Genomic DNA, 72,089 nt, shown 5'->3' with positions numbered 1-72,089 from the left:
AGGGGCCAACTTACGATTTCAGCCAATAGATTTATTTATAGATCTTTTCTTGTTGATCATTTACACTTGTTAAATTTCGATGTATTTGTCTATGGTATCAAAAACGATAACACATGGTGAAGTCGTCATTTAAAGCCAATAACTACACTGAACTACACTTGATTCATAGTGTTGGCTAAGTTAACAATAATATATTCAACTTGCATTTTATCCCTGTAACCTAATTTTACATGTAGTAAAATTTCAACCCTGATGGGAAGCAGGTAGTGTCATCTGACACAACTATAAGCTTCAAGCTCATTGTAATATTTTTTTTACGATTATGGTCAAGTTTGATTCATATTGGACCTTCAGTTTCGGTAAAGGTGTTTGTTAAAGTTAAAGAACGACAACATTTTGATAATGACTAACCTATGGACCAGGGGAGGTAAAACAAAAATGAAATACGTTTGAACAAGATTTGACTTTCGATCTCTTTCTTTAATGTATTGAAACGAACTGTTATAGGATTGCTGATTTTATATTATGGCTATAAAATTGTAAAATTAACATGCTTGAATCACTTTCACTAATATTACATGTTTTTAAAGCCTAAAAAAAACACATTAATTTACGTGAAAGTGGCAGGTGAATCAATTGAGAACATTTGTATTGCTCCAAAATATACAGATATGTATAAATTAAATTATAAATGCAAATTTGAATGCAACCGAATATAAAATGTGCTTCATCAATCAAAGGGAAACCGCTTTCAAAACATCATAATTATACAACTTGCAGAAGTGAAAAGAGTGTCAAGCAACAGCTGCAAGGACATCAAAACTAGTAAATGAATTCACGTCATTTGTATCATAACATCATCTGAACAATAATGGTGTTATGTTCAGATTTAGTTAATGTAGTTCACAAATATTCCTCACCTATCTACATTTCAGATCCACACAAATGTTATGGAAATTAAATTATTGAAGAATACATTTCAAGACACTCCAGATTTAGGCTTTTATATTGATCATGTTGATTTCAACTGCGTACATTATCTACCAGGAGTAATTACAATTCTTATTTAAACCAATTGATATCGGGACGGGTACAAATACTTATTTATAGACCATGTATACGCATCGTTAACTACTCAAATGTTCCTTTCTATTATGCAAGTAACAAGCTCATTTAGCTTAGTGTTAAGTGTGGCAATTAGTCATATTCAAAACGGAAAAGGAGAATGTGTCAAAGAGACAACAATCCGATAAAAGAGCTTGAAACAGCCGATAGTGTTTCCCCTAATTTAAATTGTCAGTCATTGATTGTTCATTATTGACAATTGAACGGAGCTAGACACAGTAGGATATTTATCATGATTTACTAATCAAAGGTAATCGTAAAAAGACCTAATGGTGAAGGCAAACTACCAGCATACTTTGGAAACATTGTTTCAATTGAAGGATTGCAGTAGGGTTTTTTGTTTTTCCTTTTCTAGGAAAATTTTATTTTCTTATATTTTTGTATGAATTATAACAAATAAGTAAACACCATATATATGATTGGTCGAATACATCAATTGCTTTAAATTTGTACTTAAAATCAACCAAACGAATGATTGTGATAGTTTATAATATAGGTTAGTATTTTCCCCAATTTTCAGATAACCCTTCATCAGATGCAATGAAAACTGCATGGCTTGTAGCAGAGCAAACATGTTCTAAAAAGGACAAACACTTGTTACAGATGACAAAAGTTCTTGGAAATGAATTTACAGACGGTACCACATATTGGGTAGCTTTTTTTCGTCGAAAAAAATTTCTTGGGGATTAGGTAACTGGATATTATAATATAAAAAAAATACATTGAATTTATGAAATGACTACGTGAACTTTACAACTAGGCCATTTAATCATATGTAAAGTTAAACTGCTTGGTACTGACCTAATACGACATGTATGCGGTCAATAATTAGGAATATGACAGTTCGTGTCCATTTGTTTTTTATGCTTTTTGTATTTTAATTTTGCCATGTCATTATGGACTTTCCTTTAATATTGAGTTCGAATGAATATTTAATTTACTAACCGCATGTTTGTCGTGTTTGTTCACTAACACAATGTGTAACGAATTCACCTTAGCTCATCACTTGGCGTCCGGTTCCGTCGTCCGTCTTCGTCCGTCCGTCGTCGTTAATTTTTACAAAAATCTTCTCCTTTGAAACTACTGAGACAAATTTAAACAAACTTGGCAAAAACCATCATTTTTTTTTTATCTAGTTTTTAAATGTGTCCGTTGACTCGGCCAATCAATCAAAGATGGCCGTTATGGCTAAAATAAAACATTGGGGTAAAATGTAGATTTTGGCTGATATCTCTAAAACCAAAGCATCTAAATAAAATTGTTTATCAGGTCCAGATCTATCTGCCCTGAAATTTTCAGATGAATCGGACAACTCGTTATTGGTTTGCTGCCCCTTTATTGATAATTTTAAGGAAATTTTATCGCATTTTGTTATTATCTTGAATATTATTATAGATAGAGATAAAATGTAAACAACAAAAATGTTCAATAATATAAGATCTACAAAAAAGTCAAAAACTGTCATATTCCTGACTAAGTACACATATTTTCTTATGTAGAAAATGGTGGATTGAACCAGGTTTCATAGCTTACTGAACCTCTTACTTGTATAAAAGTCGCATCAAATTCCATTGTATTGACAACGATGAGATTACAACACAAACATACATAATAGGTAAACACGTGATTAGTGTATTGTCATTTAGATCAGCTGTATTACAATGTATATCACCACAAATGTTATGGAAATTAAATTATTGAAGAATACATTTCAAGACACTCCAGATTTAGGCTTTTATATTGATCATGTTGATTTCAACTGCGTACATTATCTACCAGGAGTAATTACAATTCTTATTTAAACCAATTGATATCGGGACGGGTACAAATACTTATTTATAGACCATGTATACGCATCGTTAACTACTCAAATGTTCCTTTCTATTATGAAAGTAACAAGCTCATTTAGCTTAGTGTTAAGTGTGGCAATTAGTCATATTCAAAACGGAAAAGGAGAATGTGTCAAAGAGACAACAATCCGATAAAAGAGCTTGAAACAGCCGATAGTGTTTCCCCTAATTTAAATTGTCAGTCATTGATTGTTCATTATTGACAATTGAACGGAGCTAGACATAGTAGGATATTTATCATGATTTACTAATCAAAGGTAATCGTAAAAAGACCTAATGGTGAAGGCAAACTACCAGCATACTTTGGAAACATTGTTTCAATTGAAGGATTGCAGTAGGGTTTTTTGTTTTTCCTTTTCTAGGAAAATTTTATTTTCTTATATTTTTGTATGAATTATAACATGGTGGATTGAACCAGGTTTCATAGCTTACTGAACCTCTTACTTGTATGAAAGTCGCATCAAATTCCATTGTATTGACAACGATGAAATTACAACACAAACATACATAATAGGTAAACACGTGATTAGTGTATTGTCATTTAGATCAGCTGTATTACAATGTATATCACCACAAACTGCCAAGAGTATGAAAAGACCATTAGTCGTGTTCGACCATCAAACTAAAGACGAGCACATATTCAACTCCATAGAACTCGACATAATATCGACAGTACTCAACTGTATTTAACTGTACTAGACTTTGGTTTCGACTTCACATACGTCTCATTCAGTTCTCGATAATCTTAGAACAGTCTCAGATAGTCTCAGCTTGACAATGAGACAACTCTCTATCCAAATAACAATTTTAAAAAAGTGAACCATTATAGGTCAATGTACGGCCTTCAACACGGAGCCTTGGCCTTGGCTCACATCGAACAACAAGCTATAAAGGGCCCCAACATTACTAGTGTAAAACCATTCAAACGGGAAAACTGACGGTCTTATTCAGTTTCCTGATCGCAGTAATGAAATCAGCTTCCGTCGGTTGTAATAATTCTGTCTAAAAATCGTATGCCACCACGAGAAAAAAATTTAATAAATTGATTTGACAATTCCATTATTTTGGTTAAATGTTCCGCTGTAAGAAGTCGCGGGTAACCATCTAGCACATAGTACTCGATTGATATTTAAATCATTTGCTTAAGTGTGGTGCGCTGTAGAAATGTCACATTTGTCTGCAATTTCGCGATCTGTAAGTCGCCGGTCAAAACTTCATCTTTTATTGCATCTGATTTTCTAAAAGATGGCCTGCCTTCCCACCAATCGTCTTCTCAATTGTCTCTTCTGTCCCCAAACCGTTTGTGCCACTTGAAAAACAAAAAACGACTTACTTCGGCGTTTTTCCGATGTCTACACAAAATTTGTTAACCGCCCGCCTCTCAAACTTTTCCGTGATGCCGATTCTTGATTCAATGCTTCCAATCGAGATTTTGCAGCCATTTCGAAATTTTGACAATTCAAATTTATCAGGTGTAACTTCAAGACAATTGTCATGTATTTTTGGCGGATTTTGAAACTAAAAATAACTAAAAATATGAAAACACCTGCCTGTGTTTTATTTGCCATTTTCGCCGTGCTCCGGGTCCCTATCACTAATACTTATATGAAGCAAGTGTTATTATTTCGCATTTAAAATTGAACAAATATTGATATAACCTAACAAGGATATAGTTCAGGATTACAAATATGCAAAATAATTTACCTGAAAGGCTATTTTTACGCAGACTGTAGCTTGTCCACGAACTTTACGGACAGCCCTCGTATGATTTCAGGTATGTTTAATTTAAAATGCGTTTCAAACTTAGATTTTCCCACTAAATATGACAGATATTTTAGCAGTGTTAAGCCTATTTCTCAAAAATAAATCAGTTAGAGAAAAACTTACATGTGTACTTAACTAGAGGCTCTTAAGAGCCTGTGTCGCTCACCTTGGTCATAGTGCATATCACACAAAAGACACAGGTGAATTAATGACTAAATTGTGTTTTGTTGATGGTGATATGTTTTTAGATCTTATTTTACTGAACATTCTTGCTGCTTATAATTATCTCTATCAATAATGAACTCGGATGGCCAGGTCATCGGACACATTTTTTAAACTAGATACATCAATGAGGATTGTGGCCAAGTTTGGTTTAAATTGGCCCAGTAGTTTCAGAGGAGAAGATTTTTGTAAATGTTAACGACGACGGACGACGGACGACGGACGCAAAGTGATGGTCAAAGCTCACTTGGCCCTTCGGGCAAGGTGAGCTAAAAATAGTACATAGGGTAAAATGCAGTTTTTGGCTCATATTTTTGAAACCAAGGCATTTAGAGCAAATCTTACAGGAAGATTGTTTTTGGTTATTATCTGGAATATTATTATAGATAGAGATAAACTGTAAACAGCAATAATGTTTAGCAAAGTAAGATTTACAAATAAGTACACATTATCGAAATGGTCAGTTGACCCCTTTAGGAGTTATTGCCCTTTATAGTAAATTTTTAACCATTTTTCGAAAATCTTTGCAATCTTTTACAAAAATCTTCTCCTCTGAAACTACTGGGCCAAATTAAATAAAACTTGGCCACAATCATTATTGGGGTATTTAGTTTTAAAAAATGTGTGACGTGACCCGGTCAACCACCCAAGCTGTCCACCACAGCTAAAAATAGAACATTGGGGTAAAATACAGTTTTTGGCTTATAACTCAAAAACCAAAGCATTGAGAGCAAATCTGACATGAAGTGAAACTAATTATCAGGTCAAGATCTATCTGCCCTGATATTTTCAGAATAATCTGACTACATGTTGTTGGGTTGCTGTCCCAGAACCAGTAATTTTAAGGAAATTTTGCTTTTTTTTGGTTATTATCTTGAATATTATTATAGATAGAGATAAACTGTAAACAGCAATGAATGTCCGCAAAGTCACATCTACAAATAAATCATGACTAAAATTGTCAGTTGTCCCCTTCAGGAGTTATTGCCCTTTATTGTCAATGTTTAACCCTTTTTCGTAAATCTTAGTAATCTCCTACAAAAATCTTCTCCTCTGAAACTACTGAGCCAAGTTCATTATAGATAAAGATAATTGTAAGCAGCAAGACTGTTCAGTAAAGTAAGATGTAAAAACACATCACCACCACCAAAACACAGTTTTGTCATTAATCCATCTGCGTCCTTTGTTTAATATCCACATAGACCAAGGTGAGCGACACAGGCTCTTTAGAGCCTCTAGTTAGCCATGTCGGCCATCTTGGTTTGTGGGTAGGGTCATCGGACACAATTTTTAAACAAGATACCCTAATGATGATTGTGGACAAGTTTGGTTAAATTTGTCTTTATAGTTTCAGAGGTGAAGATTTTTGTAAAAGATAACTAAAATTTACGAAAAATTGTTGAAAAATTGACTAAAAGGGTCAATAACTCCTTAAGGGATCAACTGCCCATTTTATGTTGACCTATTTGTAGATCTTACTTTTTTTTAACATAATTGCTGTTTACAGTTTATCTCCATCTATTATAATATGCAAGATAATAACCAAAAACGGCAAAATTTCCTTAAAACTACCAATTCAGGGGCAGCAACCCAACAACGGGTTGTCTGATTCATCTGAAAATTTCAGGGCAGATATCTTTTGACCTGATAAACAATTTTACCTCCATGTCAGATTTGATCTAAATGCTTTGGTTTCAGAGATATAATCCAAAATCTACATGTTATCCTTATGTTGTATTTTTAGCCATGGCGGCCATCTTGGTTGGTTGGCTGGATCACCGGACACATTTTTTTAAACTAGATACCCTAATAATGATAATGGATAAGTTTGTGCAAATTTGGCCCAGTAGTTTTAGAGGAGAAGATTTTTGTAAAAGTTAACAACGACGACGGACGACGGATGATGCCGGACGCCAGACGCCGGACGCAAAGTGATGGGAAAATCACATGACCCTTCGGGCCAGGTGAGCTAAAAATCAGCGGTGATTTTGCTGGAAGTTACCTTTTGAAATAAAGTATGGAAAAGATAAGGTTAGGTCGAACTGCTTTTATTTTTTTAAAGGTGGTGACAAAGATATCTGTGCTGCCATAACCATTTTTCCAAACGGATCAGTATCACTCGTGTCCAGGTTTTGTACAGACCAATTGGCCGCTCTGTGTAACATACATAAACTGAATAGAGAGTATCAGAATACGACCGCCAATTACGGTAATTTCTTAAATGTTTGTTGGGTTCTTACCTTATCGGATTTTAAATCCTGCATCTGAGACGTCGTTGAAACACCGCCTTTACTTTGTCCAACGCTCTAGACTACCCAATCAACACTATATATAGCTATATCAAGTAAGTCTTTTGTTAGTCGAGTAATGTATTTTTCCGTTGGCTTTATTTAGGGTAGTAAATTACAGTTCATGAGAAATAGTGGCAATCACATGGCATTTCTTTCATATCTGTTGTTTTTGTCTGCCGTAAAGGGTGTTAGTTAATTATACTTACCATGCCGTCACATTAAATTTCAAATTATTATGTCCGTCTAAAACGAAATTGTTCTCAGTCGGATTAATAGCCTGTGGTTAAACAGGATTTTAATTTTGTTGTATAAAGATTAAAATTGAGAATGGAACTGGGGAATGTGTCAAAGAGACAACAACCCGACCAAACAAAAAAAAACAACAGCAGAAGGTCACTAACAGGTCTTCAATGCAGCGAGAAATTCCCGCACCCGGAGGCGTCCTTCAGCCGGCCCCCAAACAAATATATATTAGTTCAGTGATAATGAACGCCATACTAATTTCCAAATTGTACACAAGAAACTAAAATTAAAATAATACAAGACTAACAAAGGCCAGAGGCTCCTGACTTGGGACAGGCGCAAAAAATGCGTCGGGGTTAAACATGTTTGTGAGATATCAACCCTCCCCCTATACCTTTAACCAATGTAAAAAAGTAAACGCATAACAATACGCACATTAAAATGCAGTTCAAGAGAAGTCCGAGTCTGATGTCAGAAAATGTCTAAAACATTGTTACATACACGAGCGAATCGAACAACTATTCCGACCCCCCCTTTTCCAATTCGTACCCTGGCAAAAAAAAATCGTACACTGACCATTTCGTATCTTGACCATTTCGTACCTCATGGAATAATTTAACATGCAATACCATTTCATACCTCATGCAAGATTTATATGTAATACCCGTTCATACCTCATGGAAGATTTTTATGTAATGCCATTTCGTACCTCATGGAAGATTGCTATGTATGCCATTTCGTACCCCATGGAGTTAAACAATGACTTAAGATCAAATCCTGCCAACAAATAAAGTGTAATTATAACTATTGAAGTTTGCAAGTGCTGCTTAATCAAACCAATCATCGGTCTATATAGCATTGTTACGTCTAGATGCATAATCTTATAAAAATATCATAAATATGATACGAAATAGCTTACATGTATTAAGTCCACGAGGTACGAAATGGTAGATGCTTTTGTTCCATTGGGTACGAAATGGATATATCAGTGGGTACAAAATGGCAGATTTGGGTACGAATTGGCAGAGGTACGAAATGGTCAGGGTACGAAATGACTTGTTTTTACCGATGGAGAGTTAACGGCAAGTTAGAGAATTAATCAAATTGCTCAATGATCTTTTAATTTGTAAAATGAATTTAAAAAAGAACCTGTTCAATAATTGAAAATTAGTAAAAAATATTCAGCAGACTTTCGAATTATGTAAAAAAAAATATATGTAGAACAAGAGTTAAGTTTGACTAAATAATGCTGGAAAAACATGACAAGAAAACATAAAATTATATTTTACCGTCCCCAAAAATTTGGGGTGGTTTTTTCAAAGCTATCTTAGGATAAGGGGTGTCATCAGACCGTCTTAGGAAAAGTCTCTGCCCTAAGTTGTGTTCTAGAAGCTCTCTTAACTTATGATATATCGTATTTTTCGTTCTAAATTTAGTAAACCTAGTTATGTGTCATTTAAAAGATCATCTTATCTTCATCTTAATTTAATAAAGTTTGAATTTAACTTTTTGCTTATTCTTTTACGTGTTGATGAAAATGAAATGTAACGCAGACTGTGACTTAGGACGAATATTAGGATACTTTCGAGAAAACCAACCTATGGTTTTTATTTCGTCGTCGTATTACTTAGTTAATTGCCTGTGTTGCTTTTAAGTAAGCCTTTGACAATAGATATTTAAGTGGAAACTTCACAAGAAATGTAACTATATGACTGGAAAGTGCAACATCTTGATAAGAAACTTAACTATTTTTTTTTATAAATATTCATTTATCCATGCCGCATGCAATGAGGTTAGTAGAAGTGAATTATTTGTATGAAACCTTAGGTTGCTCAACACCAGTTCTACCTACCTTATACTAAAAATTATTCTGGTAATTTAGATAAAAATTACGCCTTTATCAAAATGACATGACAACATTTTGTTACTAAACAGTTCTTTTAATTTTACCGTATTCATTTGCAATAATTGAGGTTTCGATTTAACACAGTTTTCCTAAACAAACAATGACTCCTATAAACTTTTTTCTGTGTATGACTTTCAAAACTTTTAAAAGCATACGTCTAAACATTATCGAAAGTAGATTTCATAGGAGAAAGAGAGATTTTCAATTATATTATATTAATTATCTTGATCTTTATTTGACTTACAATGCAGAGTCGCATATACCAGGTGTTATAGGCGGAGGTGTTGCTGCTGTCATAGTTGTAGTGCTCATAGTGGTAGCGGCTTTCGCAATTTACAAGTAAGTCTTAATCTAACAAGATATAACATTATTATACATTTAGATTTGAAGTAAACTACAACCAACCTTTTTTTCTTTTGAAAGAATTACTTTAACATTGTTATTGCCAACATATAATTATAGTGATCCTATGTCTAGATAACACATCATTTATTGTGTAAAATCTAAATAACTGTTAAAAGTTGTTTTTTTTTTTTTTTTAACTACATAATAATTTTATTCATCAAATATTGCTTGTTACATAAATCATCAAGATTCCAAGCTTCTCTTGACGTACCCTGTTACACTCCACTGACTACCCAGGGAATAATCAGCTGATTAAATAAATTGACATACATGTTTTTTTTACAAAACTCTATTTAACAATTTAAAAACATTATTCATTGATTATGTTTCTTTTAATTGAAAGTAACATTGGACTTGTTGTCTTATGTCCATTACTATTGGTATCTACTCTCTTGATGTATTCATTAATAAAAATTCTGAATACGTCTATGTTTTTTGTTTTCTGCTCGGATACATAATACGACTTATATATTGAAAAACTAATAATTGTAATCAAAAAAATTATTGGGTAATACTTGCTGTCTGTAATTTTGTATCCAAATATCATGTGTTGTAATTTTATTGAAAAAAGTAAATTACTCTTTTTTAAGAGATCGTTTATTTGTTGCCAAAATCTTGTTAAATAAGAGCAATTGAAAAAATAATGAGCATAGTCTTCTTCTATGTTACAAAAATTACACAAACTGTTATTAGTTATTTTCCATTGTAATAAATGCTTTTTGGTTGGTACAATAAACTGTAGTAGTTTCCATCTGTATATTTTAAATTTATTTTCAGGTAAGTATTTGAAAATAAAGTTATATAATAAATTCATATTTGAAGCTTCTTGCAATGGTAAAATTTTGAGCCACCTGTTTATCCCTACTGACGTTTCTTTTTTTCTATTCACTAGAGAGTCATATAACATTTTATTTGAAAACCATGAAGTCTCAAAATAACGATCTTTCCATGTGTTCTTATTTCTTTGGATATTTACTTTACTTTGGACAGAATTTTCTTGTTTTACTATGTCAATCCAATTTTGTGGAATAGATTGTTTCAATTTATGAAATTCAGCAATCCAGTTTACTTTACACTTTAATTTGTTCAAAATAAAATTTTCTGATAGTGACATAGTGTCATCTAGAATGTCGTTCAAGTATATTATATCACTTTTAATCCAGTTTTCAAATATAATTGGTTTCTTATGAAATGTAATAAATTTATTCCCCCAAATTGTTTGTTTTCTTATATCAGCATATGTCACTGCTTGTTTTGTTTGCCCACCCCCAGTCAAAATCCAGGACTTTATTACTTCTCTATAAAATTCTGGAACATATTTAAAATATTCTAAATGTTTTATATCATTTAAATTCATATTAAATATAACTAAAATGTTATTAGACACTTTTAAAAATTCAAAAGGTAAAAGCTTCCAATTGGCAAATTTACCATTAACTAGTCTATATACCCATGATGCTTTGAGCGATATAAAGTAACTTTTAAAATCGACCATTTGTAGGCCTCCTTTTTCATAAGGAAGTGTTATCAGGTTTCTTTTTACTTTGTCTGGTTTCCCATCCCAAATATATTTAAAGCTTCTTGTTTCTATTTCTTTAATATAATTTTCAGGAGTTAAGCAGACACTTCCCAGAAACGTAAATAACGGCAAAATTAATGCTTTAATAATTAGTATTTTCCCTAAAATTGATAGATTCCTTTTTTCCCATGTCTTGAACAATTGCATCATTTTCTCTATTTTACAATTCCAATTTAATTTATTGCATTCATCTTTATCGTGTCCAAAAAACACCCATAATGCTTTAATGGGTTTATCTCCCCAATTTATCCCCGCAATTTTATCTTTACATGATTTCAATTTCCCGATCCATTATCCTTCTGTTTTATTTCTATTAACCAATAGTCCTGAAAATGAGCCAAAAATTTCGATTATATTCATTGCAGATATTACATCGTTTTTATCTTTACAAAATAATGTTGTGCCATCTGCTAGTTGATAAATTTTAATGCTGTGATTTTTCCCATCTAACTTAATAGTGATTCCTTTTACTTCGTTGATGTTCCTTAACTTCAGAGCCATAATTTTAACAGCCAAAACAAACAATAAGGCTGATAAAGGACAGCCCTGTCGGATTCCCCGTGAATTTTTGAAATTTTCTGATACTCACCCATTGTTCATAACACATGTTTGAACATCTGTATACATAGTTTTAACCCACTTAATGAATGATTCATTAAACCCAAAATGTTTCAAAGTTCCAAGCATAAAATCCCATTCTAAAGAATCAAATGCTTTTGTAAAATCCACAAAAACAATTGCTCCCTCTATTTTGTATGTTTCTGAGTAGTCTATTACATCTTGGATTTGTCTCAGATTAAACCCAATTAATCTATTTTTAACATAACCGGTTTGATCCTCATTTATAATTTTTGGAAGTACCTTTTTTAAACGTTGCGCAAGAACATATGACAAAATTTTAAAATCTATATTTTAAGAAGTGATATATATATATATATTGGACGATAGTTTTCTAAAAGTAATGGATCCCCCTTTTTAAATATCAAAGTTAATATACTAGTACGTTGTGAATATGAACGTATCCTGTATTTAATACATTTACAAGTAGTGATTTAAGTTTATTCCAAAAAAATCTATAAAATTCTACCGTAAGTCCATCAAGACCTGGAGATTTATTTAATTTCATTTTAAAGATACCATATGTGCATTCTTCCACTGTAATTTTCCCATCGCACATTAGTTTGTCATTCTCATCAACGGTATTTTCTAATTTTGTATCGCTGATATATTCTTCTGTTAAATCTGTATTTAAACTTTTTTTGCTATACAAGTTTTCATAATAATCTTTTATTTTGTTTAAAAGTTTCTCTTGATCCGAAATTATTTCTCCATTATCTCCCATTAGCTTACTTATAGATTTTTTAACTTGTCTTTTTTTTTTCTAACCCAAGGAGATAAGAATATTTTTTTTCACCTAACTCTACCCATTTTTTTCTAGATCTCACTTGAGCTCCCTTCGGTTTTTCTTCATATATCTTATTTAGTTCTTCTTCAATACTATTTATTTCTTTTTCTATATCATCGTCATCTATGTTATATCTCCGTCCCTTGGTTAACTTTGCTTTATTTTTAAAATAATTTGTGGTTACTTCCCTTACCGTGATTTTAAACCCATCCCATAATAATCTACAATCTAATGTCTCCTTTTCAAAATTATATTTATCTATCAAAGTATTAATCAGTTCTTGGTAATCTTTATCTTGCAAAATTGAATTGTTAATTTTCCAATACCCATTGCCCCTTTCTGATACCCCTGGTTTAAATTTTAGAAATACGCTTTGGTGGTCCGTAGACCGAATAGCAGCTGGTTTAATTTTACAAAATTCTACCAGTGGTAAAAAATCTGAACCAATAAAAATTATGTCAATTCTACTGGCTTGTGACTTATCTCCTCTTCTCCATGTGAATTGCTGTTTATTTTCATTTAAGTTTCTCCATATATCTGTTAGTTTGTTAGATTTAATCAAGTTTTTTAAACCATGTACAGGTTGAGTAAATTTACATGGATGAATAGATTTTCTATCAATTGGTTTTATTGTCTCGTTAAAATCGCCCACACGTATTGCTATTCCTAGACCGTGTTCCTTTAAATTATCGCTGACTTTTTTAAAGAAAGAATTTCGAGATGTTTTACAGTTGGGTGCGTAAACATTAATAAATGTAAAAATTGAGTTATTCATCTGCACATTGATAAGCACTGATATTCCGTCCCTATCAATAAATTTATTAATTAGTTCGTAGCTTAATGATTTTTTAATTAGGATAGCTACGCCCCTACTAGCCGCAGTACCATGACTACAAAACACATCATATTCTGTTTTACTATTTATATCCCTTTCAATAATTTCATCAAAATGTGTTTCTTGCAAAAAACTTATGACACTTATACAGAAATGACAATGAAAGTTGGTAATCATCAAAGTATATCAAAGTTGAAATCAGTATAATAAATTAAATAACACATAGCTGAAAGGGTAATAGACAGATTGTTACCCATTGAAAAACAATGTCAATCTAGGCTTCGCCTCAGTCGACAATGTTTTCCCGGGGTAACAATCTGCTCTATCACCCTCTCAGCTCTGTGTTTTTTATGTAGTATCAATCAAATGTCAAATGTATTGGATGTTCGTCAAAGGGAAGTTAATGGCACATTGGAACGTAAATCAATGTAACTTATTTACTAAAAACGAAATGACAGACATGAACCAATGACAACAACTGACGTTTTATTCACAAATGACACATTATATTTATAAATTAGTTTCATTAAAAATGCCTTCACGAAAGACTGCGTTCTTATCCGATTCTTTTTCAAGCTATAATAAATTGTATTCAGATCTTGTAGATGTTATATGAACCAATATACAAATAAAAAGTAACGTCAAAACATTAACAACGATTTGAGAATGGTTGATTACAATGTTGGTATTTGTATATTCAGAAAGGACACGAACAAATTTAAAAGTCATAACATTTTAGTAAACCTGCAAACTTCGTCTCGATCTTTTCAATTATGCCAATTTGAACTGAGTTTAACAGTTAATTTCTATATAAGCTAATGTTGGTAAATCTCCAAAGTAAGGAGTTAAGCGCTCAAAATTATAATTACAGCCCCAAAACACACACTTTTTTCAGGTATCTGTCTAAAGTGTGGAACCTATAGCGAAGTGCTTTTCATTGATTCATGTCTGTCATATTTCGTCAATTGTTTTGTTAAAGATAATGACATTTGTTTTCTAGTATGAATTGTTTCATTTTTTTCATGTTGGTGCCTTTTATATCCGATTATTCGATTTCCGTATGTATTTTTCTCATTGCCGGTGGCCGTACGGTTACCTTTAGTTGCTTACATTCACTTCATTTGAAAATCTGGACATTTGTCTTACTGGCAAACACAGAAGGAGACATTAATAGTTACAATGTAAATTAAAATCAAATTAGAAGATTATCAAAAACAAGTTCTACAGTATGATTAAAGTTAATTTCAAACCTTTGGAGTAATTTTTTTACTTTGTAGGCACAGATCACTATCAAGACAAGATGAAGTTCGGATCGATACAGCAACTTACGGTGAGCAAAGTGGTGTGTATACATTGAAAACGTCAGTTTAACAGTAATTGTTATATAAACCTTGATTTTTTTAGAAATATAAAAGAGGTTCTTGTATTGATCATTTTAAAGAAATTCTTGAATCAATGCATGTATATATTCAAAAGTAAGATCTCTTTTATAAATACAAGTTTTTTTTGTATTACGAATCTATAACGTATTTTTTCCATTTTTTTGTCGGTCGCGATTTTGATATCTTTCGAGTTTGTTGTCTATTTTAACCGGATCGGGACATTGATAAACAATCAATACAGAATCATGGTGAACGTGAAAACAAGTTGATAGAGCAATCTCATTTTGTGTTTCATATTCTTCATGAGTTCCCAATGTTATCAATGTCTTCTTGTTTTTGACAAGTGTCTAGAGGAACTCCGATACATATGAAAAAAGGAAGACGTCGACAAGAAGAGGCACACAGTTTGTTCCCATAGGAATGCCGCCAATTTGCTTGTTTTATGGTTTATATCTTGTCACCATTGGTTATGTTTCAAGCCACAAAAAAATACTTGTTATAATACATGATTTTTGCTGATGTTTATTTATGTGTCTGGTAATATAAAATAACTTGGTTTGAAAATTGGTTAGAATGATAGCAAATTACAGAGTTATCTCCCTTTATTCGTTAATTTCTAGTGCATTTCACCAAATTGCATCTGCTATTACCAGAACAGAAAATGGAAATGAATGTTATTTTTGTGCATAACTACATATTATGAACTAAAATCAATGTCAAATTGAGTGGTTTTTTTTTGTCATGTTTTCACCACTGCCTGATTCTTAGGTAGACTGGCACTTAATAAGTTATGCTATTATAATTACAAAAAAATAGCTGACCAGCCTTTGCAAAACAAATTTCTATAATTTTTAGCGAAATTGAATACCAACATCTAAAATTAACAAGCAAAATAGCGTCAAACATGCAACTTATTTTCTGTTCCTAGTCAGAGTATCTTACTATCAAAAGTTACCATGCAATTTTATCGCCATTAAGTATTCACTATTGGATGAGAACTTGATTAAATGTTGCTGGTTACAATATCTTTTAATAATTACTGATAATGATCTTGCAATTGTTATGGTATTCAATAAAAAAAAAATAGATGACACTGTTTTAGAGTAGCTCGCTCTTTACTGTTCTAAAATCACTTGCGTTTCAACAGAAATTTCTTATTTACAATTTATTTACAACTTTAATATTGCTTTATTAATTGATTCTTTGTGGAGATTTTCTTATTATAGAATATCTTTATACATTAAGACAAATCTTTGTAAGTATTGATAATACATTCCATTATTATTTTATTAGTATTTAATCTAGACGTTAAGGATGTTTGCTTGTCATGTTTTGGAATTTTTGTCAGATTTTCGAAATCCTCTGGTTTTATCCATTTGAATGCTTTAAAAAAAAAAACTTGCCCATAAACCCCCATTTTTCTTTTCATTAATAGTTTACATGTATAATTATACGCCATTTGTAAAAGTTTTATAAAATTTTATTTATTTTTATCAAGGTTTTGAGAACTGTAACTGGTCAATGATAAAGCTATGAAAAAAATCAAGAGATAACATTTTCCCGCTGAAATTTTAATGGCTAATATCTCGAAAACAAACACATTGACCCTTATTTTGTTTTTACTTTTTTTTTATTCCTCAATTGATGCCCTATAAATATATACTAGTCTTATGAAAAGTAATTTATTTTGAAACTGAGCAGGAAACTTCCTAAAGGAGGATGAAATTCTAACAGATGATTGTGATATACATATTTCTTGCAGAAAATTTGAATAGTACAACCCATAACCCACATCGGTAAGTTTGTATAGATTTCGTTATGAGTTCACAACTCTTATTTTTGCCTCTCTTTGTAAAAAGAGAGGTTAACCCTCTTGCTGCCGACCGTTTTTCAAGGTTGCATTTCATATGCCGGAAAATACGACAGCTCAGCGTTTGTGACGTTACAAGCCAAACAACGATGTCATTCGATATATGACGTCACGACATAATGACCATTATATTTGGGACCCATCGGAGAAAAACATAACCCTGTTTAATCTTTGTTCTTTTAATTGAAAGAGATACAGCATTGATGAGAAGCTTCCATGAATTTATCCATGGACATATGTGTCCCTCCGGCAGCAAGAGGGTTAAGACTTATTGAGCAACACGAATCGCAAAACAACAGGGATGATAACATATATGCTCCGAGACATAATTATCAAAGTTTTTAATAGTGAACAAGGGAAATCACTTCGAGCATATTTCTACATTTTATTTGAAATGTCTTGCTCATTGAAACATGTCAACTGTGATCTAGTTAACGAACTCCATTTAAGTTCCGTATTGTATTGCGAATGCATTCATTCAATGAAATAAATTTGAAAGATATAATTATTCTAAATGATTATTGTATCTAACACTAACATTAGGCACAAGACACTTAATTATCTACCAGATACATTCATAATGTTATCCCGCACCATTTGTCAAATAATTGGATCTATTAATCTTCTAAATATAGAATAACCATACATTGTCTCGAAATATCAAGGTTATTTGTACAAGGCTTAGAAACAGGTAGGAAGCGAGGCTGTGCCGAGCAATTCTACCTGTTTCGAGCCGAGTACTAATAACACATTGATATTTCGAGACAATGTATGGTTATTCCTTATATACTGCAACTCTTAAAACTGTTCTAAATGAAGTATTTTGGTTAAAAAACATCATTTCTGAATTTGAAGCGGACGACGTTAAATTTCCACGAACCTGTATGTTTTATTGACGTCATAAATAAAACTCTACGGAAACACATTGTCAACGTCATAGACAAGATGATATACGGTCAGTGACTGTATATCACATATGAATATACGGTCAATGCAATTTGATTGCTCAAATAGCACAGCTGCAGTATATTTTAAAATAATCTGTTTGCAATGGAATATTTTCTGACCGTTTTGAAAAAAAAAGAAATTCTCCTCACTAGTGAAAGATCTGTTGTCGGCAAATGATTGGTTGAAATGTAATATTTGACATTACACTCATAGATATATTTGCCATGATTAACTATTCAATATGAATGTCAAACATAATTTTGTATTTCAAATATGGCCCACCTTCGTCATTTACAAATGATTCAGATGCAAACGTTAAAAATGAATTCGTAACAGATGATATTGTCAACAGATTACCTAAATAGGTATAGGAAGATGTGGTGTGGGTGCCAATGAGAAAACTCTCCATCCAAATAACAATTTAAAAAGTAAACCATTATAGGTCAATGAACGGCCTTCAACACGGAGCCTGGACTCACACCGAACAACAAGCTATCACGGGCCCCAAAATTACTATTGTAAAACCATCCAAACGGGAAAACCAACAATCTAATTTATATAAAAAAACGAGAAACGAGAAACACTTATCAATTACATAAACTAACAACAACTACTGTACATCAGATTAAGCATGATTCTCTAATTTTGAGCCATTTTCACAATTTCTGTTTTGAAAAAAAAAAAAATTTCCTCACTAGTGAAAGATCTGTTATCGGCAAATGATTGGTTGAAATGTAATTGTGACATTAAATTTTCTTGTTTTCTTCTGAATTTTCTTATTGTGACGTCATGAAAAAAGGCGACAAGTCTGATGACGCCACATCAGAAGTACACAACTTTCCTCAAATCTTTGAAAATGTAGGATAATAATCATAAGAGAAACAGACTCCTCACTGTCACTCGTTTATTTTGATATTTTCCCACTCTCAACAGTTAATTTTTTATTCTTTAAAGAGTCTCAATGGCAAAGGTATCATAATACACTTGTTGCAGTTGTGGAATTTATATTTCTTTCTCGCAACGTGACTAATTTACTGTCTATGATTGTTTTACATTAGCATAGATATTCTTTAAAATTAACCGCAAGAAGAATATATTGTCAACATTTTTTTTTCATATATGCTAGTTATTTTGTTATTATAGAACTGTTGTCATTTTGTATTTTCCTTGCTTTCCATTTGATTTTGTAGAAACGAGCAGCAGTATGATGACCTTATAAGAATGGAACCTTCGTATACATATCAGGATCTGATCACGCCTACAGTATCAAATGAGGCTTCATCTACCTATCAGGATTTGATCACGCCTACAGTATCAAATGAGCCTACATCTACATATCAAGATCTGATCACGCCTACAGTATCAAATGAGGCTTCATCTACCTATCAGGATTTGATCACGCCTACAGTATCAAATGAGCCTACATCTACATATCAAGATTTGATCACGCCTACAGTATCAAATGAGCCTACATCTACATTTCAGGATCTGATCACGCCTACAGTATCTCTTTCAGTGTCAAATGAATATGAACAAGTTGATAAAGCATATATTAATCTGACTTAAAAATATAATACAGTATACAAATGTGTATTTAAAAAAATGTATAACATTTTTCTCTGACTGTTTATGACGTCATTACATTATATGGATGTTAGATGTGGACTGATTGATATTTTATTTACGTTACATAATACTGTTTGTATCATCTGTTATTGGCTTTACAGTAATTGTGAGTACTTTCAGATGTGTATTTTTGTCTTCTTTTTAAGGATGTATTTAAACACCCTTCCATTTCTCTCTGTGTTTCGGTTCAGATAGTGTTCATTTGGTGAGTTATGCCTTTTCAAATGATTTTATATATTTGGTTCTTATGAATGACAGTTACACCGCTGTTCCTGGTTAGGCGACGGTTGGCGCATTTAAACAATTTGAATTCCCAACACACTATGTATGTGCCTTTCTCAAGTCAGGAGTCTGTAATTGTAGGGTTTTCGTTTTGCCCTTTTTCTCATATTTTTTTTATTTGACAAAGTTTGTTATTGTTTTGGCCTTTTAAACAACTGTCCAACTGCGCCTTCAAAATTGTTAATCCCACTATTCTTTGTGTACATATCTCGAGTCTGGGACTTTTGTATATCAATGGTCTTCGTTGGTTCATGTTTGCCATATGTCTTTTTTGTAAAGTAATAAGTTATACATAAAAATTCAAACGAAATTGGAAAGTAAGTTTTCTCAATTTAATAGTTTCAAATTTTAAGTGATGGTGTCAATTCTAATTGTTGAATGCCGTATTGTGACCTTTAATTACTTGCATCTATTTTATTCGAATTGATGGGGATAGTTGTTTCTTTTGCAATCATACCACATTTCCTTATTTTACTTATATAACCAATAAATAATTATATTGATGTTTTCACTGCCTTTTCATATATTTCTTACGAACGTGATCTACCGATTGAGACTATGTTACCGGTATGGTAACGCCTGAGATCATCCCAGTTTATTGTCGGGTTCGTGTCGATAAGTGTTTAGTTATCTTTAATTTGTTGTGTCTTGTGTACTTTAATTGTTTTTTTGTTTGTCTTTTTTCTTTTTACACCATGACGTTGTCAATTTATTTTTCGATCTATGAGATTGTATGTCCCTCTGGTATATTTCACATCTTTTAATATAGACAGCAAAGAAAAAGTCAGCAAAAACAATGAGAAATAATTATTTATATATTAGGTAAGTATATAAAAGATGGACTTTAATACATGTATGTACATCATCAGTGCAAACATCAATGTATTTCAAGGGTCGTTACTTCGCTATCACTCGTGGTAAAATATCTAGAATAAAGGGCTAACCCGTGGTAAAATCAGTATAAATGCAAGCTAGCCCCCATTAATTATTTCTTAAATATATAGAATATTGCAATATTTGTTAGATGTCTTTCACTGCATTGTACTGTATTATATACTTAAGCTATAATGGCGATTACTCAGTTGGCTGTATCATGTTGGTCTAGAAATAAATGGAAACACATGAGTTGTAAACGTTAATTCTTTAAGTTTTTTTTCTTCAGGTATTCAAATAAAATGGCGATACTAGTATGGAGTAACTCCAGATATTATTACGTCAAAATAAAGCGGAGAGAGGTTTTAAAATGCAATTTGTCGTACATTTCAATGATAAGTTGTTGTACACTACCGATGTTGTGTCTTTGTGTTTCACATACTTTTAAAGGCAAATAATAAAATTATGGTCTATTGTCGTTAACTAAAAGTCTTACAACTAAGCCCAAGAAAAGTTGAAATTATCTCCTGCACCACTTCGAAAACACCATATTTACAAATTAAACTGTCACATTAATTAAATTGTGTTATTTTACAGATACACATGGTTTCTTAATCAATCGATAGGTAACTATTGCTGCTAGAAGGGATAATATCAATATACAAAATACCAAACAAGAACTTTGTATTCAATAAATGTGCTTTTGACTTTTTTTCCGATAAACTGCAAAATTAAAATATTTTCAAAAACCATGTTTAAAAATTATTAGGTTAATCCGGATAAGCAACATACAAAAATATTTCCAACATAGCACAAACACAAAAAAAATAGAGGGCGAGGTCAATCCAATATGTGCCTTAAACTTTTAAAGTTTAACAATTCTGAATTTTAAAAATAATTGTGTTTGTTAAGTAGTAATATCAGTTGTCATATCAGTCATATCAAGTCAGGAATATGACAGTTGTTATCCATTCGTTTGATGTGTTTGGACTTTTGATTTTGCATTTTGATTTTGGATTTTCCTTTTGAATTTTCCTCGGAGTTCGGTATTTTTGTGTTTTTACTTTTTTCTGAAATGACAGATTCATAACCCTTCTTAACCATTTTATAATTGACAGAAGATATGAAATTTTTGTGCATGGATGTAGAACTGTTTAAGTGAGTCATAATTTTATTAACAGCTCTAATTTTAAGTGTAATTTTCATGTTTGAAATAATTTGATCAGGATTGTATAGTATTGAAATACACCAATATTGTTTCTTTTGATTTCTGAATTTATACAGAAAAGTGCATCGAATGCCAAAAAAGTAGTTCAGTTACATTTTAACTATAATATCCATTTCTTATTCTAATTTGAATTATACTATAGTGTAATCCTTCCGTCATAGTTGTAGAAGGATTATTAACATTGGATTTACTACCAGGTCATTGAAAGGTAAAGACCGCTACTTAGATTTTTTTTTAAATTTTCCATTGTTCTTGGGTTATGTATGTGTTTTAGCATGTTGGAATAATATTTTTGATTTTTATGGTTTGCCGTAAATTTATGCCCAACGATAAAATGTATATAAAACTAGTGACTCATAATGAACTATCACAATGTACAAGCTTATATAAACTTCCTTAATAGTTTTAGATTTGATTGTGCATCGTTTATTAATTAATTCATTTGTATACTTACAGATATATTACAATGTGTTAATAATAAATATAAAAAATGTAATAGAGGGCAATAGCAGAACAATAAATGTTCTGACACTTATAAGTATTAATACTGAAGGTTTCAAGGGTCATAACTCATAAACATTTGAAACATTATCCTCGATTTTGTCTAAAGAAACAATGTTTATCATTTTTAAAGTCAAAGTAAGAGGCAGTGTTTTTTTTCTTTCTTTCAACATGACAAAATGAGTTGAAGTATGAATAACAAATAAAGAATACATCTTTCATTATTAATACTACATCAGCTTTACTTACATTTATATGTAATTTCTTTATGAATTTCTTAATAATTTTATATAAGTATGAAATTGCAAATATAAACATGGAAAAAAGTATTGCAACACTTTCATTTTTTAAAACTTGAAAAATCAGCCTCTTATTTTGGATGGAATATGATAAAATAAATGTAAAATCATAGTGAAACATAGTTAATGATAACATTGACATCAAAACGAACATAAAATATATGAAAACAATGTTTTATCTAACCACAATTTTGATAACGAAATGAAGTGTATTTTGTACCCAAAAAAATGCATTTTACAACTTTACTGTAGTTAAACTGTCAGACATTTCAAAATTATTCTTAAAATGATTGTTCACATCATGGTTGATCGTTATACGCCAAAGAATTAGTACTTTATGAGCAGCCTCCATTCAAACGGATGACCGCCTCTTAACGTCTTCTGATTCCTGCTTAAGGTCGACTTATTTGTTGCTAAGGTAGCAGCAATCATTCTTGATGAAGGGCATTGTTTATTTCATGACGGGCTAGAACTTAGGTGTCCTTTCGGTCACTTTACGCCTAACTTTTCCCCATGTATGCAAGATTTGGTTCAAATCCGGGCTACGATCGAGCCAAGGAAGATGAACAGAATTCTATTGTAACAATGGATCATCCTCCTCGATGCTTATTTCCAGTTTTGGCGAGTTCTGCACTACATAAGATACGGGCAATTGTGTGTATATTCGTAAGCAAACGATAACGAGTAGCCATCAATCGATCTCGAACATTTCTTGTTTAAAGTTCAGGCTCCTGTTTTGCCACCACTCTCTTTTTGGGATTGTATTGTTTGCAATGGGTTTCCTTCTGAACAGCCTTCAAAATGCTTGATTTTCCCTAGCAGATGTTATAGCGGGATGTTATAGGGGGTCTTTTTGATCTCGAAAGGTCTTTAACATCGTCTGTTGCCTGCTTTTTATTCTCAAAATGACTTATAGTGGAACAGTGATGACCAACTATACGTGCAATTGTCACAGCGACGTACCTGCTTCTTTCATGCTGATAATCTGCCATCTTGCTGCAGTTAAAAGTTGTGGATGACCAATTACACGGTGTCAATCCCATAACTTTATAAACTTTTTTTATTTAAAATGAGGATAAAAACATCTGTTTTATTTTTTACGGGTACAGTTGTTGCATGTGCAGAAAAGAATTTATCGAGCCGATATTTATTGATAAAACTCAGGTGAGATTCAAATAAGGCTTAACTAGTTCTACTTCGATAAATTATATCACAAAACAAATAAAGATTTTTAGTGTTGCAATACTTTTTCCATGTGTATAGATATATATAGGTTGCACTTTTTATAGATATAGGGCGTTTTTCAATAAAAACGTAATTTCTTGTCCAATCCACTTTTTAAAAGATTAGTTTGATCTTTGCAAGTACTTTTTTATGCAGTCAGTACATTGAATTATATTTAACATTTTTAAGCAAAGAAACAGTTTATTTTTTAGAAGGATTAATAAGATGTTCATTCCTGAATGCTCCAAAACAACCAAAATGGCATGTCTCTAGACCGCCTTCTCGACATTCATGCTCTAAAATATCGTAAAACAATGTAGAAACAAATGTTATTTTTACTTCATATAAGTTCTTAAATAGTAGTGGGGAATTGGGTATTCTGGCGATCTTTTACTAATGTTAACCCTATGGGGAAAAGGTAGCCTCCTAAGAGGTAGCCTCCCGATGTGAGGCTAATTTTTATGACGTCATTTTTAGGTATTCCGACATTAATTGTTTTCATTGAATAATGTATGTAGATGCTTATCATTTTTCAGGTATGTGCGTGTGTGTGTGTGTGTGTATTTGTCTGCATTGATTCATGGTTTTGCTCATGTCAATTTTGATCCCCCCTTTTTTTTTATTTAGTGATTGTATCCCTATTTTTTTTTTATTTTTTTTATTTTTTTTTTTTTTTAAGTTTCGGCTTCTTGGTACCACACTAGTAATAATAATAACAATGGTTTTGTACAATATTTAATATCTCCGTCAATTCAGACAAATATGGGTTGGAGAGCCATCCGCATGATGTCTTTACAATATAACAAAATCATATAACTATTTTATACATCGAGATAAAAGGATTAAAGAATTGTCTACAACTCAACAGTATCTATAACCTCACGAAAGGGCCAACAGTATGCTATCTTTCGTGCAGGGGTGTAAACTGTTGAGACCTGAAGTTAGTCTTTCAAAGTCAACTCTCTCAAATATTAGATAAATCGCGAGCTTTAATCCAAGAATTGGATTTCTTTGGCCAGTGAAACCATTTCACATAATGTTGTTTGTTGGGTCCTTTGCCTTTCGTTTTGAGGATTTTTCAACTTTCCACATATCGTCTTCCCGAACATCCAGTTTTTGCACCTCTGACTGGTAGAAGGTTCCAGAAATTTCGTCGTCTTGAAAATCAATAAGTCGATAAAATGGGAGTCCACTACGTAATATTCTTTGAGATATTTTAAATATCTCTCCGCTCCATTTCTCATCGTATTCCCGGGTAAAAGGATTTCTCATGTATGTAATCCGAACTTTATCACCGATTTTGAAACGGAAAGGTTTTCGTTCTTTCTCTCTCTTAGGTTGCAATCTTTTCGGCCATTACATTTTCCACCAAAGGTTGGTCTCTTTAGATGTGGTGACTTTATCTGGTGCCATGCCAATCGTTCTATGGAAGGTCTTATTGTAACTGTTAGCAAAATTCTGTAAGTTATCCACATAATCATATGACTGCTTACTGGTGATAAATCTCATGATTTTTGATTTAATAGTCCTGATAACCCTTTCAACGTTATTAGCTTTGATTTCTGTATTTTGTGCAAATAAATGTTGAATATTTCTCTGTTTTAGGAGAGATTTTACTAATCTTGATCTGAATTCTTGTCCTTTATCTGTTCTTATTCTGTTTGGTGATCTTCCTTCTGATAAAACGTGTTTTAAAGCAGTCGCCACGGATTCGCCTTTCTTATTCTTTAGAGGTCTTAGCCATACATGTTTGGAGAATATGTCAATAACCACCAATATGAAATTGAATCCACTGTTAAATTTCGAAAATTTAGACATGTCCATCAAATCGATATCCCATTGGTCGTCTATTCCAATAACGATAACTCTGTTCCGCTTAAACGACCTTTTTAAGGGTCTTTGTAAACTGTATGGTTCCTGTCGTTGCAGTCATTTGCGTATTTTATATTTACTGAGAACGAATTTTCAATCTGTTCGAAAAAATCTGTAAAGTTTATCAGGCCCTGTAAAACTCGCTGGGTTAGCTGGATTGTAATAAATATTTCTCAAGTACTTTTCCCAAGAGGCCATCTTTTCACATATAATGACGAATATAGAATGATATACAGAGTTCAACGTTCTCGTATTTATATAGTTGAACTTTCATCGTCTTCATCCTCCTCATCCTCCTCTTCCTCTTCATCGTCATCAATGCTATTTTCACTTTCAGAACCACCATAGTTTGTTTAGTTTTCAATAGCTTCATCTAGATAGCTTTCCAACATAGGTTTATATTTCCTGATAGCTACTTTAATGGCTTTTACGGTGTCCATGCCATCGTTAACTAATTCTGTTATCATTTGCATGACTTTGCCATGCAGTTTACCATTTTGTAACTGTAGTAAATACTCAACTAAACTACTATATCTAGACAAAAATTGGCTCATATCCTCGTCTTTTAATTTGCGATTGGCCTTACTTATGGCGTGGTCTTCATTCATGTCACCATCCATGTATTTATGAACTTTTTCTTCCCATATATCTGTATTTGCCTCTCTGGCAAGTTCAGCTAATTTTATAAAAGCCATATCTTATCCAACTTCTATATCAATTTCGTTTACACGATACTTCTTTGAGGGTATGTTTTCATCCTCAATTTCCCTTTTTCTTTTTAAATCATTATTTTCCGGGCACCACTTATGCATATGTCTAGCTAAATCAGGAACGCTTTCAAAGACTACACCGCAATCATCACATGAAGGCATGATTTCTTTATCGTCTAGTAAATACGTCTGCTCACTATGAAATGATTCTTCAAACTGATGTGGTTCTAGTTCTTTTCTGCTAATATACTCTTTAGAATCGCCCCCACCAAACATGTTCTTGCTTTCAAATATATTAAGTTTTAGTCTGTCGTAATAATACTATATACTGACTATTGATGCTCATGGTTCGACTCTCCTTTCCCTTTGTGAATGCATTCTGCATTATACAAGCTACGCTAAGGTTCCTGTGATGGCTACCCTCCACAAAGAGTTCACACACATCCTTACTATTAGTGACGTCTCTCATTAAATCGTCTAGAATGATTAAACTTGGAAATCTAGAGTCTATGAATGAGTCATCATTCAAATTTTCAGGTAAACCTTGAACAAACAAAATGTTTTTAATGGTCTGTTGCATTTCACTAAATAATGGCTGCCATCGTTTATAACACCATATTATCCTCTCTGGTGGTGGTGTAATCATAGTCCGTGCTCTCTCCAATAATGTTTTCATCCAAAACGTCTTACCTGAACCAGTAGGTCCAGCCAGCATCATAGTGAACGGGTGATGCAGTATCACATTCTTTTGCGGCGGCGGCGGTGGTGGTGGAAGCGGAGGCGGAGGCGGCGGATATGCATCATTGATTTGCGGATATGGTTGACTTATTCTGTGTTTGTTTCTTTGATGTCTCAACATGACATCTTTTCTCGAAAATTCTGAACCACAATCTGGACAAGTATTCGACATCTTTGAGAGTTCTTAAAACACGTCCACTTCCTTCGAATGACAGACGTAGAGTAATTAACATATCGATTGTCATCCTTATTATATTCTCCAATGTCCATAGGCCAAACTCTGTATCCCATCATCTAGTAAGTATCTTTTATCATCATAAGGGGATAAGCCCAGTTTGTTGATTGATATATTATATAACGTATGGTCGTATGAACGGATCTGTGTCATGGTAGACATGTGGATTTCTTTGTTGAATAAACTTTGTTTATAATGTTCGTGTCTTGTGTCATGTTTGCTTACACTCTTCTTTATACCCTTCGCTGTCTTCTTCTCGCATAGTTTTTTTATTCTCTTCATATATCAATGAGTACATCTTTGACTTGAGACCAACAAATTCCTGTATGGGAATACCATGTGTTTCGTCTTTCATCTTTCCTAATACCTTTTTATTCAAAGTGCTATAAAGACGATGTTCAGGGTTATACTCTGACGTATCAAATAAGTGTTTGTCCTCCATCATATCTTGATATATATCATCAGTGTTGATGTTGTAGCATAGCGAGTCAGTGTCCGTAAATAAGAGTGTTGCTCTAGATCCGTATTTATCCTTTATGTAATTATATTGAAAATCGTACATTAGTGTCTTTGACAAATCGAGTGAATCCCACGTAGATAGGTCTGTTTAAGTATAATCGTTGTTTCAGCATGTGAACAGCCACCAAGTTGTCGTTGAATATTTTGAAGGCATGAAATGTTGGTTTGCTGATTAATTTTCTGGCCTTTGATTGGTCATTCAAAAGTTTTATGTCTGTTCTCTTCCTTAAATTTTCCATCGTCTTTCCAAAAACTTCATTATAAATGAGTTTGAAAAAATCCCTTTCGAACTCATTTGTTGCAAGCTTTCTCTTCTCTGTGTTGAAATCAATATACGTCTTTAGCCAGGGTCGTTGTTCAAATGTCATGACTTTATGGATCTTTGTTAGTTTCATTCCAAGTGATAAGTAGAGTTTTAGATTTCTGTAATGTACCACGTATTTTTGCTTTGGATGTAAATTTGGTATCAATTTTTCTGTTGAGGTACCTTTTAAGCTCAAATCGTCCAATAGATTTTTCGCATAGGGTGATAACATATCATTTGTGACCTTCAATTTTTCTGGAGCAAGTGGATATTCGTTGTGGTCGTCGTGTAGCTCTCTTGGATATTCCAAGTCAACTTCTAATATATAACCATTTTCACTGTCGTCTGCAATGTCACATATGTTTAGGTTCCCAATTTCAGAATCGTTTAGCCATCTGAAACCTTCAACCGGAAGCGCTGGTGACATGGCCCATCCGTATAGGTTATTGGCATCTAGGTACATCACGTGATTAATGGGTTGATTAGGATCGTAGCTTGGTACAGGTTTATTGTTAGCTTTGGCATAACGATGGGATATCATTGATATTCCACCTCTTAATCCTTTCTCTATAAACAAATGCATGTCTATGTCAGTGAGTAATTCCAACTTGACACCTGTCATTTTCAAGGCAGCTTGCCAGGCTAAACCGGATGATGTATAAAAATGTGCAGCGTCCAGTCCATAGTAGTTGAGGCAGATCTCCCTGAAATTTTCAAAGACGTCGGCTAATGCAAGAACATCTGATAGTACGTATAGATCGTGATACTGTCCGAGATTCTGCATGTTAAACAATTGCCATACGTGTTGTGCATGTGCATAGTACAGTGTGGTTATACCTTCTCCCGATAATGTACTGTAAAAATCTTCAATCGGTGGTAGTTGAGTTTCCACAAACTTTGCCTCGGAATCAGAGTACTCGTATGGGTATACTTGTTTACGCAGAAGTAGACTTATCAGTACTTTTCCAAAGTGGCTTGTCACGTGTCTAAATTTACTAGAACCTTCTTTTGCCAGGTTTTCCACAAGTTTTTGTAATGTGGAAGACATAAACTGTAGTGAGTCTATAAAGTCCATGCATCCCAATGAAAAAGAAATATACTTTTCCATATTATTAGCGATACATTTCAGCTTTTCCCCTTCAACTTTCCCAATAGCTTGCATAATTAAATGACTATCATATCCTCTAAGATTGTGAACAACAACTGGAATTCGACCTGTAAACTTATAATTGATATTACAGTCATTATGAGCTGCCCCTCTAAATTTTCCAGTCACGTGACAATGATCTCGTACTCTACTGTCCGCTAGTTCTTTTTTACATATGTGACACATGATTGCCTTCTTAAAGGATTGCCAATCACTCCCAGTCATTATCATGGGTTCGCAATGCTTAAATTTCTGTTCTATATTATCTTGTTCTTGTACCATACACTCCACAAATTTATCGGCAGCATCTGCACCCCGATATACTACTGGTTCATTTGACATTTCAGGTGTCAGACCCACCACTTTGTATGCAAAGCCACATGGTATATGTTTTGTAGTTTTTTTCGTCTTTTGATCACATTTGTTGCTATCAACAATAGGTTCTTGAAGACATTCAAAATCTGCATATATGATATATGGTACCTTGGGCTGTTTCCGAATATCTTTGTAATGTAACCACTTATTGTCTTCAGTTGGAAGTTCGATTTTCTGTGGTCCGTAGGTTTGGCAGTATGGTAGGTGGTTGTTTAATATTCTTTCTTTTGTAAATCCATGCAAGCAGTATGGACAGTAAAAATGCTTATGTTCAGAAGACTTTTGGTCGCCCAATAATCGATTAAGATTTTTTATCCAGCAAAAATGTGACTTCTTGTTGTCCGATATCATGAGTAGTTTAACATGTTGTTCAAATCAATGTTTTGAAATATGAATAGGGAATACTTCGCCTTTGTTTAACCCAAACACGTTAAGAGATATTTCATTCTGCTTTTCGAACTTTGGTATGTCGGCTAATTTCGCAGGAAACTTGATGGTATCAATGTTAAAGCTTGAAGTGTGTTCCTTGTATTTCCAAACTCGCTCTCCGTGACATTTCGCTGGATAAATTGCTGCCAAAATCGACCACATGAAACATTTGCTATCTTTGTTTTTCACATTGACTATCGCATGTTTAGATCTAAGTTTGATTGGAAGTGAAATATAACTTGAGCCATTTAGTGGTCTGTAACGTGCCATGTGTATTGTAAGATCTACCACATTATCTACCGTCCAATTACTCCCTTGTCGCTGATATTCAATGATAGATGTATACATCTTTTTGATAGATTCCTTTAATCCGGCATCGATATCCTCCAATTTTAAACTGGTCTGGCATTTTCCCCGGAAATGCGGCTCTGCAGTTTCTATGGCATCTTCTTTTCGTCTGCTCATTTTAACCTTCATGGATAGATACCACTTCAATCCACCTCTTTCATTAATTTTACGCTTGATGACATCTTTAACATCATCATATCGGCTTTTTAGGAATGACATTGGATCAAATTTATTCAATCCTTTTGCACCAATCGTATGTGTTTCAACGGTTCCATTGAGCGCTTTGAAATTGCATGGATCCGTTTTTTCATTTGTTTCTGTACTATTTACTATTCATAGTAACACCACCACCATTTTGGACTGGTTGTGTATCAGGGTTTCGCTTATTGCGTTGGTAGTTGTCTTTTCTTGAAAATACTACATCGCAGGTGGGGCAATGCCATTTCGTTCCAGTATGAACCGATCTCTTATGGCGCATCAAACTCTCTTTATGGGAAAACGATTTTCCGCATACACCACATTTTATTGGAGATTTTGCAATCTTTATTTTTTTCGTTGCTGGTTCCATCTTTTTAACCTGAAAAGTGAAAGTGTATTCAATATAGGCATTTTCATTTTAATTTTATTATTCCTTATAATATGATACGGACAACCAGTTATTATTCATATCAAAGGAACCTATCGCCACTGGTACTCGCCCACGGGTCGGAAAAACGACTCCTCAGTCTACCGACCGTATGGGTTCCCAGTCTTGATACTGATATGAATAACGATCTGATTGATATTCAAGAATGTTTGACTAAGGCTCTTGCCAAAGTAGTCACCGCCCGTCAACATTTCCATCACCGGAAACAGAGCTGCTCTCGCAGTTAAGCAAGACTGCAAAGGTTTTGGTCGGAGAGGTCTTCCTGACTATAGCGGGGCATGCCACATGACACTTCCTCTCCATTGTTAGCTAAATGACACTGCCCTACGTCAGTACACCATACCAGTGCAGGAGTCTACTTCAAACTTTCGAGAACTCTAAATTAAAATACAACACCCCCTTTTTTCCCATTATTTTGATAGCAGCATATGTCTAGTCCATGTATTTGTTATTCGTTAAATAAGTTTGAAATTTAGAAAACAAAATTATATAGAAAACTTTAATTTATATCATATAATCCTTTACTATCAAACGTTAAAAAATGTTTAAAATAAACAAATTATTAGCCATACCAAACCTTTAAATCCTTAAGATACTGCTAATGTAAACTTGATTTCACCTTTAGAGTGTCATCGATAAGACTGTGCTATCCCCGCAATTCACAGCGTTTATATAGCAGAAATTTCATAAATTGTGGAAATTCCGTAATTTACGTAATCTGATTGGTTAATTTCAAATCCGGCAAATTTTTATGATCGATAATCAGTTCAGTCTAATTGACCTGTTAGAGCGATCAGACGTATTTTTCTTTGCTATCAAGGCAAATTTATATTTTCTGAAGTCTGCTTCTGATGTTACATGTGTAATAAAGAATAATTTAAATTAAAAGTATTTATTAATTAATAAGTTTATCAAAAATGAATATTGCTTAAGTACAGCCTAATAAAAAAAAAAGTTGAAATAATCATTATCTGATAAGATTTACTTGACATGTTTACATTAATGGTCATTCACCCATGTAATTAATCACACCAGGTTTTTGGGGTCAACAGAAACTGTTGAAGTGTCTTGCTTATCAGTCTGGCATTTTATAGTAAAAGGATTTCAGTTGAAAAGTGAATATGATCGAGGAAATAATAAAATTAGTTGTCAATTTATACTAAATATTAAAATATATGATTATAACGGAAGGATGGTAGTTGGATATTAAACAAAAGACGTATTTATATAACAGTATGTATCATCAAACACATTAAAATTAACTCCTGGATAAATGTCATCTTTGTACGAATAATACTATTCAATTCAATTAATATTATGATTTACTTATTTCAAAAGACTGCATAACGCGACAATGTTTATAATATTTTCAACATGGCGACTACATTTAAATCTGATTATTGACAAGTCTAAACTTGATTATGACACAGACAAGTTAACGAACGCTTTCAGTGATTTTGCAAGTATATTATAAATTCTAATACTTGAAAAAAAAAAAATCACACCATTAATATTAAGATATATTATTCTAATAAGTGTCAATAATATAACGATTTAATGATTTTAAAAGACAGACGCGATTTTTCAAAATGGCGGATTTGTTGACATGTTTAAACACGCATTCAATATTGATTTAATAATCAGAGATAAATAGCCGTCGGTGATTAAATAGTATGTAATACCAGAGCCATATAATACAATAATTAATACTAAGGTGGGGTTTTCATGTGTATCTATTTATAGACCGGGAATATTCATCAATTATAAAGAAAATACATATTTATACTTATTAAATAAGGCCAATTAATTAGCCGTAATTAGTAACACTTAATAATGACCTTATCTTCTAAAGTAATTAATTTAATTAATTAGTGTCATAAAACTTAAATTGACGTCATAAAAATTAGCCTCACATCGGGAGGCTACCTCTTAGGAGGCTACCTTTTCCCCATAGGGTTAACATTATAAAAAGTGGCCCAGAACCGGTAGTTTTCCCACTAATTTTAATAATTCAAAAGTATGTTTAGAGCCACCATATCTTAATAAACAGCTTTCAACATAGGATTTTTAATTTCAGAAGGTGTGTCCCTGACAATATGTCCACTACGAAACGAAGTCAATAAAATTTGCTAATAAACAGTTTTATAAAATCAATGTAATCTTTGTTTGCAAGAGATATAACATTAGGGTCTTACATAAGAAGTGATGCTTTAATACGGGCAATTAATTGATTGTTGGTAAGAAAAATTGAGCACATCAAATGGACCAGAGTGATACCGTATTTTTGTTAATGTCCACTAAGAAACGGGTCAAATCTCCTTCAGTATCTGGTTTTATGAAGATTTTTCAATCCTCAATGCTCTTCAACTTTGTACTTGTTTGGCTTTATAAATATTTTGATATGAGCGTCACTGATGAGTTATGTGGACGAAACGCGCTTCTGGCGTACTAAATTATAATCATGTTACCTTTGATACCTATTTAAAATAATAAAAAAATATCAATGTACAGCTTAATACATGCTTTAATGATTACAATCAGTCTTGACAATGTTACTATTGCAATATAGGGATTGTGGGGAAAAAATAAAACATGTGAATATGTCCCCTACGAAACGGACCCCTACAATACTACGAATTTACTCACGCTTTTTTGGTACATTTCTACCCTCGTGTATATCAGTACTGTTCGGCAAGACAGAAAACTTGTAATGTTATACTTTCTGTTTATTCAGTAACGAATTTGACAGTACTGTTTCAGTACTGTTTTTGACACAAGTATGGGTAAACACGTTTCGTAGTTGACATTACCACTACCATGCAGTCTTTTTTTTTTAACTCTTTTTTCAATTATATTAGTGCGAAACAAATAACAAGGGTTAGTTTCATGTAACTTTTATTATGTTTTTATTAACATAGAATAGGGTTGATGTCAACAACGAAACTTTTTGTCCACTACGAAACGGTTTTGTCAACTACGAAACGCATCAAAATGTTCACTACGTAAAATGAGTTGTATCTTCATATGTGAAGTACTGTGTAATCTTTATTGATAAAAATGGTTCTACAATTCAGGAAAAAATCAGATTTTTCTAGTATATAAAGTAAACAAACTGGAATGTATATAGGAACATTTAAAATTGCAAAAATATGTGTGTTTAGCAGCAGTTTCGTAGGGGACAAAAGTCCCCTACGAAACAGAACACAAATTATGAAAATAATATCATTTTAAAGAGTATTTAAGATTGCACTTTTTGTTCACAAACAGGTCTATAATAGAGGTAACCAAAATAACTCTAACTTGCAATTAAATTTTAGACAAGTTGATTTTCCATTTAGTTTTAGGTCTGAAAGTTACGCTTTATATTGAGAAACGCCCATAGACAATTCAATCTCACATAGTAATTCCTTTCACAGCTCAAGCTATGCAACTATCGTTATTACTATTAATTTTCGCAAATCAATATAATCTAGAATAGAAAGTTCATATTCACAACTATTTTTTTTCAAAGGTTTGAATATAGGGCTGATCCGCGTATTTTCAATATCGATATGCCTTCACTCTTAGAGTTTTAACTTATACTTAAATTACGTACTACGTCCCTTCACTTTGGATCTTTCTCAACATGCAATTGACCGCTATCCATGTGCATTTATACTGGCAAAACCCAAGTGATGATAAAATCCAGGAACCATTTGGTTAACAAATTAGAATATATCCCTAAAGGACGCAAGAATTGTGAAACAGCTATATTTGGAACCTATAGAACACTGCATTCAGAGGTTAAATATTAAGGTAGGAAAAGGGGTGGGTCATGTGTACCCGTTCTTTAAATTAAAGTCTGATATTGTCTTAGGTGGACGATTTTTTAGCTTTCAGACAGTATTTAATTTTCATTTCGGAATTGTATGGCAAAACTATTGTTTCACCCTAATACATTGTTCAGAGATAATTATACTGTATTTGTAACAAATACATGCTTTACATGTTAAAGGTATAAAATAATATCGGATTTAACTTGAAATTGTCATATAGCTGCTCTGGAAATGGATAAATTTACTTCTCTACTGTTCATTTACTGTGAACGTATTCTTGATCAAAGGTACGTTCTCTCTCATTAACATGTAACTTGTTATTGTCTTTTCAAAATATATGCAAGTAGCAATACTCTGTGTTAAATAATTAGGGTTAAGTATCTTGTCATTTCCATAGCATGAACACATTTTTATTAGATTATTTGAATTCAGATTCAAACATATTTATTTACAGGGGATTGGAAAACAAGTTATAACAACTGATATTAATTCCTTTAATACTGCTGACTTGTAGCCTGTTCTTTTTTTTTCTAAATCTACAAGGATGTCTTTTGCGTGCAAGACATATAGCTCTGTTTTAACACCGGTCAACCATTTTTCGTCCCCTTCTATCGGACTACCATCGTTTCTCAAGACAATACCAAAAATTCAATCACTGACAATTTCTCCCCGGAACGGAGATCAAACCAGAAACAAACCAGACGCCTTTGTTTTACTATTCCGATGCCCTAACCACTACACCACAGCTCTTCTTACTACACCACCTCTTTTTCTTAGGGCGACCATGAAATGGCTGTCAATGTAGCCGCTTATATTTCAGATGTTTTATGTTTCATTTTTTACATATCTCTACCTCGTTTCAATGCCAAACAACATATTTTTTTAATGCATATATTCCCACGCGTTATATTTGTTGAAAAATGATTTTGTTTAAAGGAAGTTAGTTTATACCTAGTACAGTAACTAGGGTGTACAAGTGTGTAATACGATGACTGCTGCAGGTGACCATTATAAAGTTTAATTTTATTTATTTACACATTTTTTTTAATCTTAAAAACATACAAAAGTAAGCAGTGACTAGAGAAAAAGGGGGGGGGGGGGCTATCCACATTCAAAACGGAAGTTTAAACTACATGTATACAAGTAGAAAAAGTATTTCTAATTCCCCCCTTTTTTTAAGGTAGGAAAAGGGGAGAGTCAGGTGTACCTAGTTCCTTAAATTAAAGTCTGTTATTATTTAAGGTAAAAGAGTTAATAGTTTTTAGCTTTCAGACAGTATTTTTTTTTTATTTCGGAGTAATAATATCGGATTAAACTTGAAATTGACATATATTAGCTTGGGAAATTGACAAATGTACTTCCTAGTTCTATTGTTTATTTACTGTGAAAGTATTACTGATGTAAGGTACGTTTTCTTTTTCTTCTTGTTGAAATATCATTTGTTATTGTCTTTACAAAATATATGCAAGTAGTTATACTCTGTGTAAACTAATTAGGGTTACGTATCTTATCATTTCTATAGTATGAATGCATTTTTGTTAGATTATTTGAATTTAGTTTTAAACATATTTATTTACAAGGGAATGGGAAATAAGTAAAAAGAACTTATATTAATTCCTACAACTCTGCTTGTGCGTGTGCTTCCTTGTAGCCTGTCTTTTGCGTGCAAGAAGAAAATGATTAAAATCTGAAAAGTTCTTTACTAAAACAATTAATTAATAATTCGGATTAGATATTAAAATCTTCTGTCCACAAAATAGGGTAGAAAGTTTAAGAAAAAAGAGAGGAAAACTGTATAAAGAGAACAAATCAATAAACATTGTATAACTTAAAGGATAGATTGAAATGGCTAAATAAACAAAATGAAGTAAAACATATTAACAATAAAATACTTTACAATATTCAAGTATATCATAAACAATCTGTATTAATATTTGAACAAGATATCTAAAATGAGAATACTCATCACATATGTCAATAGAAACATGGGACATCAGTGACCGAGTGGTCTAAGTAGTCAAACTACTGGATCACTAGCCTACGAGCCACATTGTATTTGCGAGTTCCTTTTCCCGAACATGACAGGTGCGTTCAACTCCAATCGTTATTAACCATGAAGCCAGTATTCAAACCGAAGTCCAGTGGTTCCCTCACTGGCTTCTTCAACCAATAAAAAACTGACCCCAGGAAAAAAGCAAATGCAGAAAGTATCGAAAAAAAGTGTTTAATAGAGAACAAATTGAATGTTGTCAGATTAAAACTGCTACAGCATATTTTTCCTACAATGATGCTACTATTAAAAAGGGAAAAATGGCTGAGGATAATCATTAAATAATGCATAAGAGAAGAAGATTCATTTCATTTGATTGTACATTTTAATTTTTAAAGGATTTCCTGGAGGAAGTGCATGATATTGTAACAAAAAACTATTCATAACCGTTATAAAGTGTACATTTATCAGTAAAACATGGCGTATTTAAATACAAAATATAATATCATGAGCATAATGCTATTTGTCATGCCCTCGACACTTATGTAGTGATGTACATTGTATGTCTGCATTTATAATTTGTTGAACTTTATATGAATGTCGAAAATAAGATATATCATAATCCGTAGTTTTTTTATAATTCCAGACGAAATATGGTACTAATCTTTATAATCAAGCCCTCTTAATTTGTTTAGACCGGGTCAGACGAATATATATGTAACACTCAGAAACGTGTCCTTCCCCCCAGACGTGTCCGATTCCCCCAAACGTGTCCACATTGACGTCACTGAACTGCCAAACATGTGTAGTTAAAAACATCGCCCTAGCGTGTGATTTGTATAAACACCCAAAAATGTCCATTTCTCAACAAACCCCCCAAACGTGTCTAATCCCAAAAATGTGTCCATATGAAGCGTTACTTGGTTATTGCTATACCATTAATGTATACTAATTTTACCATTTCATCAAAAATATAGATAAGGTACATTTTTTAACCAGCCGAAAAAACTGGGTAAAAGTGGGGGCGTCATTTCGGCTATGTCGTATGTAAATTGTAAGCACACATGTTTAGTTAAATTGTACGGATGAATGTGTCCCTTTCTCTGCACATAAAAATGTGTATGTTCTCTCTAAATATTGTGAAACACCGGCAACTGGACGATCAACAGTCTAAAGTAAATTTATACAGTACAAAGGTAAAACAAAATATAAACTTGTAACCTATGTTCTCTCTAAATATGCATGAAATACTTGCAACTGGACAATACTCAATCATCAGTTTAAAGACAATTTAAACAGTATAGAACAGTAAAATCATTAAAACATTATATGTTGTGATGTTATGCTATTGTTTCAGAAAAAGGGAGAAGGTTTGGGCCCATTAAAACGTTTTAATCCCGCTGCAAATGTTTGCACCTGTCCTAAGTCAGGAATCTGATGTACAGTAGTTGTCGTTTGTTTATGTAATATATACGTGTTTCTCGTTTCTCGTTTTGTTTATATAGATTAGACCGTTGGTTTTCCCGTTTGAATGGTTTTACACTAGTTATTTTGGGGCCCTTTATAGCTTGTTGTTCGGTGTGAGCCAAGGCTCCGTGTTGAAGGCCGTACTTTAACCTATAATGGTTTAATTTTTGAATTGTTGTTTGGATGGAGAGTTGTCTCATTGGCACTCACACCACATCTTCCTATATCTATGAAATACTTGCAACTGGAAATACGCTATCAACAGTCTAAAGTTAATTTATACAGCAAATGTAAAACTATTTCGCTTTAAATATGCATAGAGTACTTGCAACTTGACAATGCGCTATCAACAGTCTAAAAAGTGAATGTATACAGTACAAATTAAATTTGCAATTACGGTAACCACTAATAACCGGCGTTGATCACATAACAGTCATACAAATAAAAAGAATCTATAGAACCAATGAATGAAGCATTTGGCACTGGACGTTATTGCCCTTGGTCGTGTGTCTTTAGTGATGCTGGAAACCTAAAATGTATATGATAAAAAAAAACGGATAACCAGTTTATGAGTTGATGAGTTTTTGAAAAACACACAAATTCAGATTAAGAACTATTTACAAAAGTTTTTAAAAAATGCTGCTTATCGCCCGCCAGGCAATATTCGGATAAATATAAAAAGCATCATCGGAGTTTATAAGTACAAAATAATTTACAAAGTTACCCATTAATTCAACTCTATAATTAGGTGCAGGTTAGCTCTAAATGAGTTTGAAATACTTGCAACTGAACAATAAGCAATTTCAATCAAAAATTAATTAACGGTTACAGATTAAATTTTGAATTATGATATTCATTAAAAACCTACATTTAATCAACTAAAGCTAATAAATGAAATTTTTGTCACCTGTTTCCCTATCAAAAAATTGCCGTTAACATTATCAGCAATAATATTTAGGAGATACATGTATAAAACGCTAAAAGATATGAAACGTTCGGGCGTTAAATATTGGACATGTTTTGGCGAATAACATTTATCGGACACGTTTGGGGGTTATGAATTCGGACACGTTTGGGGAATATTGTACATTTCGGACACGTTTAGGGAGAGAAGACACGTTTGGGGGAATCGGACACGTTTGGGGGGAAGTACACGTTTGGGAGTGTTACATATATATATAAGAAGATATGGTTTACGTGACAGTGAGACAACTCTCCACCCAAGTCACAATTTGTAAAATTAAACATTATGGTAAAAAGTACGCTTTTCAACATTGAGCCTTGGCTCACTCCAAACAGGATTTTTATACCATTATAAATGAAAATGTGTAGTCTTAATTTTGTGAAAGCGTAATTTTTAACCTTGGCATATTTTTTTCTATAACAATGACAAATGGTCTATACACTGTACATTCTAATCTTCTCACGAAATATCATAATAATGAAAACATGTTATGTGCCGCTTGATAAATACATGTACGTATATACAGTTATGGGCCTAATTCATCTTTTTTTAAACTGCACCGCTGAAACTATGAAAAAAAATCGCCCAGTGTCCTTATTGCTTTTAAGAAGTGTATCATGAATACTAACATACTTACTTAAGTGGAGGTAGCTTAAGATATGGGGTTATTTTATTGCAACATGTGCTCTTCTAATTTCATGTTTTTTAGTTATTTTTTTATTCAATTGTTTTTTGTTCGCACGGAATGGTCGTTGCTCGCCGTTAAAACAATTTTAATCATTCGGAACTTTGGGTATTCTAAATTGCATCATCATATAGATATAGGAAGATGAGGTATGAGTGCCAATGAGACAACTCTCCATCCAAATAACAATTTATAAAAGTTAAACTGTTAAAGGTCAAGGTACGGCGTCAACACGGAGCCTTGTCTCATACAGAACAACAAGCTATAAAGGGCCCCAGAAATAGCTAATGTAAAAGCATTCAGACGGGAAAACAAACGGTCTAATATATATAAAAAACGAGAAACTAGAAACACGTATAAATTATACAAACAAAGGACAACTGCTTTCAATGAACAGTACTTCTCAACATTTTTTTTGTTTTCGAGATTTCGATGTTTTTCATTATTTTTATAATCTGAATCAGTCTTATCGTCAACTGTTAATATTTATAATAACATATATAGCAATATTTGATTATTAAACAAATGGTTCAAAATCAGATTGAAACCAGAATGGCTTTCATTACTTCATTTAAGAAAATACACCATCGCGATTAAAAAAAAAATTAATTCAAAAAGACACGCGGAAGTATAATATATCAGTCACTTATTTGTATGCATCCATTATGCGTTTAAATTTCAAAAAAAAGTTAAGTATCTAATTAACGGAAGTAATATTGGACTTTTTCTTTGATTTTATAAAATGTAAATTATTGTCCCCGTGTGATGCGATACGACAGACATGGAAAGACTAGGCAACCGTGTGGCTGTCAGTCCGGTCTTGCTAGCACTAATCTCACGGGTACAATTTTTAACGATCGACTTTCTTTTTATCTATAGTTCTGACCCTTCTAAATATTAAGTTTATGGAAAAAAAACGCGTATGTGCTCCCAGGGTACATTTTTTTATTCTATTGAGGAAGATTTGTTTGTTTTTTTGTTTGCTCTTGTTAATCAAATAAACAATGATGGGAAAGTTCATTTCAAACACATTCACAAAGTTTGTCGCAGGATTTCCGTTAATGTTAATTATATGTATCTAATAAGATTACAAGAATGTTCAGTTCAATTCAATTCAATTGTGTGTGGTTTCCGTAAAGGCTTATTATTACGTATTTTCTCAGTAGTAGATTATTGTCCACAAAAAAACTTTTATAAATGTCCTCTTCCTTTTTCGGCATAGGACATTTATATCAAATAATTCCATGTCTTAATATTTACCGACTGCACGAGACCCTCGTTGGCAGTCAAGTTCGTTAAACACTCTCTAAAAGTCTTGTAGTACTTAATATGTGTTGTTCTTTTTATTTTAGCAAAGCATAAGTTCCGACTGTACTTGCTGGTCATTTCGCCATCTAATATGCTCGTATTACTTATCCACACATCTGTTTTGTTGACAGTTACAGCCCAACGTAAGTTGAATTTACTTTTTGGTTTCTTTACAGATTTGTCAAGAATTTCAATAACGGCCGGGAAACAGACTACCTTGGTGGCCTACGTAGACGATGTACTATATCATTAGTCTGTCAACAATGAGATTGTGAGTTCAAATTAAATCCAGTTTGAGCTTGGGCGTTCGACTCAAATATTAATTTACTAGGATTTTCAGTTTTTCTCTCCAGGCACTTTGGCTTTTTCCCGCTACGAAATAGCGCAATAACGATACACGTTACGTTTAACAACAATCAATTAACCAATCAGTAAGTCACTCGCTATATGTAGATTATGCATGGGAAACCCCGATTTTGTACATGTTGTACGAAAAAAACGAAAAATACACCATATAATGTTTGGGATAAAATATGAGGAGTAAGCTCTAATAATATGTTTCAGATAAGGAAAAGGAAACTAATTAGGTTACCAGACTCTTTTTATTGCTTAAACTCAGCCTATACATTCGAGTTGTCTCCCCGTATGTGGCAAAGTTTAAAAAGTCGAATAAAACAAAAGATCTGTTTCTGTTAACATGCAAGTACATTCGTAAATATGATAAACCACGTAATTTTCTTTCGAAATTTGCACACTTAAGTCTCTAGACCAATTGTTATCTGCTATTTCAATTTGCAAGGTGGAGGAAGACACCCGAGCTAATATAATTAGATACATTTTGCACCTATTTAAAAATAGATAAATCCTGCTCAATATACAGATCGTTTTCAAATAATTATATCTCGTTTCCATTCAGTGATACATGTACAACTAAATGATAATTCCATATAATTATTCTTTAACCTGAGAATTGAAGTATTTATTTGAGAATCCTGGAACTACATGCATGTATCATATTCAGTCCTCATTTCTCTTCAAATTCGTACTGTATTTGGCCTTTTAAAGTGTGTTTTCGTAACGTTCCAAGATAATATGTCGTGGGTTTATCGGTTTAAAGGTAAGTCAAGCTGAGTCTGGTATGCTAAGGATATGTACAACGCTATATTATTCATATTTCAATAAACTATTGGTTTGTAAAACAATCATGTACCTTTATTTTCATTTTATATGGAATAAGGAACGGGTGTCTTTACATAAAATCAATAGATCTAGATAACAAAGTCCTTATTTCTATATTATTAAACGAGAAGACCTCATTTTGTGTGTAGCTTCTCTTCTTTCCACAATAAATAAATCATCATTCCTCTGTGTATTTGTGTTTGTATTAGGGGTATTACACTTTTTCATGTTTTTGTCTTAAGGGATTGAACAATGCAGAAATATTAAGACGTCTGTTCATTTTAATTCCGACATAATTATATACACCATATTTAAGCAACACATGCCTTTACAATTAGCAAGATAAATGCTCTTGGAGATTATATGATGCACATCACAACTTGAAATAGTGCATTCTTGACAGAAGAGTTTAACATGTATCATTTACAGGCATATTGTACCTCAAATTAAAACAAGAGAGAGAGAATTTTTTTTTTAAGTATTACCAAAATACGGCTTGAAATCTTATGTAATATAAACGGATTATTGTCCGCCGGCTTAATTTCGCAAAATAGCGATAATTGCTTCTACTGAAGTTGAATGCAAGTTTCACACTTTTGACAGCCGTCAGATTAAGTTTTACATCTATAATCTCTTTTGATCTTGAAATAAGAAACATTTTATTTAAAATAAAGAAACATTTAAAACAAGAAATATTCAACTTAAAACTAAAACGAGAAATATTCAATTTAAAACGAAAGCTCATATAAATATTCAAAACGAGAGTTCATATAAAGCTATTTGCTAATTATAATAAAAGTTCCCAATGTCATTTTCTTTCAGTTATATTAATACAAAATTTTATCCAGGTAGCGATGACGAGTTTATTATGAATATTTCATTTAAATATTTTAATCATTTCAAGAAGAACTATTAAGATCACAAATGTGTGTATATGATAGCAAGCGCAGGCTGCATGATTTCATCATGTCTTCATTAATTATCACAGAGTCAACATATTTTTTTTCATGAATTATGTGCTGTTTTATCAATATCAAATGTTCCATTTTTCAACCTACTAAAATGAATTCAATGTTAAACATTCATTCAGAGATTAAAGGGGAGAGGAATTTACAAAATATTTCAAAAGTCAGTTCACATTTTTTGCAAAGTCGGTCAACAACTTTTACGAAATCGGTTCATAACTATCACCGAGTTGGTTTCAAACATTCGCAGAATCGATCAACAACTTTCACGGGAATCGGTACACAGCTTTCGCAGAGTTTGCAAAAACATTCACGGGTAATTTCAGGTAAATATGCTAGATCATACTCTACTTCAATATACGGTCAGCACATAATTTAGTTCTCAAAAACATCGTTTGCAATTTAAGACTTATCATACAAATGAGGACATCTAATATTGATAAAAAATCAAATGCAAATGTGTTTGACTGTCCCTCTAGTATCTTTCGTCCCTCTTCTAAATTAGGTGCATTATTTAAAAATCATTATTTGCATTTTGATTATGCCATGCTCATTGTTTTTACAGTGAACCTTGCCAGATTTGGGCAGGCTACACAAAGTTCAATGGCACTTGGTTGTTCCGCACAATGTGCCATAGATCCACCAATATCCAATAAATGGGGTCAACATATATGTACTCACACAATAGTTGGCAACAAACCAGCGTGGTGGATGTTTCAATTTTCTTTCGAGTTGGTTTATATAACAGATATTACTATTTACTACAGAGAAGGGTGTGAGTATACACATTATTATATAGTTACAAAATACCCGTGTCAGACAGAAATTGTACGAAAAAAGTAGTATTTAGTTTTTTATCTCTTCCAATGGACAAGATGAGAGCTAACAGAATTTACCCTGCTATCAATTGTTTCCTACAACGCAGACAAAAACAAATGTTGGTAACGGTCATTCCATCATAAATGAAAACACGTTTATATTATTTTATGAACATAACAACATGCACAACCACTTCAGAACAACAACAATTTTGGTAATTATATTCATGATTTAGCACCAGTAAATGTTATTTTAGGGAAATAAAACTCATTCCATGTTTGGTTCTTGTAATTAAACGCAATGTTTGAGATATTTTTCTCATGCTGAATGATTATAAATCACAATTCTTGTTCAATTAATACCGATTTGTTACAGCCACAGATAATAATCATAACCAAAAAACCAAAAAAAAACACGATTCTCTCGAGAGCCTGAATCTCTCACTTGAATTTTTTTCTGTTAAATCTTTCATCATTGGTTTAGTCTTCTTTTCAATATATATATATATATATATATATTCATTAAATAAAATAATAAAATAAGTAAAAAGTTAACAGTTCCATAACTTTTTACTTATTTTATTATTTTATTTAATGAATATATACATCTGCACATGTGAAATTTATTTTTTACGCCTATATATATATATATATATATATATATAAGTGTCTAAGAATGTAACTTTAACACACTAATGAGTGTTATAAAATTTGGTGTTATATTTATATATTATTCACGCAATATTTCGCTAAACAAATTAGCTTCATCGGGCGTGTGCATCTATCAAGGTGAAATCGGATGCATGACAAAAAATATCTTTGTAGCTTGAGCTACACAAAAGTTTAACATATTGATTGATGATCTGTATAAAACAAATTTTTGCCGTTTATTGTACATAAATATTTTTTTCAAAAATTAAAACAATTAGTTGTTTTAGTTAAATAGAAGTAAAATTGATGATTTATTCCTTTGGTTTCGGGTAGAACTGTTTTTCATCCCTCTCATTAAGTCCATAAGGTTCAAGAGTACGTAGCTGATGCATCCAGAACCTTTCTCTCTTTTTTCTCATTTCGGAGTCCCAATTTTGGTTTACCTCAATTATTTGAAAGGTGATATTTTCAAAAGTATGTCCTGTTCTTAAGAGGTGTCTCGTAATTTGACAGTTTCTTCCTTTTGTATAAAACGACCGATGATTGTTTAGTCTGATGTTGAATGTGGTTTCTGTTTCACCAACATACTGCAGCTTGCAAGTTCCACAAGTAAGAATGTAAATACTATTTTCCGTTTTGCAATTAGATGTAACATAGATGTTGTATCGCTGCTTTGTTACTGTGCTGCTGAAAGAGTGGTCAGTGTTGGCGGCTTTACAGCACTTACAGTTGCGTCTACCGCATTGTTTGTAACACCCAAATTTTGAAGTTTCGTGTTTCTTTACTTTAGATGTCACAAGTATGTCTTTGAGATTCTTGGGTCTGCGATAGGCAATAAGAGGAGGTGATGGAAAAATTTCTTTTAAGGAAGAGTCATTTTCGATTAGACGCCAGTGCTTTCGGATAGAAGATGAAATATTTGTCAAATCGGGATGGAAGGTTACAACAAACGGAATTCTATCTGCACGGGTCGCCTTATTTTTGTATTCCATGAGGCTAGCTCGATCTTTTTCTTTGGCTTTATCAAAAGCGTCTGTGATATTTTTGGTTTTATATCCTCTTGATTTCAGCTGTGTCCCAAACGATAGTTAAGTTTGGATTCAGAGGAGCAAATTCGCTTTAGTCTGAGGGCTTGACTGTAAGGTATACTCCTGGAGCAGTGTTTCGGATGACAACTTTTTGGAGAAAGGAACTGGTGTTTATCAGTTTTCTTTGTGTGGAGGTCAGTTGTCATGACCCCGTTTTTTACAAATGTGGTGGTGTCGAGAAAAGCAATTTTCTCGCTTGAAAATTCAGATGTAAATTTAATTGAGTGATGGAACTGATTACATATATATATATATACAACTCTTCTAAACATCAACCCAACAATGTTAGATCTGTAAATTTGCTTTCGCAAATTTTTGGTTCTTCCCTCGCCGGGATTCGAACCCATGCTACTGTGATATCGTGACACCAAATCGCCTGCACTGCAGCCGTCCCGCTAGACCACACGACCACCTGGGCTCTCAAAAAAAGAGCTTTCGCTGGCCATGTGTTACCTTTCCACGTCAGTTTTAATCAAGCGTCGTACTACAGTACATGATATATAAGGCATGAAAATGTTATTGTTACAGATCAGCTAAATTATCTATAGTAAAGGATCCTACAAATTAATGTAAGATACAGTCACAGAAAATAATTATATTCATAAGTACGTCTGAGTCAGTGACAACCCTTCAACAGATGTATATATATATACTAGAACTGTTTCAATTTTATCTTTATCTATAGTAGTATTCAAGACAATAACCGATAACTGCAAACTTTCCTTCAAACTATCAATTCAATTGCAATAACTTTATAATCAGTTACCCGATTTGGCTGATAATTAAGGGCATGTAGATCTTGGCCTAATGAATACTTTAATGCCTTGTCTGATTTGCCCTCAATGCTTTGATATTTGAGATACAAGTCAAAAACTGTGTTTTACCATACAGTATCTCAATGTTTTGTTTATAAATTAAGCATACAATAGAAACCTTGTACACATGACAGTATACCACTTTTTTATTTAATCAATGTGTTTATTGAGTCGACGTTTACGTATCCAAATACTTCAGTTTCGCAACATCAGTATAAGCAGTGAAGATTAGCAGGATATTTTTTTTTAAATGTGACCATTCTTAAAGATGCAGTTGAGCGGCACATGTTTTTTCAAGCCCCTCATTGTACTTATATTAGAGGTCAGTAATTTTGTTATATTTTTTTTTGGTTGTATACGATTGAATTGATACATTGTTATTTCTATTTTTTTAGGTCCGGTTCACTAAGTTTATCATCAAGTTGTCAGTGCTTCTGTGATAATATGATTTATAGCATACCTCTTTTGAATTATCTCTTCATAAATAAAATAATCTAAGATTCCAACACAAGCAGTCATAATTCACTTTAAAAATTTGCCATTCTACATTTTTGGTCCCTTACGGTCATTTATCGTTTATAAGTATTCACGATCATTATAATTGTTTTAATGTTTAAGCTTATAGCGTTACTGATCAAGGTAAATCCAGTAAAGTGCATATATAGTGAAAGTTAAAATTATAATTGCTATATTTTAATTTGTAGATGCAATCTCTGTATCTTTATTTCCGTGGTACAGGACTGTTCTATATTCTTCAAGGTATTCACAATTTAGGACCAAACAAAAAACTGCAATTCACTAGAATGAGAAGAATATCTTGTTGTCAAACTGCAAAACTAAGTGTCCTACATGCTTAAGTGTACAGGAATTGAACTATCCAGATGGACAAGACAACCCCTCTCCCTAAATAAATTTTATGACATATTTAATCGTATTGCTTGATTTAACGTTCGTGGTAAATTGTTTAATTTAAATATCATTGTGTCATAGGGTTTGTTTGTACTATATAGTTTTTTTTTCTTATACGATTAATAATCAATAATTAGACGTTAAATTACTTAACTTTTTTTTTTATCTGAATGGTAATCAGTTCTTGTGCTTTTGAAAGTTTTTGATTGTTGGTGGGTTTTTTTTTGCTATATCTTTTAGACATTTTAAGATGTTTCTTAAGAGACACCTTGTCGTAGTTTGTTGAAGGTTCGATAAAGTTTACTATTTCTTTAGACAAACATTTGCAGTCATAATGAAAATTTAACATTAAACAAAACAGTTTCAATGTATGAACTTTTCATATTGGCTCTGTAACAATTCTCTTATATATAGGTATAAATAATGACCAAGGGTGGTTGTAATGGACCCGCAGGCAAGGCATGGTGATTGATTAACTTGAATGATAATAATAAAATATCGTACTCGAAAAGACTGTAACATTTTCTTTTCAAGACGTTACAGAACACTGAGCACATTTATACTTTTTATCACTAATTGACAAAAAAAACCCGACATTTTGATTTAATCGATATCCCGTTTCATCTGTTCATAAAGCATTGCTGTGATTTCGTATTGCACGGGTGTGATGTCGTAATGCATGACTGCGATTTCGTAATGGCTTGTTGCAGCAGTTTCTCTGTTCAAAATTACCAGTTGCCGAAATTTGCATTTATAAAGCATGGGTATTTATATATATATTGTAGTAAGATGGTAAGATTTAAATAAAATGTCAAGTCATTTTAAAACCCAAGAAGAAAAAAAAAGAATATACACATGTTTGGTAGCTATATATGCTTTTGAAACAGTTTTATATTTTTTTATTATCATATTGAAAGTCTTGCGTATTCATTGTTTCATTACGTTCGAACCTTTATAACTGGTTTCATTGTTATTACAGTGGCTCGTCGTATGGATGGATTTAAATTATATGTTACCAATACTTCAACTATTCCACCTGACGGCTATCTCTGCTATGAAGATCCTGATCCTGGCCTTCCAAACATTACTATGACAATTCCTTGTTATGAACTTGGAAAATATGTTATTTATTACGATGATAAAGGGTCTGTAGAATCAAATGGTCGCTACGATGGACCTGTTGTAGAGTTATGTTATGTTGCCATTAATGGTAGGTTAATGGTTGTTATGTGTATTTATATTGCATCTTTCGAATTGAACTATTGTACATTACTGCATTTTCATTACGTTATCTCTTCTTTGTTGTGGTTTACGCTCTTTGGAGTATGTTTGATAAAGGCAACAGTAGTATACCGCTGTTCGAAATTCATATATCGATTGAGAAAAAAACAAATCCGGGTTACTAAGGGAAACGCAACAAATATTAGAGAACTACGACACAAAATGTAACACACACAAACACGAACTGTAGTATAACAATGACCATTTTCCTGACTTAGTACAGGATATTGTAAGAGAAAACTTACATGAAAGAACTTCAATACAAATAAATGGAGGAACATTCAGGACAGAGAAACACACGAATAATATATAGCTCACAAGAGTTACCAGGTTTAAACTTTAATATGCGAGACGTGCGTTTCGTCCACAGAAGACTAACCAGCGATGCCCAGATGATTTCGTTAGGCAAAACAAGTACATAGTTGAAAAGCACTGAGGATCAAAAGTTCCAAAAGACAGTTTAAATTTAACAATATGCTGCTTTGATCTGTAGGTGCAACTGTTTACTTTTAAAGTTATGGATTCACAGCAATGACATACAACTCTAGTTTGGTAATCCAAAAGTACGATAACATGGTGAAGACATATAAATAAGAAGATGATAGAGAGTAGAAAATCATTTTAGATCCCATAAGCAGGAAATAGTTTGAATAACTTTTGTTATATACCGGTATAACACCAAACTGAAATTCATTGTCATATGTTTATTAAAAAGTAAAAACACAAAAATACCGAACTCCGAGGAAAATTCAAAAAGGAAAATCAAAAATCAAAAGGCAAAATCAAAAGTCCAAACACATCAAACGAATGCCATGCCTCTAAAAATAACAGTCATTTAAAAACAAAACAAAAAATTTTTTAAGAACATTGGTTATAGATTTAATTTTTTTTAGGACAAACACATTATTGTGTAAAGTATCTTTTTAAAACTACATTCTGGTTATTATATATCAAAATATTGTTTTAGAAATATACATATTTTCAGGATGTCAAAAGAGTCACTGGGGAAGTAACTGCGAAAATGTGTGTGCCGACAAATGTATAGAGCAAAATTGTTATCCTGAAAATGGTTCTTGTGTTTTGGGGTGTAACTCTGAAAACTGTTTAAATGATATCTGCGATAAAGAAACTGCAATTTGTACCGATGGTTGTAAAATAAAACGGACCGGAATCTATTGTAACCAGTGTAAGTAACTGTGTTTAAATATCAATATAAAACTTTTCTTCTTTGAATGATTGAGCTAATTTATTTTGTCTTACTTTTATATTGAAATGAAATTTACACACTTTGACCAAAGATACAATATTAGTATGTTCTACATGATACGTTGTGACTGTTCCTTTATGATATAGATATGAACGATTTTTTTTTGTACCGAAAACTAATTTGATCAATAAGGATTTCAAGAATTTGGGTATAAAATGAGTTTACTCAGTTTTCCATGTTTAAGACGTTTGTCTGTTTTTCGGTCTATATCTCGTATTTTTTTTGTTATGGTTGTGTGTCATCGTTTTGGACTTGGAGTTGGGCTATTAGGTGTGGATCAAGGATTTTGAAAAAATGGTGCACCTAGTTAGCCAACGTTTAGACTGATGCTTATACATATCTTATGTATTTATTATATAATGTAACTGAATAATGCGGTGCTCGGGCACACTTTCACTCCCCTAAATCCGCTTATGACTCGATAAACGTTTCTGGTTTTTTTTTTTTACTTCTTACCTTTTTTAAGAAAGACGTAACAGTAAATATGTTTTTATACGCCCGTCTGTCCGACGTAAACATGTCGCACTGTAACTTGAGAACGACTTATCCAAATTTCATTAAACTTATTATAGTTGTTTCTTATGATAGTCAAATGATCTGTATACTTTTTGGTGAAAATAAAATTTGAACTTTGTAACTAAAACAGGGATGTGTTTTTTCACATCGCACCGTATATCAAAAACGATTTTTGATTATTGCTTAAAACTTAACACACTTCTTAGTTATAATAATCATAAGATCTGTATACTTTTTAGTGATTATTCAAAATTTCGTTTTAGAGTTGTTGAGTATTTTGTTAAAAAAAAAAGGGGTGTGGGTTTTTTTACATGTCGCGCCGTATCTCAAAAACGATTTATGATTATTGCTTAAAACTTTGCACACTACTTTGTTACATTAATCTAATGATCTGTATACTTTTTAGTGATGATTAAAAAAATTATTTTAGTGATATTTTTTGTAAAAATAAACAGGGGGGTCATATGTCCCGCCGTATCTCAAAAACAATATAAAGTTACTGCTTAAAATTTTCTCAGAAACTATTTATGATTGTTGCATAAAACTTTCACACAAGACAACGGGCGTAGCATGCGCTCATGGCGCAGCTGTTTATTTAGCTTTGAAATGCCAAAACCAGTACTGTAAACAAATACATAATTATATGCTTATATCAAAAACTATCCTATTCATATGTTCCATCTTATTTGACAATTATATTGATAACATCTTTATTCAATTTCATATATATATAAAATTAAAGAATCTGATTTCAAAGTGCATCTTTTCATCACAGATAACATAGCATCTGAAGGTATAGTATCGCAGGATCCAAGTGGTAGTCAACCAGCTAGTCAGGCTAATGATGGGGATATAACAACATGTTCTAAAACAAAGGGTTCTAGTGTAACATTTCAGGTTGACCTTCAAGAGATAAGCATTGTAACAGGACTGTTTATCCTGTTAGGTGGTATGTTATCTACAATACAATTGTCAAAGAGTAACTAACATATAAGTGCTTATAATTTTTACAGTAAGGTAGATACCTAAAAAAAGAGTGTGGAATACAATTTTAGACAGTCGGAGTCATTCGTTTAATACAACATTTACAGCCCATTACCCCATGACACGTTGTACAATTACATCCATCGAAAATAAACAAGTGAAAACAAAACTTATTATGTGTGTCCATAGCGCATTTGTTTATTTACCTTCGTCATTCACGCTCAATTCTAATTTGAATTCAATTATGGAGAACTTCCAAACAAGTGATGAGAACAAAAGTTTCTGTTTCATTTAGTTGAATTGTTTTAATAACTCAAAATTAAAGCTTTTTCCCTCATGTGAATTTTGTGATTGATATGGATAAAAGATATTTTTCCATTTTAGTATTATAATTTTTTAATTGCAGAACAAACAGAACATGACTTAAAGCATGCTGCACCTTTCGTATTGTGCTATTCCTTTAATATAAAAAAAGATGTTTAAACATATTTTATCGATGTTATAGTTGATTTGTTTATAATAGTGAACGTTTGTTTTAAATTTGTCGAGCTTAAGACTTTTGTCGAAAAAACGAGACATAGCGATCCTACATTTCGTCGGCGTCAGGGTCGTCATCGTCGTCGGCGGCGGCGTCCACAATTACTCTGTGGTTAAATTTTTTTGAAATTTTAATAACTTTCTTAGACTATCTTGGATTTCTGTCAAAGTTTGACAGAATATTGTTTTATGTTCATAAGATAGTATCCTCAAGTAAATTTGTAAAAACAAAATTCCTGTTTTTTCTTATTTCACTTATCTGCCAGGAAACATTACATTCACTCTAGATCTGTCGTTAAAGTATTTAGAACTTTAATAACTTTCTTAAACTATCCTGAATTTGTACCAAACTGGGACAACAGCTTGTTTATGATCAAAAGTTAGTATATAGAACAAAGTTCCTGTTTTTCCTTATTTTACCTATAAATGGACTGAAGATTTTCTTCCAGTTAACGTTACATACAGTTTGTAGTTTAAGTTTTTAAAACATTTATTAGGTTCATAAACTTTCCTGGACTCTTACCAAACTTGGACAGAAGCTTCTTACAATAAGGAAATAGTATTGAGAGGAATATTTTTATTATTTTGTTTCCTCATTTTTGTTGAGCCTGCAATTAACAACAAAAGTAGGCAAGACACTGGGTTCCGCGGAACCCTTACAAATTGTATTCACAATATCATCATGAAAATCAGAGTAGCAATAAACTTATAAACCGGTATTCCTTGTTTATTGCTACCCAAAATAATGTAAATCCAAGAATTCATTTTAAAAACGTCCAAATACACATAAATTAAGATATATTCCAATGTCATGAATGTATGATCTGTAAAAGAAAATCCATACTTTCGTAACTTCGTCTATTGCATTGTTTATGAATCATGCTGTTGTCGTTCTTATTTAGATTTTTATACATTTGTCATTTTGTGGAGATAGTTACATGTGTCTTGTTAACCATTGCTTCACGTTTGAAGGTCATAATGTTACACATAAACCATATTTGGTGTTTGGTAGATAGTTGTTTCGTTGACAATTATACATTATCTTTCTATTTGTTTTTGTTTGTTATTTCGCATATACATCAGTCCGTTATTTCTCCCGTTTGAATTGTGATTTTTTTGTTTCTTTCTATTGTTTTAAATATAAATCAGTCCGTTATTTTTCGCGGTTGATTATTTTACACCGTCAAGACTGGTTGTTTTGATAACCTTGGGTCGTTATAGAATACTATTTAAAATTGAGAATGGAAATGGGGAATGTGTCAAAGAGAAAACAACCCGACCAAATAAAAAAACAACAACAGAATGCTTAGCCACATGGTAACATATGATATTTAATCATATTAATTTAGCCTTTGAAAAAGACGTGTCTTATTGGCAATTATATTTTGATAGCACACATCTCTTTTACAAACATGACGAACCAATTTTGTAAAACAAAATGTTTAAGAAAATAATTCAAAATAGAAAGTTACAAAGTAGGTTTGGGATTTTTGGCAGGTAAATGACATGGGATTTAAAACATTAAAGTAGTTTCTGAATCAAATTTTGAAGAATCAAATACACGTGCTGTACTTTTCCGTTTTGCTTTCTTTTACGGTATACACCGTCTCCTTACATCAGTTTGTATGTTTACGAGAACTGTTTTATCCATTATCCTGACCGACGCTCGATTGTCCCCACCGAAACAGCGGGATCAAAGGTTTGCATTTCTGTAACTTAATGTGTATGATATTATGGGAAATAACTATTCCGCATACAAACTCTTCTAGCACAGACCAAAAATGTTCCGGATTGGAATCATTTGTTTCTCCTTTCTGGTCAATTACAAAAACTTCCTCTGCACAAACATGCTCGTTTACCGGCATGTCAATTCTGTTTGTACAAACGGCTTGTAGCCTCATGATGCAAATATCCATACTTTCGCGAACAAGAGCACTTTCGCGGGAAACCACAATTTTGCGTATCGTTGGCATAAGATTGTAGTGTGTTCTATAATATAGCAGAAGATCATCGCATTTCAGCGTATGAAACAATTGCACATAAGCGTCTTATATATATTATATATATGTCGTGTACCAGTTGCAATTTTGTACAGGTTAGAACATTAACAAAAATATTGTACATGTTATAATTTGTACAATGCTAAAATACAAGTTATAACATGTACAAAAGTACCTCGTACATGTTATAACATGTACAAAATATTGCTTTAAAATGAAATTAACCTGTACAAAACAATAGTTAAGCAGGCTATACATGCAAGATTGAAATGCATTAGATAATAAAAGCAAAAGAATGTGTATCATTTACAGCATGCATAAACTACTGCATTTTCATACGTTTCAGATTTTTTTATCAATTGTTGCTACAAGACAGAGACATGTGACACCTTGAGTTGCACAAAACTTCCATTCTTTTACATTTACACCATCCAGACTTCCAACGCCTTTCTTACACTGACAATGCACAAAACCTTGCCCTCTGCTCAATGATAAAAGAGAAAAGAAAGATACCAGAGGGACAGTCAAACTCATAAATCGATTACTTACGCAATGTATCATGTATCGCTCTCAGACTCATTTCACTCATTGGGCCTTCAAACACATTTAAAATTTTGTTGACAAAATATTGAACTGGTTTCTACTCAATTATCCGATTATTTGTCAAACTTTAGTTCCAATTTTAGTGCCGCCATGTTCATTCACATTCAACATCACGCATTTTATGTTTCTCTCATCGACAGGGCCCTTATCAATGAACGGAGATCCGTGATGTAGTCGTTAGTGCATCGGACCACTAACACAAAGGCTCTTGATTCAATTCCCACTCTGGGAAAACATTTCAGGGGGTGAATTTTCGCCTCTCCCTCGACACCATTTGCGAGTAAGGTCTTGAGAAACGATGATAGTCCGTCGGAAGGGGGCGATAAATGCATGACGCGTGAGAGAGAGCCATATCTCTTGCACGTAAAAAAAGACACTCTTATAGATTTGGAAAAATCCTAAATAGTATACAAGTTGACCTTTACAAGATGGAAGCACGGATTGACAAATGGTTACTAAAATTTCAACCTGAAAAATGTAAATGCATAAAATATGTAAGAAATTAAAAAACACTGACCACTCAACAGATTACAGTCTACTAAATCATACAATAACAAACGTTAAAGATAACTATTTATCTATTGATAAAATGTATCAAAAAGATATTAACAAACATAAATGGACAATAACAAAAAGAGAAAAAAAATATTATTGAGGTTTATTAGAAACGTTTTTTTATTTTCAAATTTTGTACAAGTTAAGACCATTTTTAAGCAATATTTTGTACTTGTTATAACATGTATGAGGTACTTTTGTACATGTTATAACTTGTACTTTTGTATTGTACAAACCTATACAAAATCGCAACTTGTACACGGCATATTTATATATATATATGAACGTAGTTTTCAATTTAGACTTTTTTATATTTTTTCGTTTGGGCTTGTATCATATTTTCCCTCCGGTTTATCTGATCCGTTCATCCTATATTGACTCTTAAAATTCAAGAGTCTATCTAAAAATAAGGGTAAATCTTATATGGCCTTCCAAATACCGTTTTGATCCCTAACATCACTGAAGAGACATTTATTGTCAAATCCGGATCTGGTGTACAAAAAAAATATTGACACCTTATGTTTGTGGCATATATAACATCGTGGCCACAAGTTAGTTATTTTCTGTTTAGTATTAAATTTATATTAACATCCATTTTGTTACATCTTGTGTTCAATTTTATTTGGCAATCGCCAATGGCAGTCAGCAGGGTTAAAGAACATCAGTTGTTCGACCTGTTAGTCAAATACGTTTTGTTAAAATATACTTTTTCACTATTTTGGTCTTTTGGAAAATGTTGTTTGTCTTGTATTTAGACCCTTCTACAACGAATTTTGTTTTACATGCACACGTATAACAATTGCGGTTTTTATCCAACGCAATCATAGGTTTGAACGTAGTTTTCAATTTAGACTTTTTTTTATATATATATATATATATAATCCGGAATGAAACATTTATTCTAATTGTTTAGATGATACGTTGAAAGAGGGTCATCATACTTTTTACGCATCAAATAATAGTGATGCCTGGAAAAGTGGAACATTGTTATACAATGAGACAGTTTTGTCTACTGATATCAAATTTGAAGCTGTTTTTAGAATCCTAACTTACATACCTCCAGTTCAGGTTCCAATTACCGACCTTGAATTTTGTGAAATTGGGATTATTGGTAAGTGCTTTTAAATGGACAAAAACAAAGATTTGAAATTGATATCACTAGTTGAAAACCATCTGTATAGATGTGTACACACAGTAAAACATGTGGCAAATTGATTTGTTTTGTTTTAAAAATCAGCAAAACGTTTTGGTTAGATTGCAAATACAGTTTATAAAGATATTTCAAATTAGGTTCAGTCTATAAAAACTGATTCAATTACGAAAGGATGATCCCAACTTCACCACTCGGAACTCTTGGGTTGATATCTTCCCTTTGAGCAGCAACGGAATGACGATAAGAAATATAAGCCCTTGTATATCGGATCAGATTAACATAAAAAAGTTTCGTTTTCAACCGACTAAATTTTTCTAAATGCAAGTCAAGGAATGTGGCAGACTCTGTATCTGTTGAATTGTACGTGTTAAGTACTTTATAAGTGTCAAATTAAACCGGAGAAAGCAAATTATCAACACAATATGCCAATGAAAACGAAAATTGCATTTAATTATGAATCTTGATTATCAGCTCCAATATCATCTCGCTCTAGTAGGATTGACTGTTATTCATAATATTGAAAGCTTTTAAAAATGTCATTTTCTCTAAACGGAATTAATAATTGATAAAATAAATCTAAGATATGATCTAGTATGGTGTAATACATATATATATAATAATTTTGTTACATAATTATTTCGGCTATGTTTTTGTTACAGGTTGTCCACCTACACATTATGGTCCTTTCTGTCATACAACGTGCCCACTAAACTGTAAAGGACCATGTGACCTCGAAAGCGGGATTTGTAAATTTGGATGTATGAATGGATGGACTGGTGTTAACTGTGAACACGGTAATACATTTTTTTTAACATTTTTAGCGTTAAATCGGTTATATAAAAGAGGGAAGAAAGATAGCAGAGGGAGAGTGAAACTATGGTGTGAATCAACACAAAATTATTTTGAATCAATCTTTTACAAAAACAATCAAATAAAAAAAGAACTTAAAATGACAAATGTTAAATCCATTCCTAAAAATGAAAACACGCAATACTGACGATTATTAACATAATCAAAAAACCGGAGGGAATCTTAATATTAGAATTCAAATGCCAACTTGATGATAGTCAAATGTGTAACTCAAACAGTTAAGGGGACTGTAATCAAATATTTATTGTTTGTTTTTAAATTATCGTTTTTAGACTCGATACGAGTTTACGCTGAACATTTTGGAATATTTCCTATTCACTTTTTTTTATTTTTTTTTTATTCAGTTGGTATATATTATGATTTTGGTCTCATCGATGTGAACCAACATCTCCATCGTAAAAAAAATATGATTTGCAGGGTAAAATTCTGTAGTCCAAAATATTGACAAATGGGCTTGTCTACCAGCAGTTTCGACCAATGGAACATAAAGGTTATGGTGTATCAATTGATTACACTAAAGTCAACCTGCATACGTTTAAAGCTCACATAACAGTTACAAGGCTCTATTGCTTCATTGTGTTTGTTTGCCAGTGACGATTTCATCACGGTGCATAAACTGTCATCTGAATGCAAATACAGAACGGTTGTAGGCATTGATTCAAGTGGAAAAGGGAATAGATCACCTATGCCATCTTCGGCTGAACCTTTAATATAATGTAAAATTCATGGTGAAGACGAGCCAACATTTTTTTCGTCAGGCTGTAAAGTTAATGTGTTGATTTTTTTGTTTGTATAAGTGTATCATATGAATTTCTATGTAGTAACTTTTATTTTTACAGAATGTTCTGCTGGTTTACACGGCAACGATTGTCGTGAATCGTGTTCAGTTAACTGTTGGAATTCTCTTTGCAATCACGTAACAGGTGAATGCATTGTTGGCTGCCAAGATGGATGGCAGGGATTCAATTGTTCACAAAGTATGTTTCTTGTTTTCAAAGAAACAATCTAATTGGTTACTTTTTATTATATACTAGAACACACCCGCGAAATCGAAGGCATTCAGAGCGTGGTTGAGAGTATGTAAATTGCTGTAGGAAGAATTTTGTAAAAGATTTAATGACTTGAGCATTTTTGGGAAAGTATCAAAAGTCATAGGCACTTGGGGACAGCAAAATGTTTTTTTTTTATCCCTCCTCCTTTATTTCCAAAATTCCCATTTTTTGGTTTTCTATTAATTTCATTATGAACATACATTTAGTATATTAAGAACATTCAAGTCAGGAGCCTGTAATTCAGTGGTTGTCGTTTGTTTATGTGTTACATCTCAACTTGTACGATTCGCTCGTGTATGTAACAATGTTTTAGATTTTAACGAGAGAAATTTATGTATTACTGGAAAATTATTACACCAGGGTTTTCGATATCACAAACTAGTCAAAACATTTACTAAATTTTATCATCGGTATAAGGACATCATTCGTAAATATAGCTCCACATGCAGACTTCTTATACGTTCAAGTATTTCACATCCAATTTTTTATGGAAATATTCTTTATAAAGCACAAAGGTGTCAGTATTCACCTCGGAAACTTACAAAACCTTTGAATATACTTATTAAGAAGGGATATAGCTACGATACTGTTGTCAGGTCATTAAAGATTGCATATTTTGGCGTTAATATTGATACACTTATAGGGTCTTTGCGTCGGAACTAAACACATTTATTCAAAAACCAGTTGTTGGCATGACACGGGTTATGTTCTTCTCATATATTTTATGATGGTATGATACTAAACCCCTAACGGGAAGGATTGTGCCTGATGTTCATATGATGAAATCATAATCTTTCAGTCAGTTTTATTGAAGTCTGGAGCTGGCATGTCAGTTAACTGCTAGTAGTCTGTTGTGATTTATGTATTATTGTCATTTTGTTTATTTTCTTTGGTTACATCTTCTGACATCAGACTCGTACTTCTCTTGAACTGAATTTTAATGTGCGTATTGTTATGCGTTTACTTTTCTACATTGGCTAGAGGTATAAGGGGAGGGTTGAGATCTCCCAAACATGTTTAACCCCGTCGCATTTTTGCGCCTGTCCCAAGTCAGGAGCCTCTGGCCTTTGTTAGTCTTGTATTATTTTAATTTTAGTTTCTTGTGTACAATTTGGAAATTAGTATGACGTTCATTATCACTGAACTAGTATATATTTGTTTAGGGGCCAGCTGAAGGACGCCTCCGGGTGCGGGAATTTCTCGCTACATTGAAGACCTGTTGGTGACCTTCTGCTGAAGTTTTTTGTCTACGGTCGGGTTGTTGTCTCTTTGACACATTCCCCATTTCCATTCTCAATTTTACATATTTGTTTTTTGTACATAAATAAGACCGTTAGTTTTCTTATTTGAATTGTTTAACATTGTCATTTCGGGGCCTTTTATTTCTGACTATGGGTATTGGCTCATTGTTGAAGGCCGTAAGGTGACCTATAGTTGTTAATTTCGGTGTCATTTCGGTCTCTTATGGAGTGCTGTCTCATTGGCAATCATACCACATCTTCTTTTTTTTGTAATCAATGAATTTATGTAAATGATTAAATGACTGGAGAATTTCAGAAAAGGTATCAAAAGTCATAGGTACTTTTGGACAGGACAATTGTTTTTCTAGCCCGTCTCCTCCTTTTTCACCAAAAAAATCCTATTTTTTTATTTGTTCTCTACTAATTTTATTAACACATGAATAATTTTAGCGCTTACCTGTATATCATGAACATTCATAAAGGGATGTGGTGGTGTCGGAGGGTTCCTGATCCCGATATCCCGGGCTTACATGTACAAACATGAAATCCCGAGGTCCCGAATTTAATAAAAATCAAATATCCCGACATCCCGAAATTCGAAAAAAGAAATCCTTGATCCCGAAAGGGTCAATCCCGAAATTCCTCCAAAAAACACACGATCCCGACGTCCCGAAAGCCCCCCCCCCCCCCACACCCCCACCCCCTCATTCATTACTATAAATAAAGTGTATTTTGTTTTTCATTTAAATCTCAGTTTAAAAATCGATCCATGGCGGCCATTGATATATTAAACAGACCCTCTCTATTCAATGACCTCTGTGACCGCCGTGGAAAGTAAACTTGAAAATGATATCAGACAGAAAATACACTTTATTCGTAGTATAAGTATGTTCAAAGTATACAAAAAAATGCAAACCGGAAGTCTAATCTGCCTTAAAATTTCGTCCAATGACGGAAACATATCCGGACGTCTTTTTTCTTGTTTTTCTCCCAAAATAACTTAATCTGAATAATCATATGAATGGATGACAAATGCGACTATTCACTGTACCTATAGAACACAGATGCATGATGATTGATTTATTGTGGAAAGAAGAGAAGCGACACACAAAATGAGGTCTTCTCGTTTAATAGTATATATATAACAAACAGACGTTATTTCTTGAGATTTAGGAGTAACATATTAAGGCTGGCGTTAACTTGAATTAGTGCATTTGACGCTAGAACTACACACACTGCTCAGTTCTACTTTTAATCAAATAGTTAAATATCTTACCCCCTTCACATGTGTAGTTGTCAGTTGTACAAGCGATTCAATTTTCTTCTCTCGAAAAAAATGTGTATTAAGTAATTTATTTAAATGGCTATAATAAGAAAAAAACATTAATGTTACATTTTAATACAAATCCTGACCGTAGAAATGTATATTATAAGTACATAGGAATTAATTTGTCGACTAACAGAATATAGTGTCCTGTTTCATATTAAGGTAAGGTTTGCATAAAACCTGGATTTTTTTCTCAGTGGTATTATATCAATATGATACATCATTTTGTTCAGGAAGGACTACCCAATCATTTAAAGAAAAAAAAATCGAAAATCGCCCGTCCCGTTTTTTCTGGTGAAAAGCTCAAAATTCCGATTTTTTACGATTTTTAGGGAAAATTCTATTTAAAATCTTCTGAAATAATAATGTATGCGAGTGACTATTAAAAAATAAAACTAAATAAAACATGCATAAATAATTGTGGTTCATTCATTAATAGTAAAATTTAATTAAAGATATCATTGAAAAATTCTTAAAAACAAGATTTTTGTATTTTTGGGTTTGAAAAATCCCGTTGCCATGGCAACAAAAAGCCAAAAATATCCCTTTTCCGGGTCCACCGTTTTTGTAAAAAACTGCGATCTTTAGGAATTAACTATTTTCATTATAATGAGGTAATAAAATTGGTATGTCCCCGAACTCGTTTTTACGGAAATGGCCGTTATATGTGTATATCTTGTAATTTCTGTAAAACACAAACAATTTTTTTTTGTTGCTCTGCAAAGAACAAAGTGATCTTTAATAACATCTTTTTAAAAAGAATCATTTTGTCTTGTAACACTTTGGGATTGACCATAATCAATGAGAGAAAACAGTGATTAACTTAGAAATGACATCAAAAGAAGGATAAACAACTTATTTCAAATAGTTTGGGGTGGGGGATACAAGTTGCTGCAAGTTTTGTTAATTTGACATCGATTTTACATATATCCATATCGGTTAATCAATGTTCCCAAATTAAGTTACGAGGAGTCAGTGAACTAACTTTGTGAATTAAGTTATTTTTTTATCCTACATTAAACTTTTGATGTGGTCTCTTACTTGTTATGCCCACAACTATCAGTCGAAAGGGGAGGTGTCATACTTGTGCATTACTTCATGCACAAGACTCTGATTTTGAAGGAAACACTTAATGTATACTTTCCGTACTTCCGTTAGTTTTCTCGTTTGAATTGTTTTACATTGTCTTATCGGGGCTATTTATAGCTACTGTGCGGTATGAGCTTTGCTCATTGTTGAAGGCCGTACGGTTACCTTTAGTTGTTTATGTCTCATTGGCAATCATACACCATCTTCTTTTTTTATATTCAAACAGTAATATTTTAAATCTTAGAAAAGCATTCAAATTGCCATTAAAGTAATGAAAATTGCTTCATTGCACAATGTTTGGTAAATTGTTTGTTTGCAGCAATTGGATGAAACGTTAAAGCTTGGAATAAATGGATAATGTGTCCATGGGACACTGATGATAACCCCTCTTACATAAACATGAAACATAAAGCATTCCGTATAAATTTTATACCATTTGGTAAAAGCAAACTAAAGTTGGAGAACAGAAACGAAAAATTCAGAAAACGACCTCATGAGGTAACTCTGAGCGTCGTCATTACTTTATTATGATCTCTTATATACGGAGAAAGACTAAAAAACTAACAATTTCCCGAATTTTATAGTGAGTCCGTGAATGTGTAGACACATATTACTATCCTTGTTTTAGATAAATTGGTTCAAAGTTGACTGATATGCATAGAAGTTTTTTTTATTAGAGTTTGTAAAATGTCCAGTACAAATACTTCAGGCATGTTCAGGACGACACAATACAATAGTTGTGTCTTAATGCATCCATAAAAAAATATTATTAGAACACTCCGTCAGTTGTAAAAGTGATTGATAAAAATAAAATACATTTCGAATGATGTAAACGTATGGGTTGTGTGCGTATTTGAGGAAAAGACCAAGTTCAACATTCTGTCATTCGTAAAAATTATGCAATAAAAATATCTGAAAATTTATATATGAATCCTCTATAAGTAAAACACATGGCGCATTAGGTAAATTTATTAACTAAATTGACTAAAAGTGACATAAAAATGTGCCATTTTTCATTCAAGCCAGCGTTTCTATAATTTGTATTCATGCTATATAAAAATCGGAAACAGTGTGCATCAGACTTACAAATTCAATAAAAAGACAGCTTAACAGTCAGTGAAAAGTTATTGGGGTTCTTGAAGCAGAATAAACAACACTTCTATCTTGTGAAAGGACAAGACGGGGACAAGCCATAAAAACACAATATATTAAACCGATTTCTATTGAAATCATCTTTCCATACATTAGTTTTTTTTTTGTTTTATGACGGGAGACAAGAGAAAGGGGACGGCAGAATGGAGAAGGGTATCCCTTGTCCGACCATTCATAAATCTAGAACTGTAAAGGTGACAACATCAAAATTCAAATCTATTCTGTGGTTTTTGTGGCAAAAAGCATTGTGCATAAGTTTTATATATCAGTTGGTTGAGGAAGACTAAAGTTAGAGTATGGAAACCAATTTTGTAAAAACGGACGTACACTATGATACATGTACGTACATTCGGATCAACGTACAAACAGACAAGGATATAACTCAATGCCCCTTTGCTACAGCGGGGGCATAAAAATGTACATTTATGAAATAAAATAAAACTCCGCGAAACTTCATGAATTGTTTTTGCACAAAGACCGTTATGGCCGAACGTGACGTCATATAAATGAAAACTAACAAACTGACGGTCATAACGTTACTTGTATGATTCAAATTTTGATAAAATCTCATCAAAACGACAATTGTGAGGTAGGTGTTGTTTTATTTTCGATAATATTGTAGTTATCAAACATTGGTTAATCAAAGCAATTCAAAATAGCGGGTCCCTCCTTTTTTCAATTATTTGAATTCGAGTTATCTCCCTGTGTACGCAAACCTTACCTTAAATAGATATATTTTGATGTGAAAATGTATATACATATTTTCAGCGTGTCCTAACGGTCAGTTTGGGAGAAATTGTTCTAGATCTTGTAATGGGTGTGTATCAAGTATGTGTGATTATGTTAATGGATTGTGTGATGACACCACTAGCTGTAATCCTGGTTATGAACACACCGTAAAATGCGACATATGTAAGTATAGTTAAGAATATCTAAACTGTGTGACAATTTTTTAAAGAATAAATTCTGATCGTAAATCTAATACATCGTACATTTTGGTACACAGGGAAATGCAGGTGTACGATATGCTTATAATTAACTTTAAACTTCTTATGATTTTGTTGTAGTTTGCCATGAATATAGGCATTTTTCTCTTTTCTGAATGAGCGTAGACATTGGCATGATAACGGATTCAAAAACTGAAAGAACAGCAAATATAATTTACCATTGGTACGGATATGACAAACAAGCTGCTATTAGCAGGTTTTTGAGTCAGTGATACAGGGTATGTCTACACCAGTTTGGAAAGATCACTCGTTAAAAATATCAAACGTGGTAAACCATTATAACACAATAGACACTCGTTATCTTTTGTTACAAACAGCCGATTAACACTAGTGATATGAAATTAGTGTACAAATAGAAAGTTTTTATAGAAGAATATTTTCGCATTTTAAATTTACCTCAGCCTGCGACGATGGAGACTTTGGTATCGGTTGTGCACAGAAATGTTACTGTCTTAGTGCACCTTGCAGCAAGGCAGTTGGAAAATGTCCACCTGGAGGCTGTGAGGCGGGATTCCATGGCAAATCATGTAACCAAGGTAGGAAACATCCAACATAGAAAATAAAACCTCAGATTTTCAAAATATTTATTTTCACTTCCTAAAACTCAATACCATTTTATATTAACATATTGACAAATCAGTACAGACAGTCCATTATGTTAAAAGGAAACTTGTTTTTTTTTATAATTTTCAATTAGAAGATCAGAAATACTTATTCGACTGCTTAGAATCATGTGTTTGGGGATCTACCTTAAATGTGGAATCGCTATTCTTGCATTATGATTTTGAAACATGTATATGAGTTATTATCATGTTTTTATGTAGGTTCCAATCGAACATTTTAGAAATATCAGCAAATTAACGTTATCAGTCTGAATGATAATATGGTACTTCAAAACAAGTCCACCTTTCACATCAATCATATAAACAATATTCGACCGTATTTTCGTAAATCATTCAAACTTTTGTAATACTTAGTGATACACATTTTCAAAAAAGTGAGAGTGCAGTTCCTATACACCTTAACTTCTCTGAAACTTGTTGATGACGCGTATGTATTCGATTTAAACTTAGATTTTGAACAAAATATTACCCCTGTAAAAGTTGATAAAGCTTAGATTTTACTTTATTCGTCCAAGAAAAATGAAAAGTTTAGTACAACTTACAATTTCCATTAGTGCTGCAATCTTTTCAAATCAATTATGTTGTAAAATAATAAACTATTATTTTTTACCGACCCTAAAATCATTCACAAATTAACAATTTCATAATTTTTCAGACTGATAGACAATCGGCAAACTATGCATACTCAAACTTCGAGGCCTTATATTCTAGTAGTTGACCATGTGGTATGGGATGTTCTCATTTTGTAAGGCCGTACAATGGTCTATCTTTGCTTAAATCTGATTAATTTTAACCCTCTTTGAAAGTTCTCTCGTTAGCACTCATATCATATATTTTGTATAATAATATATAATTTACCCTTCGACATCAGTGCATCTTGTACCGTTTCTGGTACGCAAAATGAGTCTTGATTATATCACGAGAACGCATTGCAATTAAAGTTTTGAACTTTATAACTTATAGCCTTCTCCAAAAATTCATTTCGCCTAGGATTTATAAGTTTAAGAATGTATTCATTAACAAACCAAACACTAGACAATGCTTTTTTTTATAACAAGGTAGGCATATGTTTTGGTTATATTATTGCGTGACAGAATTCTTCGTTGCTGTGCTAGGTGAACTCAATCCATGCTGAGCCTTACTTCTATTATTATTTTTTATAACTTCCCAAGAAGTAAAAACGTTTCAATATCGTTCACTTTGTATTATAGAAACCATGACTTCGGTTGGCCAGATATTTATTTGTAAATGTGATGAAAGACTGTTATGATTAGAAAGTTTAGAGTTTTAGATTATCTGACGAGATGGTAAATCTTAATGATGTATTACTAGTAACACAAAAAAAAATCATTTATTTCACGATATTTTTCAGAATGTAACAGGGGTACGTTTGGTCAAAACTGTAAAAATGTCTGTGGAGGATGTATATCTTCTATGTGTGACCGGATTGTTGGATTATGTAACAACAAGTCTGGGTGTGAACCTGGTTATCTATACGACAAATACTGCAATAAAAGTACGTAAAATGATATATACTACTTTTATTGTACTTTCATATGAGTCAATTCATCATCGTTTTTTTTAGCTCATAAATGTAATTCTATGAATATGTTTATATTATTGTGAGCACAATATTGAACTCTATACTTTCGAAACATTGCAGACACTTTAAAATGTTCAGTTGTATTGAATGACTAGTTATTCAAATGTAGAAGAATTTGTTATACACAATTAAGAAGAGGTAGTAGAATCACTACAAATATTTGATAAACATACTTGTTTTCTTATTATAACTACTGTTTTAAACAATTAAAACTAAAACTACTTAAACTAGCTAAGATAAATTTAATATCATTTGAGCGAGACAGGCACACAGTTTATTAATTATTGTACACGTTTTTATACTCTGTTGATTATCACGAATATCCGTTACTTTATTGGCTTATATAAATGTTTGTTTCATTATTTTAATAGCCTGTGACGATGGACATTTTGGTAAGAACTGCACAGGAAAGTGTAATTGTTTGACTGGAACATGCGACATTTCTACTGGAATATGTGGAGGTATTTTTTTTTCAATATAATGAAATTTAATAAGACAGCTGATCTGAAGAAATTTTTCATTACTGTTTTTCTGCTTATTGAGTTGATTGCATCCAGATCTTGTCGATTGCGAACCCTTTTTGCCGAAACCGTTCCGAAACAGTGCCGCTATTAATACGAAATTCGTCAATGATACCCACGTTCGAGTCCCGACAATTACAGAATACAATACGACTGAGACCAGACAAAGCCGTTTGCAATGCGATTGGGCGGACGGATAACTTCTATCAGCGTCAGTTTACTGTCTGGTCACTGTCTGATATCTGTCGGCTTACATTCGGTAGAATCGGGACGCAGTCGTGACAGACTCGGTCGAATTATACCAAGCGAAATATGCAAATTGGATTAGAAGCGGATTGAAAACGGGATTATCGGGATAAATTCGCTTGGAAACGGTTGAATATCGACGCTTCCTGAACAATATCTGATTGTTGTCGTGATTAAATTATTTGTTTAACAAATTTTAATTAAAGTTTGAATTTCCATCCACGATTTACAGGATCTTGATCAGACTTTTGACAAATTTTAATCGGGAATGGTCCTGTCAAGGACGGCAGTAACAATCGTGAATGTGTGACCCCAGCTTAATATTCGGTGAAACGCAGCCGATTTTGTCTAGTCGGATTACAATCGTGCCTATGTCGTGACAGATTCTGCTGTATCGGATCAAAATCCTAACAATGTTCTGTGTATTCTGGACGGTGTCCTGTTGAACGGGAATGATCTGGAGGAATTTCTTATTGCTGTTTTTCTGCTGATTGAGTCCAGATTGCATCCAGATCTTGTCGATTGCGAACCGTTTTTTACCGAAACCGTTCCAGAAGCAGTCCCGTTATTAACACGAAATTCGTCAATGATACCCACGTCAGAGTCCCGACAATTACAGAATACAATACGACTGAGACCAGACAAAGCCGTTTGCAATGCGATAGAGCGGACCGTGATAGGATTACGTTCCGAAAATACCTGATCGTCTCGAGTTTGCTGACAGTTTTTGAACGGATAACTTTCGTCAGCGTCGGTTCACTGTCTGATCACTGTCTGATCTCTGTCGAATAACATTCGGAAGAATCGGGACGCAGTCGTGACAGACTCGGTCGAATTTTACCTGGCGAAAGATACAAAATGAAATAGAAGCGGATTGAAAACGTGATTATCGGGATAAATTTGCTTGGAAACAATTGAATATCCACGCTTCCTGTACAATATCTGATTGTCGTGATTATATTATTTGTTTAACAAATTTTAATGAAAGTTTGAATTTCCATTCACGATTTACTGGATCTTGATTAGACTGTTGACAAATTTTAATCGGATATGGTCATGTCAAGAACGGCAGTTAAAATCGTGAATGTGTGACCCCAGCTTTACCTGGATTTGGTGTTTTTTTCTCAATCGATTTGTGAATTTCGAACAACGGTATACTACAGTTGCCTTTATTTTTTGATTGTTTGTCTTCCGAGTTCCTGATGGAGATATACTATAGTCGGGAACAACACTACGGACGAACAACTTTGTTTATGAATCTGAATGTTCCTTTGGTATCTTTTGCATCTCTTTAACAGACTTCAGTCAAAATTAAATTGAAATACCACTTTGCATGCAAGATTACACGGGCATATATACAGAATTCAATCGAAGAGAAATATAAATATACATTCACATCATAGGACCGTTTTGAATAGACTGGACGGTGTTTTTTTTAATAATTAATCAATAATACCTATAAAATGTAAAATCGTGACAAACTATTAAGTAATGAAGTTCATATGCCGTCTTCTTTAGCGATTAGACATGTTGTCTTTAAATTTTAACTCGCATGTTAAATATCTCCAGGTGAAAATATAATCTTACTACTAGTACATAAAATTGTCAAGCAGATATAACTCCTAAATGCATGATAAGTATCTTAAAGAGAAAATTCGTGATTTTCTACTTATTGTTTAAATATGTTTATTTTGACATAAAATTTTCAAAAGTTAGATTTAATCAATACAATAGATTGAAGAGTTTCTACTTATTGTTCAAATTCAGGAGCAAAATAATGGTTCCCATCACACTTTCGTCTCTGTGTGACTTTCAAATTTTTGAATACAAATATCTTCCGAATGAGAAAAGGCTATATATAGGAAATAGAGAGGGATAGAGTATTTCAATGAATTTGTGTAAATGCTTTAATCTCCATTTGATATATGCTGTATATGCTATACTAAAGATGAATTTCAAATAGGAAGCGAAGAAACGTCAAACGTGGCTGCTATAGGTGGAATTGTTGCTGCTCTCATAATCTTTGTGCTGATAATAGTGGCAGTATTTATTTTTTACAAGTAAGTTTAAATCTTAGTTAAGAAGAAAGTAAAATAAGCTCTTACGAAAAATTCAAAACGAAAAGTCCCGTATCAAATGACAAAATTAAAAGTTGAAATAAATCAAATGAATGTCATTTTTCATTAACATTGATATATGACAGTTGTTATCCGTTCGTTTGATGTGTTCCAGCTTTTCATTTTGCCCTTTGATTGAGGACTTTCCGTTTTGAATTTTCCTGGGAGTTTTTGTGATTTTACTTTTTTCCTGACTTGGTTACACAGCTAGCTAAACCTCTCACTTGTATGACAGTCACAAAAATATCAATAATATTGACAACAATATGTAAACTAAACAAAAAACATTATGTCGTATTAGCAACAAAATACAGTAATCTTTTTCCTATTAGAATGGCCATTAGAAAGAATCACACAAAAGCTTGTGTCATCACGATATTGACCCATTGTCACGTTAATATCCCATACTGATACTTTGAATTAATGACCGTTCTCTTATTTTGTATACTCTGATCTACTGTTATTATACAATTTACTGACAATCATTTAACAATGAAAACAATATAATAATAGAGGACATGTGACCAATTTTAAAATGGTTGGTCTGCATACCTAAGAATAATATGTTGAACATCAGGATTATCTGTGCGATCACAAACATGCTTTTAATATTTATATTTATCTAGGCATATCATAAGGTTATTCTCATTACCCAACGATTAAATTCAAAAATTAAATCAACTTTACTGTGTCGTGTACTTCTTACCAAATATCAAAAATCATCTAAAGGCACACGTGTAAAACAGTAGCAAACAGCAGAAAAAACAAAAATAACTAGAACACCGACCCAGAGCAAAATTCTAAACAAAGTTGAAAAATTAAAAGCTCATACAAGTCAAACGAGTGGATAACAACTGTCATATTCCTGACTGTAAATGAAATTCAAAAAAACAAGTCGAAATAATGTTAATGTTATTCATTTGCAAAAAGTCAGCTTGAAGATTTAAAGAACACTTATTTTGATGAAAACATTCAATTTTGTAGTCTTAATTTATATTAGTCATGTAGGTTAGGTTAATCGCTATAGTTTAATGCACTTAATTGTAGTGTTAAAATCAGTGGTGACAGCAAACATGAATTGAGAACATCTTAAAAAAGTCGACTCTCATTAACTTATTTACCCTTTTCCATGGTTCCCACTACTAGGTAATGGTTAAATAGTGAATCTGAATTTGTAAAATTGTCTTTGCATTATTACGTTGCTGTATTAGGTGGATTAATCGACAACTATTTATAATACTTGTATTGTGTATATTCTGAAGTTTGTTGTTGTTACACAGTTTATGTGTTTTTGAAGCTTGAATTTTATAAAAGCTTATATGAAGCTTTTTGTCGAGTGAGCGTAGCAAAAAGCCTTCATGAATGTCAAGCAGTTGATATTTTACAATATCAATATGCAGATAATCTGATAATCGATTTATCGGGCTTTATTTGCGTGTTTCAGAAGTGGTTTTTTTTGTTTCGCCAACACACGAAAGATGACTTGATAAGTTCGGGTCAAAGTTAGTAATGTCGGTTCAAACATAATGACGTCGCTGATATGACCGGGTAAAAGTTATTAAGTCCGGGTCAACGTATTTGACGTCAAAATACGGAATAATATTAAGAGCTGAACAGAGTAATATAGACAGAGGGACGACCGATAAAATAAGTTATTAGTAATTACGTCGTCCTACTTGGAAGGCATTGATTAGACTTTTCACACTACAATGAATTGCCATAATTTATATTATTTACGCCACACGAATAAGAACCTAAAACTATAAACTATTTAATGAAAATGACGAAACAATATAAACAAGATAAATGGAAAACATAAACACTTTGAATTCAAAATTGTCTACTAATAAAATTGCAAATGACCTTACTCTACCGGATTGCTATTCACACCTGTTATTCATCTAATTATTTTTATTCAAGCTCTCCAACGAAGCATGTGTAGAGGGAGACATGCCAGACGTAATATATTAAAATTTGTATCTTGAATAACAGATTTACCATCACATGAATTGACTTTGTAGGTATACCAAACTAGTTGGTAATACAAGCTATATAGGAAATGAAATGTGATAGGATTGTTAATGAAACGTTATCCAACATAATGTAGCGATTAAAGCAACTATGGGTCATTGTATGAGTTATTATTTAAAAGTTCTCATACTTCCTATCTTAAAAGTCTTATATATTACTGTGTGGTCTCTTACTTTGCAGGCGCAGATTAATTGCATCACAAGATACGGGTAAAACAACGCCAAGCGATACGACTACTTACGGTAAGGAAAATTATCTCGTGGTTTTTTTATTCTTCAAAAAACAAAAATACGTTCTTTTAGCCAAGTTTTACTAATATTGATTCATAAATGAGGCCTCCATTACATGCTGTATATATTCATATCTCTTTTATTTCACCGAGTTTGTTATTCGGAAGAAATTACAAATGTTTGTTTGCAAACCATATCCTGTTTGGAAATTGCAATAAGCAAAACAATGAACTACTCTAAATGTATTTG

General features: G+C 32.6%; 2 protein-coding genes across 2 annotated transcripts; one reads left to right on the top strand and one right to left on the bottom strand.

Annotated features, from left to right (window-relative positions):
- Nucleotides 1-27,955: 27,955 nt before the first annotated feature.
- On the bottom strand, nucleotides 27,956-30,109 carry LOC134684192 (uncharacterized). The gene has a single exon (XM_063543495.1). It carries the CDS (start codon nucleotides 30,107-30,109, stop codon nucleotides 27,956-27,958), a length of 2,154 nt encoding a protein of 717 aa, XP_063399565.1.
- A 12,393-nt stretch (nucleotides 30,110-42,502) lies between these two features.
- Nucleotides 42,503-71,846, top strand: LOC134684090 (uncharacterized). Its single transcript, XM_063543404.1, has 13 exons — nucleotides 42,503-42,527; nucleotides 44,120-44,329; nucleotides 48,815-49,045; nucleotides 50,102-50,302; nucleotides 51,675-51,848; nucleotides 56,492-56,689; nucleotides 57,391-57,525; nucleotides 58,441-58,578; nucleotides 64,231-64,374; nucleotides 64,871-65,005; nucleotides 66,465-66,608; nucleotides 67,067-67,156; nucleotides 71,791-71,846. The coding sequence occupies exons 1-13, from the start codon at nucleotides 42,503-42,505 to the stop codon at nucleotides 71,799-71,801; spliced, it is 1,836 nt and encodes a 611-aa protein (XP_063399474.1). The 3' UTR covers nucleotides 71,802-71,846.
- The last annotated feature ends 243 nt before the right edge of the window (nucleotides 71,847-72,089 follow it).

Source organism: Mytilus trossulus, chromosome 1 (assembly GCF_036588685.1).
Source record: "Mytilus trossulus isolate FHL-02 chromosome 1, PNRI_Mtr1.1.1.hap1, whole genome shotgun sequence".
In the NCBI taxonomy this organism is placed as follows: domain Eukaryota; kingdom Metazoa; phylum Mollusca; class Bivalvia; order Mytilida; family Mytilidae; genus Mytilus; species Mytilus trossulus.
Note: the sequence above shows the minus strand (reverse complement) of the source record. Positions and strands in the feature narration are given on the sequence as shown.

What these genes read in the sequence shown, in the direction of transcription:
- LOC134684192 (XM_063543495.1), bottom strand. Translation starts at nt 30,109, where the DNA reads ATGATATCGGACAACAAGAAGTCACATTTTTGCTGGATAAAAAATCTT.
- LOC134684090 (XM_063543404.1), top strand. Translation starts at nt 42,503, where the DNA reads ATGTCGTGGGTTTATCGGTTTAAAG. An exon ending in GTGGGTTTATCGGTTTAAAG is followed by an intron (nt 42,528 to 44,119) that starts GTAAGTCAAGCT and finishes TTGTTTTTACAG; the next exon opens with TGAACCTTGCCAGATTTGGG. An exon ending in TTGTGAAATTGGGATTATTG is followed by an intron (nt 56,690 to 57,390) that starts GTAAGTGCTTTT and finishes TTTTTGTTACAG; the next exon opens with GTTGTCCACCTACACATTAT.